General features: G+C 45.6%; 2 long non-coding RNA genes across 6 annotated transcripts; both read right to left on the bottom strand.

The window, feature by feature from the left end:
- Positions 1-21,859: 21,859 nt before the first annotated feature.
- On the bottom strand, positions 21,860-47,660 carry LOC110262140 (uncharacterized). Of its 5 annotated transcripts, XR_002346736.2 has the most exons (5): positions 47,515-47,660; positions 44,230-44,337; positions 23,045-23,134; positions 22,351-22,486; positions 21,860-22,064 (listed from the first exon to the last, which is right to left on the bottom strand). It is a non-coding gene; the product is annotated as an uncharacterized LOC110262140 (long non-coding RNA). The 5 variants fall into 5 exon arrangements; XR_014813807.1 differs by lacking the exons at positions 21,860-22,064; positions 22,351-22,486; positions 23,045-23,134 and adding exons at positions 33,051-37,562; positions 37,903-38,123; XR_014813808.1 differs by lacking the exons at positions 21,860-22,064; positions 22,351-22,486; positions 23,045-23,134 and adding exons at positions 33,051-37,562; positions 38,028-38,123.
- A 522-nt stretch (positions 47,661-48,182) lies between these two features.
- Positions 48,183-62,136, bottom strand: LOC146400910 (uncharacterized). The gene is made up of 5 exons (XR_014813562.1): positions 61,954-62,136; positions 58,131-59,340; positions 55,829-56,072; positions 55,061-55,233; positions 48,183-49,516 (listed from the first exon to the last, which is right to left on the bottom strand). It is a non-coding gene; the product is annotated as an uncharacterized LOC146400910 (long non-coding RNA).
- Positions 62,137-72,089: the final 9,953 nt, after the last annotated feature.

The following is a 72,089-nucleotide window of genomic DNA, read 5'->3' as shown; positions in this document are numbered from 1 at the left end:
AAAGAAATCCAAACAACACTAAAGATAGTCATCAAATCACAAGAGGAAAGAGAATAGACCTACAAAAGCAATTCAAAACAATTAACCAATGGCAATAAGAACATACACATTGATGATTACCTTAAATGTAAATTGATGAAACTGTCCAAGCAAAATATACAGACTGGCTGAATGGATAAAAACAAGACCCATATACATGCTGTCTACAAGAGATCTTGTAGGATCTAGTGACACATACAGACTGAAAGTGAGAGGATGGAAAAAACAGTCCATACAAATGGAAATCAAAAGAAAGCCAGAGTAGCAATACTCATATCAGACAAAACAGACTTTCAAATAAAAACGATTACAAAAGACAAAGAAGGATACTACATAATGATCAAGGGATCAAACCAAGAAGATATAACAATTGTAAATATATAGGCACCCAACACAGGAGCACCTCAATAAGGCAAATGCTAACAGCCATAAAAAGAGAAATCAACAGAAACACAACAATAGTGGTGGACTTTAACACCCCATCCTCATCAATGGGAAGATCATTCAGACAGAAAAATCAATAAGAAAACACAGTCTTAAATGACACATTATACCTGATGGACTATAGAACATCTGAATGCAGTAGAATCCACATTAATAGAACAACATCAGAATGCAATAGAATATGCATTAATAGAACATCATCGGAATGCAGTAGAATACACATTCTTTTCAAGACTGCACGTGGAACATTCTCCAAGATGGATCACATGCTGAGCTACAAAGCAAGCCTTGGTAATTTTAAGAAAACTGAAATCATATCAAGCATCTTTTCTAATCACAATCGTCTGAGATTAGAAATCAACTCTAAGGAAAAAAAACCTGCAGGAGTTCCCTTCTGACACAGTAGGTTAAGGATCCAGGCTGTCACTGCAGTGGCCCAGATTTCCTTCTATGGCATAGGTTTGATCCCTGGCCTGGGAAATTCCACATGCTGCCAGCACAGCCAAAACAAACAAATAAATAAAGTTCAACACTTAAAAACCATGCAAAATCCACAAACTCATGGAGGCCAAAGAGTATGCTACCAACAACCAATGGATCACTGAAGAAATCAAAGAGGAAATCAAAATATACCTATAGACAAATCAAGACAAAAACAGGACAATCTAAAACCTATGGGATACAGCAAATGCAGTCCTAAAAGGGAGTTTATAGCAATACAAGCTTACCTCAGGAAATAATAAAAATTTCACATAAAACACCTAACCTTATACCTAAAGCAACAAAGGAAACCCAAAGTCAGTAGAAAGAAATCATAAAGACCAGAGCAGAAATAAATGAAATAGAAATGAAGAAAACAGTAGAAAAGATCAATGAAACTAAAAACTGCTTCTTTGAAAAGATAAAATTGATAAAACTTTTAGCTAGACTCATTAAGAAAAAGAGGGACATGACCTAAAATCAGAAAAATTAGAAATGAGAAAGAAGTTACAACTGACACCACAGAAATACAAAGGACCATAAGAGACTACTACAAGCAACTATATACCAATAAAATGGACAACCTAGAAGAAATAGACAAATTCTTCTTTTTTTTTTTTTTTTTTTGGTCTTTTTGTCATTTCTTGGGCCGCTCCTGCGGCATATGGAGGTTCCCAGGCTAGGGGTCTAATCGGAGCTGCAGCCATCGACCTATGCCAGAGCCACAGCAACGTGGGATCCGCATCTGCGGCCTACACCACAGCTCATGGCAATGCCGGATTTTTAACCCACTGAGCGAGGCCAGGGATCGAACCCGCAACCTCATGGTTCCTAGTCAGATTCATTAACCATTGTGCCACGATGGGAACTCTGACAAATTCTTAGAAAGATACCATCTCCCAAGAATAAACTCCCAAGAATAAACTAGGAAGAAATAGAAAATATGAACAGCTCAATGATTTAAAAACTTTCACAAACAAAATTTCAGGACAGATGGCTTTACAGGTAAATTCTACCAAACATTTAGAGAAGAATTAATACCTATCCTTCTGAAATCATTCCAAAAAGTTGCAGAGGAAGGAGCACTTCCAAACTCATTGGCCACCACCACTCTAATACCAAAACCAGACAAAGCTACCATAAAGAAAATCACAGGTCAATACCACTGAGGAACATAGATGAAAAAAATCCTCAACAAAATACTATCAACCTGATTCCAACAATAAATAAAAGGATCATACACCATGATCAAGTGGGATTTATCCCAGTGATGCCAGAATTTTTCAGTATCCGCAAAGCAATCAGTTTGATACATGGCCTTAACAAATCCAAGAATAAAAGCAATATGATTTAACTCAATAGACGCAGAAAAAGCTTTTGCTAAAATTCAACCTCCATTTATGATAAAAACTCTTTGGAAAGTGGGTATAGAGGGAACATACCTCAACATACTAAAGGCCACATATGACAAACTCAGTTAACATCATACTCAATGGTGAAAAGCTGAAAGCATTTCCTCTAAGAACAGGAGCAAGACAAGGATGCCCATACTTGCCACTTTTATTCAACATAGTTTTGGAAGTCCTAGCTGTGGCAATGAGAGAGGAAAAAGAAAAAGGATCCAAATTGGAAAAGAAGTCAATCTGTCACAATCTGTCACTGTTCATAATGACATGATACTACACATAGAAAATCCTAAAGATGATATCAAACATTAATGGAGTCCATCAATGAATTCAGTGAAGTTGCAGGATACAATACACAGAAATCTGTTGCATTTCTTTACACTAACAACAAAAGATCAGAAAAAGAAATTAAAATAACAGTCCTCATTACCATTGCATCAAAAATAATAAAAATACACAGGAATAAACCTGCCAAAGAAGGCAAAAGGCCTATACTCCAAAAACTAGGATGATAATGAAAGAAGTCAAAGTGATACAGATGGAAAGATATATTATGTTCTTCACTGAAGAATTAATATTGTCAACATGACTATAAGGCATTTGATAGAGTCAATGCAACCCCCACCAAATTATCAATGGCATTTTCATAGAACCAGAACAATTTTTTTTAATTTGTGTGGAAACACAAAAGACTCCCAACCAACCAAAGCAATCTTGAGAAATTAAAACAGAGCTGCTGGAATCAAACTTTCTGACTTCAGACTATCCTCTAAAGCTAAAGTCATCAAAACAGTATGGTATTGGCACAAAAACCAGATATATCCATGGAACAGGATAGAGAATCCAGAAGTGAATCCAAGCACCTATGGTTAACTAATCTGTGAAAAAAGAGGCAAGAATATACAATGGAGAAAAATACAATACAGCCTCTTCCCAGTGGTGCTGAGAAAACTGGACAGCTACATGAAGAGAATGAAATTAGAACACCCTCTAACATCATACACAAAAATAAACTCAAAGTGGATTAAAGACCTAAATGTAAGACCAAATATCTACTACTCCTAGAAGAAAACATAGGCCAACCTCTGACACAAATTTCAATGGAATCTTTTCCCCAGATTAATGGAGATAAAACCAAAAATAAACAAATGAGACCTAATTAAAATTAAGAGCTTTTGCACAGCAAAGGAAATCATAAACAAAATGAAAAGACAACCTACGGAATGGGAGAAAACTATTTTCTAACAGTGCTACTGACAAGGGATTCATTTCCAAAATATACTAACAGCTTATACAGATCAATATCAAATAGCCCAATCAAAAAATTGGCTTAAGATATAAACAGACATTTCTCCAAAGAAGACATACAGGTGGCCCACAGGCACATAAAAAGATGCCCAACATCACTAATTATCAGAGAAATTAAAATCGAAACCACAATGAGGTATCACCTCATGCCAATCAGAATGGCCATCATCAGTTTACAAACAATAAATGCTGGAGAGGGTGTGGAGAAAAGGGAATCCTCCCACACTGCTGATGGAAACGTAAATTGGTACAGTCACTATGGAAAACAATATGGAGGTTCCTTAAAAAACTAAAAATAGAACTATCATATATCCATCAATTCTACTCCTGGGCATATACCCAGACAAAACTACAATTCAAAAAGATACTTTCACCCCAATGTTCAGTGCAGCACTATTTACAATAGCCAAGGTATGGAGTCAACCTAAATGTCCATCTACAGATGAATGGATAAAGAAGATGTTGTATATGTGTGTTTTACACATGGTATATTTTATTCAGCAATAAAAAGCATGAAATAATGCCATTTGCAATGACATGGATGGAGAGATTATCATACTAAGTGAAATAAGACAGAGAAAGACAATACCATATATCATTTATATATGGAATCTTAAATGATAGAAATGAACTTACAGATAAAACAGAAATAGACCCGCAGACACAGAAAACAAACTTATGGTTTCCAAAGGGGGGATGGATAAATTAGGAGTTTGGGATTAACATATACACACTACTATATATGAAATAGATAACCAACAAGGACTTACTATATAGCACATGGAACTATACTCAATATTTTGTAATAATCTATATGAAAAAAATCTGAAAAAGTAGGTATATATGTATAATGGAATCATTCTGCTCTATGCCTGAAACTAACACATTATAAATCAAATGTTATAAATAAAAAATAATCACAAGAAGTTGACAAGCCTGCATGCAGTGGGGGACGGTAGTGACTCTGACCCCCATCTCAAAGATTCACCGAGATCACTTCCCTTTTTCCTTTTAAAACTTTTACAGCTGAAGCAGAATCTCCGGAGTTGGCTTTGGGGGGACACGAGTCCACATTCTCCCCAGATTGCTGGTCTTCTGATTAAAAAGAACATTCCTTTCTATCAGCAACTGCCTCTCAGGTATTGATTTTCGAGTGATGAGCAGCCAGACCTGAGTTCAGTAACATCATGACCTCATCTAAACCTAATTACTCCCAAAGGCCCCACCTCCTAATGTCACCATTTGGGGGTAAAGAGTTTCATCAGGTCAGTTTGGAGGGACAGAAACATTCAGTCCACAGCAGGCTTTTCACTGGGGTCCTAAATGGATCCCTCACATTCAGTCTCTCCATCCCTCTTCACACAGTTTTCAGACTTGTCTTTCTACCCTCCCCCTTCTTTTTTTTTTTTTTTTAGGGCAGCATCTGCATCATATACATGAAGTTCCCAGGCTAGGGGTCAAATCAGAGCTGCTGGCCTACCCCGCAGCCACAGCAATGTGGGATCCAAGCTGCATTTGCAACCTACTCCACAGCTCAGGGCAACACCAGGTCCTTAACCCACTGAGCGAGGCCAGGGATTGAACCTGCATCCTCATGGATCCTAGTCGGGTGCGTAAATCGCTGAGCCACAATGGGAACTCCGGATTGGTCTTGCTAAAATGCAGAGATGGTACATCACTCCCTCATGCAACACTTTTCAATCCTCTCTGTATTATTTAGCCATGGCACTTGCAGCAGGTCAGAATCAGATCCCAACCCTTCCATTTTAGCTTCCTCTCCAATTCCTCCTTCTTCCCACATTCTCTTCTTTGCCTCCCTTGCTATCACTCCTCTGCCTCCATCTGCTTGGCAAGGCAATAGGGCTCATTCTTTCTGGCCCAGCTCAGGTGCGATGGCTTTTATCAAGTCACCTCCCCAGGCAGATTTAATCCTTCCCTTGTCTATTACTTACAGGTCAGTGGTTCGGCATGCTGGTTGCATATTAAAATCACCTGATTCTATATATACACATATAAAAAATAAGAAATTTGCTCACATGACTATGGAGGCTAATAATCACCAACATCTGCAGTCAGCAATCTGGATGCAAAGCCAATGGTATAGTTCCAGTCCAAAGCAGACTCAAGGCCTAGAAAGAGCCAATAGTTCAAGTTCAAAGGCAGGAATAAAACCAACATTCCAGCATAAGGCAACCAGGCTAGAGGAATTTTCTCTTCAGGGGAGGGTGAGCCTTTTTATTTTATTCAGACCTTCAAACCTCACAGAAATACCAGAATAATGTTTGACCAAATATCCAGGTACCCTGTGACCCAATCATATTGATACATAAGATTAATCAGCACACCTGTGGACCTATTAAAATATGCTAATACTGGGAGTTCCCATTGTGACTCAGTGGTTAACGAACCCAACTCTGGCCTCAATCAGTGGGTTAAGGATCCAGTGTTGTCGTGAGCTGTGGTGTAGGTCGCAGACATGGCTCAGATCCCGCATTGCTGTGGCTGTGGTGTAGACTGACAGCTGCAGCTCGGATTAGACCCTTAGCCTGGGAACCTCCATGTGCTGCAGGTGTGGCCCTAAAAAAAAAAAAAAAAAAAAAAAGCCAAAAAATAAAATATACTAATACTTCTGGCCCCATCCCAGGGGTTCTGGTTTCATTGGTCAGTGGTAAAACCAAGGTATCAATATCTTTTTTTTTTCTTTTTGTCTTTTTTTTTGGCCATTTCTTGGGCCACTCCTGCGGCATATGGAGGTTCCCAGGCCAGGGGTCGAATCGGAGCTGTAGCCACTAGCCTACGCCAGAGCCACAGCAACGCGGGATCCGAGCCACCTCTGCAACCTACACCACAGCTCACGACAACACCAGCTCCTTAACCCACTGAGCAAGGCCAGGGATTGAACCTGCAACCTCATGGTTCCTAGTTGGATTTGTTAACCACTGAGCCACGAGGGGAACTCCAAGGCATCAATATCTTTTAAACTTTCACCTGCAGCCAGGATTGGAAAAGACAAGTCAATTATTCACATAGGTGCCTCCAATAGACGGTGAGATCTTTGAGGGCAGGGAATGGCCTTACCCATGGTTACATCAAAACCTGCCTCCACAGTACCTAATACCAGATGCTGACTTGATTCTTAATGTTTCTTTAAACAACATTGTAGTATAACTGTTACAGCTGGAATCATGGCTCCCCCCAACACCAACCCCCCCCACCCCCCCGCAAAAGATCTGAGATCTTCCAGATCCAAGCAATCTTGTGATATACACTGACTCTCGAACAATTTTCTAGAGTGGATCATCTGAACTGGTCTCATTTCACCAGCCACCCATAGCTCCACTAGAAATTAGTAAGCAGGCGCCTGGCTCATCAACGTACCCTTTCTTCCCCAGAGCTTCATCCACTCAGGACTTGATGAACACAATTCAGGATGAGTCCGTGGGCTTGGGTGCCCCCGTCAAGGTCACTGAGAGCCACAGCCATCTGCCCTTCACTCTTTGAGGCCTCTTCAAATTAAACACCAGCACCCTGTGGTATAATTGTTCCTGCTCTATAAATAGCAGATTTGGCTGGAGTTGCCCTGAAAATGCAAGAGGAAGGGTGTCAAGGAGAAGAAAAAGGAAAAGCCACAGACTCAAGGGCATATTTCTTGGTTAGATGACTCCAGTCTCTAAAGAATCCCAACAGCTCTCTGTAAAGGAGGGGTTCCTAGTGGGCTTCTCCTGCCCCCTCCACCCCCATCCCTACCCCCACTCCCACCAATGCTCTTGTGACTTATTTTTCTAAGAGTTCATCCACTCAAATCAATGTCTGCTTTTTCCTTCTCCGTTTTTTGCCACTATTGACTTTCTTTACTTGGGGTCAGGAAATTGCTAGAAGGTTACTTTCTGTACACAGGCCCCTTTCTGTGGCCTGGTGGCGCGCTTCTAATTTCAATCACATTAGGGTGGAATTAAAATGGAAACCGGCCACAGGCAACACATTGTCACTGATGCTTTCTGCAGCCGCGTCGTTATAAGATCACAATGTGATTTCATGATCAGGCTGGCCTACAATTTTATAGGGCTGCTGCAAACCTCACATCTGCTCCCAGAGCCGGGCACCGTGAGCCTCGGAACTTCTCTCTCGGGTTCCCTGCACTATTTTCTCCTTCCTCCCACTGACCCACTCCTCACGGCTGTCACCAAGCCGCAGTCAGTCAGCTTCTACCAAAGCTTCTCGGTCTATTTCGCGCTCTAACGTCAGACCTTTGCCCACTGCCTGCCCGCCCCCCTGCTGGCTCATGCCGACTGCCTGCCCGCACAGTCCCCCTCCCCACCCTGCCCGCGCTGGCTGCCACGTGCTGCCTGCCACGTGCTGCTCCAGCCTTTCAATCCAGTTCCTCTCTGTGCCCCTTGGGGTCAAGTCAGAGAGGAAGGCTGTGCCTCGGGAAAGGGGTGCTCAGAGAAACCGAAAGGTTCACCTGGTTCCAGATCCTTCCATCTCCGGAAAAGCTGCAGGCCTTGCTGGAGGGCCAGGGCATCCCGCTCCACACGCCGGACGCAGGATGCAGAGAACCTGGCATGGTGATACCCCCTGTCTCAGCTCTCTCCGATGCTGGTTACCATCTCTGCTCCTTTCACCGAAGAGGACCCTTCCAGCACTTGGAGTGCCTCTGTTGTTCATTTCGATGTCTGCGTAACATACTGCTTATTTCTCATCGTCTCGAGTTCCCTGGGGGTTAGAAAAGCTGGGCAGACTCTCCCTGGCCCCCGCCACACCACCTGCGGGGGCTCTTGCGGGGGCTTCTGGATGATATTGCTTCGCCAGGTGAGGTCTGGGGCGGACCTTACCAGGAACGCAGACTCACAAGCCCACCCCACACCTACCCAATCCCAATCGCCTGTTAACAGGATCCCCAGGCGGTTCCCGCTGAGTGGTCTCACCCTCAGGTGTGCGTGTGCGTGGTCGCAGCGGCAGGAGGAGCCCGCGAGCGCTTGTGGTGCCCTGGAAGCCAAGCCTTCGAGAATATTCACAGGCTAAGTGCATTTACAGGTTATCAGTGTGTCAGGGCCGCAACCTCTTTATGGGAATTGTTTAATTAATGTTAATTGCTCTCGACCTATTGTGTGACTCAGGCAGGATTTATGGAAAATCAGCATAATCTACCACCCTATAAAAGAGGCCTTGTAACTCTTGCCAGGAAACCCCTTCGATTCTTGACATGTCACCGCAGTGTGTAAATACTGCCTGCTTTTGCACAATTCCCAGAGGCCTCCAGGTACTTCATGTTTCGGGGGGCAGGTGTGTCCAGGTGAAGCGGAACGCTGCTCACAGGTTATCTGGGTGGCAGCTGGCGAGGATTTGCTTTATAAACAGGGAAGATTTACTACCCAATTCTGTGCTTTCATGGGTTACATAAATTTCGTTGTTGTTGCTGTTGCCTTCAGGTCAGTGGGTGCGTAAAGTTGTTTCCACATCGGAGTCGCCCATCACTCCTCCTCTTAGTCCTCCACGGGGCGGGGAAAGAAAGGGGCAGGCTTGAAATAAAAGTGACAGGGATGGTCCCTGAAGGGGCGTGGCACCATCCAAGGAAGCCTGCAGAGCACTTTCCTAGGGCAGGTACCAGGAACCAGGAACCCTTGGAAAGGGACGGGGAGCTGTGAGGCTGAGACTCGACTGCCGGTCCCCTCCCGCCCCGCACCCCCCCAACTAAGATCTTGACCATTTGAGAAAAAGAGAGTACGTTTTTCTTTTCAACGCTGGTCTTTGGCCTCCTTACCTCTTCTCTCACCTCCCACCTTGACCTTTTTTCTTAATCTATTTCCTTTCATTTGAAAGGGTTACAGGTGTGTTTTGGATGCATCCACACTCTGCTTCCACTATCCTCACTAGTAATTTATTTCCCACACTTACTCCTCTCCCGAGAGGAGCACAGCCTCTGAAACTTTCACTCTTCCAGCTTTGGAAAATCATTCCTCATGGTTTCTTTCTCCTCAGTAAGTCCTGTCTTACTTTCAACATTGGAAACTGTCTCTTGCATGGTTCTTACCATCTTCTTATCCCCCTGCCTTCTGTCCCCTCCCGCACCGGGAGCAGCATGGCCTTGCTCAAGACAAGAGGGCAAGTGGAACGCATGTTCCCTGAATGGAGCTTTTTGGGGGTTATTTTTACACTTGCTGTTTCTTCTAGTCTTGCTAAAACCCTGTGACACAGTAGGGCAGGTATTATGATGCCCAAGTCACTGATAAAAGAATGGAAGATTTTTTTTCAGGAGCAGAGTTGGGCTGGGATGAAGACCTGGCTCCCTGTCCCCATCCATTGTGGGCACCCAGGGCCTCCCCAGTGTGTCGCAGCCAGGTCCTCGGCAGGCTCTCGCTTTCAGGCACCATGGCGGCAGTGGCACCTTGCCCTCTAGCCATCCTCGCCCTCAGTGTAGCCAGGTGGAGGAGGAGAAGGTCAAGAGCCTTCTAGAGCACAGCACCCCTGCTCCCTTGAACTTGGTTTGCCACCCTGCAGTGAGCACATGGGCCCCCATGCACCTGCACCTGGGCTCCCCACAATCCACACTCTTCTGCCACCAGCCATTGGCACAAAAGGCTCTGTTCATCCCGCAGCTATCTGCAGCCGTGTACTGATTGGTCTGGGAGCAATGACCCATTTTTCTACACTGAGCAGGCATGTGCCATCTGCGGGCTCTCTCGCCCAGATGATTCAAATTCTCCTAAATCCCGTTCCACTGTCACTTGTCATTTGTTCTGCATCCCAGCTTTGCCTCGTCTGCTAATCTGGAGATCTGAATGTCTGTCATTTTACTCATTGCGATCGGTAGATGAATTGACGTGAGATTGGGTAATTCCCAGAAAACAGAGAGAAAAAAATCCCCCTTCCCCCTCTTGGTAGTGAGCATTTGCCTTGCCTCAAGCCCAGGGCTGGGTGCTTGGAGACACAAAGCTGGCCAAGGCTAGATGATTCCTGCCCTGTATGGGTGCAGCCATGCCCATGGGCTCATCCCCCAGTGACACAAAACAAAACAGACAAGAAGGAGGAAACAGGGACTGTGAAATCCCTTCCATATCCCTCTAGAATGAAGCTTCCGCACAGGGAGAACCTCAGTCTTGCCTGCTGGTTGATCCCTGGCACAGAGGAGGGCCTGGTGTGTGTTGGTGATCAGTATCAGTGAACTGAGTCTCCCTCTGCATTAGCGGCCCTGGTTCTCAGCATCCCTAATTTGCATCCTTTCCTGAGATTAGGCAGCTCCTCTTAGAGAGGACGCTATCTCCCTGCCGCTTTGCTGTGACCGATGGTCGGCCCCCAGGAAGTGACAATGTGCGAGTTCCCAGTTGAAGCCCTGAAGAGCTGTTACATATCTCCGCTCTCCTTTGGGCGCTGTCACTGCCATGAGAATAGCATGTCCTGGTTATCCACCTCGTCTAAGGAGGGTGAGAGCATGCAGTGGAGATCCAGATGTGCAGACTCACAGAGTGGAGCCCACGGCCCCGGCCTATCCTTGCCTGCTCATTCCACTACCTACAGATGCACGAGGAGTCCAGCCAAGATCAGCAGAGCTGCTGCCACGGAGCCTGACCCACCCACAGTCCAGAAAGCTCTGATACTGCTATTTCAGTCATGGATATTTGGAATGTTTTGTTAGGCAGCATGAAAATGGCTAATTGATACCCTCTCATCTGCTCTACCTGATTTCTTTCAGGGCCTGGATCTATAAGGCTTTATTTACCCTCTCGGTTGTTCCAAAACCAGGGGTTGGCATACTTGTCCATAAAGGCTCAGATGATAACTGCTCCTGGCTTTGTGGGCCTGTGCATGGTCTCTGCTGAATGCTTTCTTTCTCTCTTTCTCCCTTCCCCTCCCTCCCCCTTCCTCTTTCCTTCTTCCCTCCTTCTCAGGCACATTTAATAAGAGGGCCTCTAGCTGATGAAAGGCACTCTGGGAATCATTGCCTCTCCATCAATTCGTCTACAGATCACATTGAGTAAAAGATGAAATTCAAATCTCCAGCTTAGCAGGCGATGCAAAGCTGGGATGCAGAACAAATGACAAGTGATGCTGAAAATGAGTTTAAGAGAATTCGAATTTGAATCATTTGGGCCAGGACTTTCATTTGTACTCTTGCTCTGGGCCCCTTTTAATTGGAAGGATATTAAGTACCGACTTTAGGATCCCTCCAGTCATTCCTTGCAGCACTTACTATTAAAAAAAAATTAACGCATTCTTTAAAAAATAGGTTCATTTGAATACTAACCAACCATTTAAAAAAAATGAAATTTTGCCACTTACAACAACACAGATGGACTTGGAGGGCATCATGCTACATGAAATAAGTCAGAGAAAGACAGATACGGTGTGGTATCATTTACATGCAGACTCTAGAAAATACACCAAATTAGTGAATATCACAAAAAAGAAGCCCAGCCATAGATAACAAATTAGTGGGTACCAGTGGGGAGCTACAGACTATTGAGTGTAAGATATGCTCAAGAATATATTGTGCAACATGAGGCATATAGCCCTGTTTTCTAATAACTGTAAATGGAAAGTAACCTTAAAATTTTGTAAATTTTTTTAAAAAGAAAAATGAAAAACAGTCTCAGTTAAATGGTATAAAATCCGAATGGTGCGAAATACAGTTAAAATTAAGTCACCCTCTCACTCTTATGCTCCTTTGTCCTCAAATTCTGGTCAATGGAGGCAACTGTTAAAAATTTCTGGTATACCCACCTGTGGGGTCTTCTTTGTATACAGATGTATTTGTGTGTCTGTAGTTTTCCCCCCCTTTTTTTTTTTGGGCTGCATCCTCCGTATGTGGAAGTTCCCAGGCTGTAGCTGCCAGCCTATACCACAGCCACAGCAATGCCAGATCCGAGCCATTTCTGCGACCTACACCACAGCTCATGGCAACTCACAGCAGCTGGATCTTTAACTTACTGAGTGAGGCTAGGGATCGAACCCATGTCCTCATGGATGCTAGTTGGGTTCATTACTGCTGAGCCATGACAGGAACTCCATTTTTCCTTTTTAAACACAAAGGAGAGCCTAGTCCATGTGTGTGCTGGGAAAGCATCCAAGATGAGCATATCCAGCCACATCCTTCTTTTAACTGAATGTGTATCATAACTTGAAAGAATTTGGACTTGAATTATGTAAGATATGGCAAAGCCTGGGCTTCAACAAAAGTGAAAATTTCTCAAGAATTTCCTCTGCAAATCCCCTTAAGTGGAGGTCAGCAACAGAACCTGCTGGCTAAACAGGGCCCACCATCTGTTCCATACGGCCCATGAGCTAGGACTATTTCATATCACATGATAATTATATGAAATTCAAATCTCACTGTTTATAAATAAAGTTTTATTGGGACACAGCCACACTCAGTCATTAATATATTGTCTACAGCTGATTTGTGCTACAATGGCAGAGTTGAGAGGTTGTGACAGAGATCATATGACATGAAGCTTAAAATACTTTACCTTCTGGGTTTTTACCGAATGACTCTTGACCTCATCACAAATATAGTTCCCTACTTTGACCATTTAAAATTTAGTGGATTTCCTGCTGTGGTGAAATGGGATTGGAGTGTCTCTGCAGCACCAGGATGCAGGTTCAATCCTTGGCCCGGCACAGTGGGTTAAAGGATCCTGCGTTGCCACAGCTCTGGTGTAGGTCAACACTGTGGCTTAGATCTGATTCCTGGCCTGGGAACTCCATTTGCTGTGGGGCGGCCAGAAAAGGAAAAAAAAGGAAAGAAAATTGATGGGTGTATATAATCAGCACGTATATTCCTTATGAGAATTTAAGGAATTCCCCAAAGTGTTTCATTGGGAGAAACTCCGGAATCTTTTGACTGGGCTGAATCTACTGTAATTTTAAATCAAAAAGAAAACAGACTCTTTCATCTTATTTGAAATGCAAAAGCCAAGATGCAAAAATTATCAGAAATTCTTTAAAATTCCAATAAAAACCAGACCTGCTAATGGATCGGAGTGAATAACTTCCTAACCTTTCTTGTAAGCATGCTCTTAATTTTAGAAATTGGATGTACATTAGCAAATAAAATACGAAAGCAAGTTTGTACCTGAGGGAACTGACTTTTGGTTCTTTTCATTCTCAGAGATGAATCAAACAGGGCAGCAAATGGCCTTTTTCAGATCTGGAGCCGAATAGAAATTTTCAGCGACAGTATATTCTTATTCATGTGTTAGTTAGGGATGTACTGTGGCTAAGTGTTTTTGCACTTAAGATTTAAAAATGGAAAGATAGTGTATATAAGAGAGGAAATTTCCCCCTTTTTTTGTAAAGCATTAGCAATACACATTTACAGTTATTTGCATTCAAGGGTCTCAAAGTGACCTCTCAATTAAATAAATAATGTCAGAAGCTTTAGAAAGCCAAAGGAGTAGCAAAAATCATTTCACTCATGAGGAAGTTTATGTTTCAGATCCCCTATCTTCTAATAATGGAGAAAAGCAGTGAATTCATCAGAAAAAATGTTACCACTAAGAAATATAGCTTGAGGAGTTCCCGTCGTGGCACAGTGGTTAACGAATCCGACTAGGAACCATGAGGTTGCGGGTTCGGTCCCTGCCCTTGCTCAGTGGGTTAACGATCCGGTGTTGCCGTGAGCTGTGGTGTAGGTCATAGACGTAGCTCGGATCCCGAGTTGCTGTGGCTCTGGTGTAGGCCGGTGGCTACAGCTCCGATTCAACCCCTAGCCTGGGAACCTCCATATGCCGCGGGAGCGGCCCAAGAAATAGCAACAACAACAACAAGACAAAAGACAAAAAAAAAAAAAAAAGAAATATAGCTTGAGAAGAAATACTTCTGACCAGCCTCACTCATTTTTGACCGGTCTTTCAGCACTGGATATAGGAGTGGCAGATGGAAATTGGGAACAGTAAGGACTGCTTATAAGAGAGGAAAGGCGTTCCTGTCATGGCTCAGTGGTAATAAACCCGACTAGGATCCATGAGGATGCATGTTCAATCCCTGGCCTTGCTCAGTGGGTTAAGGATCTGGAGTTCCCATCAGTTGTGGTGTAGGTCGAAGACGCGGCTGGATTCTGGTGTTGCTGTGGCTGTGGTGTAGGCTGGCAGCTACAACTCTGATTCGATCCCTAGCCTGGAAACCTCCATATGCTGTGGGTGCAGCCCTAAAAAGACAAAACCAAAAGAGGAGGAGAAGTGGTACGCATTCTGGAAAGCTGCCCACCTGTGAACTTAAGAGCTGTCACCTAGTACCTGTTTCATCGCACCTGAAATCATATTTGCTGTTATGTGAGGTTAGGGGGCAGTTGGCAGTATAAGGGTACTTGCTCTTCTAAAGGAACGGAAACTGAGGAACATGGAGATTATTTTATCTAAGCTAGTGCTCAAAGCTGAAACAGATACCAGATATTTCAAAACAGTGACCCAGCAAGTTAAGTTTCTTCCTCAATCACGAATTGATAGCCTTCTATATTCAAAGCCCTGAACTGGGCGTAGTAAGACCCAAAGATGCGTAAAACAAGGCCCTTGCCCAACTGGAACCTGTGATGTGGTGGAAACTCAATCCAAGGCACTCGGTCACCCTTGGTGACATCATCTACAAGGCTGGCTGGTGAGGCTAAGAAAGACTTGTCTAAGATAGGCATGTGGTAAGTTATTTTAACATTTTATTTTCAGTAAATAAAAGCAGAAGCTTTCCAGGTGGGGGTCAAATGCAAAATTAAGAGTGGGGCACAGGGGGCTGTTCCAAGAGGCAGGGAGAGAAACCTCTTTCTCTCCTCTGTTCTCATGAGAAAACTCTCTTGGTTTTCCTGAACCTCTTTCCAGGGTGTGTCGGGGCTGCACTGATGGGCATAGTGGGATGCGTGATGTTTTATCAAGTGGTTTCTTTTTTTTTGGTCTTTTTGTCTTTTTTGTTGCTGCTATTTCTTGGGCCGCTCCCCGTGGCATATGGAGGTTCCCAGGCTAGGGGTTGAATTGGAGCTGTAGCCACCGGCCTATGCCAGAGCCACAGCAACGTGGGATCCAAGTCGCGTCTGCAACCTACACCACAGCTCACGGCAACGCCGGATCGTTAACCCACTGAGCAAGGGCAGGGACTGAACCCGCAACCTCATGGTTCCTAGTCGGATTCGTTAACCACTGCGCCACGACGGGAACTCCTGGTTTCTTTTTTTGATCTTTGATCCAATGGGAATTTATTTTGGCTGTTTGAATATTTTTTCTCCCAGATAACGAAGAGTTTCTGCACCATTTATTGAATAATGGATTGTTCCTTTTTCCCACTAATTAAGGAAAATATTCATAGTCACCACTTACTGGATGTCTTTTATGTGTCAGGAACTTTGATATATTTTGTAATGGTCTTGCACCTCTTCTAGGTGGCTCAGAATCTGGAGTTCTAGAGTTCCCGTTGTGGCTTAGCAGGTTATGAACCTGACTAGTATCTATGAAGGTGCAGGTTTTTTTTGGTCTTTTTTTGGCCATTTCTTGGGCCGCTCCAGTGGCATACGGAGGTTCCCAGGCTAGGGGTCCAGTCGGAGCTGTAACTTCTGGCCTACGCCAGAGCCACAGCAACGCGGGATCCGAGCTGCGTCTATGACCTACACCAGAGCTCATGGCAATGCTGGATCCTTAACCCACTGAGCAAGGCCAGGGATCGAACCCGAAACCTCATGGTTCCTAGTCAGGTTCGTTAACCACTGAGACATGACGGGAACTCCCCTGAAGGTGCAGGTTTGATCCTTGGCCTTTCTCAGTGGGTTAAGGATCCTGCGTTACTGTGAGATATAGCGCAGGTCGCAGATGTGGCTGGGATCCTGTGTTGCTGTGGCTGTGGCTGTGGCAGTAGCTAGAGCTTTGCTTACACCCCGCGCCTGGGAACTTCCATATGCCATGAGTACAGCCCTGAAAAGGCGAAAAAAAAAAAAACAAAAAAACTGAAGTTCCTTCCTTTCTATGGTAAATTCTCTATCTTATCTTGTGCATTTTACTGAGAGAGCTTGGCTTGAAAATAAAACTTGACAATGCCAGAAGTTTATTTTCTCTTCCTTTGCACTTTGCTGAGAAGCGAGCATATGATTTCGGCTCAACCAATCAATGGACTCACTCAGGCTTCACAACTGGATTTATTGATCCCATAAGGTGACTGAGCAAAGGCCATCTTGGTGTGTCATGTCATCTATTTCTGCTTTCCAGGAGCCTGTGGGGCTGGGATCCCATGGCAGCCCAGTGTTCAGAGCCGGGGCAGGGGTTCTCTGCTTGCACTTTGGTGCCATAAGTTTCTGCCGTCCTGGCTGCTGCTCAGTCATCCTTGATTTTTCCTTTTCCTAAGTCTGGTTCTCCAACCATCTCAGAAATTGTGGAAGCAACATAACAGCTTTGAATAAATTTCTCCTCTGCCTCAGTTGGCCTGAGTATGTCTCTGTACACGGAACTGAAATTTTTGATTGATACATGCGTGGTATACCATTTGATTCTCAAATCCTCACGCCATTTGAGATACATGTCATCACCCCCATTAGATTTAGGGTTTTTTTCTCTATCTCTCTCTTTTTTTTTTGCTTTTTAGGGCCGCACTTGCGGCATATGAAAGTTCCCAGGTTAGGGGTTGAATCGGAGCTACAGCTGCCAGGCTACCCATAGCCACAGCCACATGGGATCTGAGTCACGTCTGCAACCTACACCACAGCTCATGGCAATGCCAGATTCCTCACCTACCAGGAGAGGCCAGGGATTGAGCCTGCATCCTCACGGATACTCTGTCAGATTTGTTTTCGCTGCACCACAATGGAAACTCCAGATTTAGGTAATTTATATTCAGTAAGAGCATTAACTTCCTTGAGAGCACGTGGCTTGGAAGTAGAAGAACTGGAATTCAAATCCAAGTTATGCCACAAATATTCTTTCTTCCATATCCATATATATATATTCATGTGTATGCTATGCATACATATATATCAGGAACTATATATATATTTACCTCTATCTATACTCCGTTGGTCTAGCCATTTATTCTTGTGCTGGCACTACGCTGTTTTATTTATTTCAACTTTGTAAAAAGTTTTAAAATCTAGTATAACAAGTTTTCCCTTATTCTTTTAAAACTTTTTCTTGCTCCTTCTTGAGTGTTTATTTTTCTAGATGAGCAGTTGGACAATTTTGGACAGTTTTTCCAAAATCATGAAGGGACAGGTTAACAGGTGTACTTGAAGATGCATTATCACTTGTGGAGAAAAAGGAACCCCTGTACACTACTGATGGGAATATAAATTGGTGCAGCCACTGTGGAAAACAGTATGGAGTTTCCTTAAAAAAAAAACTAAAAATAGAATTAGTATGATTCAGCAATTCCACTCCTGGGCATATATCTGGAAAAAATGAAAACTCTAGATTGGAAAGATACATGCACCCCAATGTTCGTAGCAGCATTGTTTACAATAGCCAAGACATGGAAGCAGCTCAAGTGCCCATCAACAGAAAACTGGCTTAAGTGTTAGCTTATATGTGGTACATATAGACAGTGGAATACTACTCAACCATAAAAATGAAGGAAATAATGCCATTAGCAGCCACAGGGATGGAACTAGAGAATATTATGCTTGATGAAATAAGTCAGATAAAGATAAATATTACATGATATCACTTAGAGAATCTAAAAAATAATAAAAATAAATCTATATATGAAAGAGACTCACAGACACAGAGAACAAACTTGTGGTTACCAAAAAGAGAGTAGGGGCAGTATAAATTAGGAATATGGGGTTGACAGATTCAAACTACTATACACAAAATAGATGAGCAACAAGGATTTACTGTGTAACCCAGGGATTTATACCCTGTATCTTATAATAACCTATAAGGGAAGAGAATCTGCCAAAAACCTGAATCTGAATCACGGTGCTGTACACCTGAAACTAATCCAATGTTGTAAATAAATTATATTTCAATTTAAAAAAGATGCTTCATCCTTGATATTATTTTCACTCAGTGGGGTTATGTGAGGTATTCCTAGCTCCTGTGTGTGCATATGCAATGCACCCACACACCCACCCACAAGCATGTACTTATGTGAAGACTTTTGGTTCCTATATAAAGACGTTTTGTCTGTTAGCTTCAGCATATTTAAAAATTCTCCAGACCCAGACACTGGAGCAGGATTGGCCTGAGAACCTTTTTCACATTCAGCCTGGCCCACAAGCTGAAAGATAAGAGAGCAGACGTGAGGAGGTAAATAGTTCATCACAGGCTTTATTTTTTTATATTGCTTTGTACTCCCCGAAAGCAGCATGGCTCACTTTGAGGCTTCCATTTTTTCTTTTCCTCCAAGCATAATTTTGATGCTGTGGGAATTCTTGCCAAGCAACATTCAGCAAATAAGTCCCAGGAGAATAGTTGATTTGTGTTTGCATATCATTCTCCTAGTGTGGATCCTAGGTAACAGAAAGGCTAAATAATATCCACAGTCCTGGAAGAATTTCTTCAATTATGGAGCTGTTGAAGCTCTGCTAAGAGCCAATGGAATTGATTGTCCCTGACTGGTCCAATAAGCCAAGAGGGTAATTTCCACCTCGTTAAGTGGCTGCGGATTTCACACATACATATTCATCACAAGTGAATGAAAAAAATCTGCGCCTTAAAAATTTTATTTATTTGTTTGTTTATGGTAGTTGATTTACCATGTTATGTAAGTTTGGAGTGTACAGCAAAGAGATTCAGTTATATAGATACATGTATATGTATGTATATATATAACTATACCTATATATATACACACACACACACGTACATGTATATTCCTTTTCAGAGTCTTCTCTCTTATAAGTTATTACAAAATATTGAGTATAATTCCCTGTGTTTTACAGTAAGTCCTTGTTGGTTATCTATTTTATATATAAGTGTGTATATATTAATCCCAAACTCCTAATTTATTCCCAACCCACCTTTCCCCTTTGGTAACCATTAAATTGCCTTCTATGTCTGTGGGTCTATTTATGAAATCTGCGTTGTTGTTGTTGTTGTTGTTTTTGCTGTGCCCACAGCATATAGAAGTTCCCAGACCAAGGATCGAACCCATGTCACAGCAGTCACCCAAACCACAGCAGTGACAACAGTGGATCCTTAGCCCGCTGAGCCACCAGGGAACTCCATGAAAAAGCTATGCTTTTGATCCAGGAGGACACCAGGCTCTTCCTTCTCTCTTGCAGAAAAACATTCAAGTGAAAACATCCTTGTGAGAATTCCCCACAGGAAATACCATGCATCTGCTTCAGATTAAAGAGGCATCAATTTATTTATTTCCTCTAATAGAGAGGAACTTCTCTGAACACTGAGTCCCCTGCTGGAGGCCAGCAGTTTGGTTCTGGGAATCATGAGATGCTAGAAGATTGGAGCAATGCTCTTCACAGGAGATTCTGGGCAAGTACAGATGCTGAGAGTCGCTTGTCAACTCTGCTGCGGGGTCCAGCTGCCTTTGTTACAGGCACAGAATCAGTGGTGCCTGGAAATTTCTGAGACTCTGCACTTTTATTCTGGATTCAGGGTTATTCTTTGGTATCACAATTCACGCAGGTATTTCTAGCCTGTCTCAGCTTGCGGATAACATCAGAAATGGAGCTTGGCTTGTAGCAGGCAGGAGAGCTAACTTCTTCTGAAATTAAATTAGGATTAGCCATAGTACCTCTATCTCTGAAAGCTATGCTGCATAATAAGGTAAAACTGAATACTATGCCTGGGAAATTGATGCTACATTTGCAGCAACATTTCCAATAAAAGAATTGAATTGATGAGTGGAATTAATCATGTTGTGACTGTATATATGAACCACCTTCCCCTGGAGTCATGATGAACTGGTGGTGGGCCCCGAGCTACCCCATAATGCTGTCTGGCTTGCTTTCCATCAGCAACAACCAGGCAAGCAGGTGCAATGGCTTCTAAGGAGAGCCAGTTAAGAAGCTGGATTTGCCTATAAAAAGCCCACACTCTCCTGCTTTGGAACAGATTTAGTTGTTTTTCTAGCTAAAGGCGTGGTGATGATGACTCAAAATGAATTTCTCATCTATTCACATTCTGAAATGTCAGTTCTGGGCATCCTTAAAGAAAATACTCCTAAAAATTCAACTGAAAAGGACAAAATGATAGTTACCCTAGGACTGCTCTCTTTAAGCAGCAGCCTGTAAGCTTGCTTGGAAGCCTATGCAGTGGGGTATTAACAGCCCTCTCTCTACCTTGGTGAAAAAAGAACTTGCTTTAGCTTCAGAGAAACCTGGTTTTAGTATTCACCCAAACAAATTAAAAATACATAATTGACGAATCTGACTAAGAACTATGAGGATGCAGGTTTGATCCTTGGCCTTGGTCAGTGGGTTAGGGATCTGGCGTGGCTGTGGCTGTGGCGTAGGCTGGGCAGCTGTAGCTCTGATTTGAACCCTAGCCTGGGAACCTCTATATGCCATGGGTGCGGCCCTAAAAAGAAAAACAAAAAACAAAAACGTATTTGATCTCCTTTCAGCTTTTGGAAATTCCAGTACTGAGTATTTTGTAACCAGTGTACATTGGAGTCCTCTGGTGATCACCACACTCTGCTATTACTAGCTCACAGTGCAATCTGCTACTGTGTTTCGAGGGAATGACTGGGGCAAGTAGCCACAGAGAAAGCTCATCTGAGGTGGTTTTTTTTTTTTTTTTTTTTGCTTTTCAGGGCTGCATCCTCGGCATATGGAGGTTCCCAGGCTAGGGGCTGAATCAGAGCTACAGCTGCCCAGCCTACGCCATAACACAGCAACCCAGGATCTGAGCCATGTCTGCAACCTACACTTCAGCTCATGGCAATGCTGGATCCTTAACCCACTGAGTGAGGCCAGGGATCGAACCCCCAACCTCATGGTTCCTAATCAGATTTGTTTCCACTGCGCCACCACAGGAACTCCTCATCTGAGTTTTTTTTTTTTGAACGAGGTCCTCTTTACAGGTACAGTGTCAAAATAACTCTTCTAGTTAATTTTTCTGGAATCCATTGAAAACATATAACCTCATTTTCCTCCTCCCTCGAGGGAACAATTACCCATTGCTCAAGGACTAAAGCAACAGTCTGAAATTTTTATTGAATAAAACCTATTCTTCTCCACTAGTTTAAACCAAAATCCCAAGCTTAAAAGCTTGACACTCAGAGAGCTCATGATGTTGCTCACCAAAGTTAGAAAAAAGTCCAAGTAAAGAGTTGTTTATTTCATTAGTAACTCACATTTGGTGGCTTCACAGTTTTGATGGAAGCCAAGTAATGTAAAATTATGGTTCTCCCAGCATGGCGAATGTCCTCTGGATGGGCTGTCTCTCATGGGTGCAAGTCTTTCATGGGAAGAAGTCATGTCATAGTAAATGTGTGTTGTAGTTATGAGAGCTGTCCTGGGTCCTGAAAAAGTCAATGCGTATCCAAAGGTTGACAAGTTTATGAAGACAATGCAAACTGGTCAGCCCCAGAATATGAGATTTACAAAAGGAAACGGAACGTACTCTTTAATCCTGGATGCTGAACACCCCCAAACAAGTACTGGGAGTGCTATTAAAATTTGTTGTGTATCTAATCCCCTCACGCCCATTCGAGTCTTCTAAAGCCAATGGAGTCCCTTAGATCAGTTCTGTCCAATATAGTAGACACTAGCAACATGGGGCTATTTAAATTTAATTTAAAAACTTACACAAAATTCAGCACCTTAGTTGCCTTAGTCCCATTTTGAGCACTAAGTATCCATATGGGACTGGTGGCTACCATCTTGGATGGTGCAGATACTGAACATTTTCATCACTGCCAGAGGTTGAATTGGATAGTGCTGCCTTAAATGAAGAAGAAAAAAGAGAAATATGTATTGAGAAGTTACCATGTGGTAGGCGTTGTATTTGATCTGGATCCTTCCCATTTCACAGTGAAGAAGCTTAGTCTCAGAGAGCTTGTCACTTGCTCAAGCCACATAACAGATACATAGGAGAGTTAGGACTCTAATTACCCTTGACTCCGAGCCCACAGTCATTTCCAGTCTATGGCCAAGCGCTAGCTTATCCATTTATCTCTCTAACGCATACTTAATGATAGACTGTAAATTCTAGTAACTATGACCAGGCAACAGGTGAAAACTGATACTGAGCAAACTGGTCCCTGTACTTACTGAGGACCTGTGCTAGCAACTGGGGCTGTAAGTTTAGGTGGATGAACAACTTCCTGGCTTCATAGTGCTTAGAGCCTCCTGGGGAGTCAAACCTTAAATATATCATCAAAAACATATTATTAGCCATGAGTGTGATAAATATCAAAGAGGAGAGCCCACCTGTTTTGGGAGAGGGCTTCCAAATCCCATTAAATAACAACAACAATAATAATTAGCAAAAAAGCTTTACCTTCCAGTGCCTGAGAAGTTCAAATGGGTAACAGCTAAACCTATGATACTGTGGGCCTCCTGATTGATGAGTCAACTTTAATCTTTAGGCCTAGGAAACAGAGAGATCTATTTCATTCGAGGTCATCCTGGGTTAGCACAACCAACCTCAATTCATCCAGTTCTCCTTGGGTAGAGGTACTTTTGAAATGAAGAGCTGAGATCAGCTAATTCGTCAACATTACAAGGCAGGAGCCTTTTTGTTGTAACGCTTCCCCCTCGATGAACCCTCTCGGCAGCAGCAGCTGATGTATGGACCTCAAAGATGAAGATGCCGTCTCATGGCTATTTCTCCACCACACTGCTGAGGGTCAGAGAGTGGGAAAATGCTTCTTTTCAGCCTTTTCTTTGTCATTTTTAACAGCTTTAAACTCAAATACTCATAAAAGGGGATTGAGAGCCAATATGCTACACCATCAAATTTAAAAGACTAGAAAAAAAAGCCAAGCCATAAACTGTTCTCATTTTGAGTATTTTATTCCTTTTAATGCTACTCCATTAGTTTCAATAAAAGGACAACAGAATGTCCATTACACCATAACTTGACACGCTTATTATGCCAATAAGATTAGTTTTTGCACAACGCTCATGTACCGGTTATAGTTTATAGAAAAATTGATTTCACAGAATCAGAGAAATTAAAATTGGAAACATTCTCCTAGGTCACTAGGTTCGTCCCCTGAGACTAGTATAGAATTGATCCCTCATTCACAGCATATTATCTCATGTATTTTTCTATCCGGTTTTGATAGGTTTCTGTATTTATTATAGACTGGCAATATGTACCACTAAAAATTATACCAAGTCATCTGAGAAATAAAATTCTAGAAAATAAGCATTTGCTGAGCACTAATTTCACTTTGGTGGATACATTTTTAATATACTGGTGTTTATAGCTTCTCATCTTACAAGAGGCAGGGTAGTAGCGCTGGATCATGGGTTGGCATTACCATCAAATCGTGAATTTGCATATCTTAAGTTGCAAACATTTCCCCAGACGTCATTTCCCATCAGATTCCTACAAAATGCAGTATGAATGTTTGATTCTCAAGCATGGCAAATTTTTTTGTGCAGGAAACTGAGCCCTGAACCTCAAGCAAGCGCCTGCAATTAAACACTTGGCTGGATTGACATTTTTTTCTTAGGGGGCAGTGGGTACTCAGCTGTGACTCTTCTTGGAGAGACGTTTGCAAGGAAGTAGCAAATGAACTCTGAGCTGCCTGCTGGGTGGGGGGAGGGTTGCAGCAAGGAATGAGCTGGTGTTATAGCGACTCTTCCTTTTTCTTCTGAGCAGCAACTCAGAGAAGGAAAAGGGGCAGGAGAAAGAGAGGGCTTCACCAGCAAAATTAACATAAAATACAATCAACCTATAAGCTCCTGGGATCTCCCAGGTCCTATGGGTGGAATTGCCTCTCTCTACTTCAATACATGCAACTGAGGAATTCTCTTCCCCTTTAAAACCCGCCTTGATGTTCATTTTCACCTGAATTCATTTATTAAAGATGGAGAGAAGTGCACAATGTGATTTTTTTTTTTCAGTCCTGCCAGCATTTCCCTTCATCCCTGGCTTCTTCATGGAGATAGCAAGGTGGAGTGTTAGGTGTGGGCTATGTTGGTGGAGCCAGGAGGGGAATCAAAGCCACGTGTGGGAAAAGGCACAGAGGAAGGCACAGAAATGGAACATTCAGCTAAATAATACCTACTTCCACTTGTTTACATTCTTCTGTCCCCCATCAGAAGCCCAGATGAAATTCATGTTTGTTCAGAACGCAGCTGATGAGTATTATGTCTGGAGCACATCCCAGGGAAGGCCTTATGCATCTTTTATGCACCTGCATGCTAAATGAGCAAGGATACCCAGGTGCTGAGTAAGACCTATGAATTCGAAGTAAATTATGCAAACAAGTCATTTAGCTTGTCCAGAAAGCAGTGCTATCAGTGGTCCAGTTTTCCTAAACCCTCAATCATTTAGGAGGATGCAAACTGAAGGGCAGTCACACAGTGACGAGACCTAATTGCTCAGTGATCTATCTGCTTCGACAGGTGCAGGTCACCAAAAGGAGGCTTGCCCACTGTGGATTCTGACACCCAAGACAGAAGCCGGTGAAACTGTGTCAGGAGATTCAAAGAGGCAGAGACCTTTAGCCATGTTAACTCCTAGATGGCAGCAGTCAAGACAGACAGCTTTATCCACGGGACCCAAGGCTGTGCCAAAGTGGAGATGGTGAAGTGGCTCAGAAGAGAGACAGGAAGCTGCGCTTGCTCCTGGGAGTCGGACTTTCCATAGTGATGCAGTGTCTATCCTTGCTAACTCAATGTGGTCCAGGGACCAGCATGACCCAGGCTTTTGTTGTGCCTGCAGAGTCCTGGACCCCACCCCAGAACTACTCAGTCAAAAACTTTATTTTAACAAAACATCAGGTGATATGTATGCACATTAAATCTTGAGAAGCCCTAGTGCACACCCCCAGCTTCCTGATAGTTTTCCATAGGAGCATTCTAGACCTGCTACGAAGGGATACAGTTTGTATCCTGGTGGGTAGTTGATCTCATCTTCATTCAGCAAAAGCCAATAAATAATCATTCCCTTCATGAGTACACACGAATTCCTGTGTGTGTGTGTGTGTGTGTGTGCGTGTGCGTGTGTGTGTGTCTGCTCCCACTGTTTCCTCGGGAACTTTCCTCCCTATCTGCACATGGCAAGGCTGTCACCACGAAGGCTGGGAACTGGACTAGGAGCTGATATGGAGAGAGAGGACCTTTATTCTTCTGAGATTATAAGGCACAAGACAATATTAGCTTGGGCCAGGCAGGGGTATCTTGCTACCACAGGTAGAGGGAATCTGGGAATCTGAGTATGCAACCGGGGGAGTCAGGCAAAGCAGAAAGATGGAGAGAGAAATCATTGGATCCCTCCGCCTGGTTGAGCCCAAAGTCAGATAACCCCTAGGGCTTCTGAGTCGAATGAGCCAATAAATTCACAATTTAGCTTAAGGCAATTTAGCTTGAGGTTGGTTTTCAGTCTTTTGTGGCTAAGGAAGTGTTTCGGACCCAGACATTCCTGAAACTGGATTAACAGTTTTTCCAGGATGGAAACTTGTGCATCTGGCTGTGGGAACAAATTCATTGTACAGTTCACAACCTCTAATCTGACAACTGTGTGAGTGAGTTTTCGTGAGCAAATGTATTAAGCATAATCCAAGTGTAATTAAACAGAGAGGGTTTAAAATTTTTAGGTACCTATATGCCCTCAATACTGGTTATTTGTATAATGACACCAGGCTGTATAGATTTAGAGGCAAGGCCTATTTAAATTAATATTCAAATTTATGCCAGCTAATATGCAAATCGGCACAGCTTTGGTGCTTTAGGAAACAAGAGGATAGGATTGCAGGCCTGGTGTTTCAATGGCGCTGCTTTGATGAAAGAAGGCAAGGAGGCCTAGAATGCAGATGAAACATTTTTCCCTTGGAATACCCAATGCAAATGGAAACTTACGGCTCTGTAAAACTGTTTTAAAACAGAAAACAATCTCTCAATTTAATATAGAAGTTTCACTATTCATTAATTTACTAGATGCAAACACTGCAACTTTTCAGAAAGGACAACACCCATAAACACAATCACAAAAAGAAGTGCTTTTACTCCTGCCAAATGTCAACATTTAAATCTATAATTGTTGGTTTCCAGTGAAATGCTGAAATCTGCCTCTCTTTTGTGGCCAATTAATACCCACCACTGAACATATATTTCACAACTATGTATCTATTTCAATGTTATGTGGGTGCATGTATATGTATTCTAAAATTTTTAGTTAGGATTAGGTTAAGTTATGAAAAATAGAAACTTGGAAAGTTGTAGCTTAAATAAAATGGAATTTTTTCTTTCTCAGGCGGAAGTCTGAAGGTGGACAGTCTAGAGCTGGTACCTCCATTGTTATTGAGAACTAGAGATTTCTTCCAGCTTTCCAAAGCACATCCTTTCCTAGGATGTGACTCTCTGTTCCTCTAGGTTCAAGATGGATGCTGGGTCTCTAGCCATCACATCCAGTTTCCCTGAAGAAAGATGGAGAAAAAGAGAAAGAAGGATTTTTTTCCCATCTCTTTTAAGGAAACTGCCTGAAAGTCCCATCAAGTATATTGGCTTACATATCACTGATCAGAACTTGGTCCTATGACACACCTAACTAGGAGGAGGCTGGGAAATATGGTCTTTTATCTCAGATGCTGTGTGTCCAGATAAAAATACTTATTCTGTTGAGAGAGAAGCAAAAAATAGGTACATAGTAGGAAAATGTTAAGTTCTGCTCCAAATATTATGTATTTGTTTATTGATATATTGTGTTCCTTCCACAAGAAGCTAGCTCCATGAGGGCAAGAGCTTTATATTATTCTTGATTGTATCTTTAATGCCCTTCTATATGTGTCTTTCTTGATTTTTTTCAATCAATTTAAGAACTTTGGTCAAACCAGAATGTTGTGTTGAGAAGAATGCAGAAAAAAATCAAGATTTGTGCAAGAGTGCTGTGATCAACTAGTAATGTCTACAGTGGCCAGTCCCTGTATGCTGGGCTTAAGGCATTCCTACCAACTCCTAGCTTTCAACTCAAACATTTTGAAATATATGGCTACCGATTCTCTATATGCCAGAAGGCCTTATTTAAATCTGCTGTTTAAAATGACTTATTCCGAGTAGAGACTTGTGTATTCCCAGTAACTGCCCCCCCCCAACCCCTAATATGGAGCTCTCTTGCGCAGTTGTGAATTTTGCAGGTTTCCAGAGAGTTGCTAAAGGAATTATATGCAAATTCCAAGTTACACTGAGTTGGCAAGTTCTAACTAGAAAGTTGCTGGGGAAAGGGGATTTTTGCTGTTCTTTAAAGAATAAAATGGAAAACCAGGTCAGGAGTTTTACGCTGTCGGAGCAGAGGTGCAATTCTGTGACATGTTCATCTCCTGAATCACCAAGAAGATAAGAGGGGCCGGGAGGAGTGATAAAGACTTTCCAAGTTCAACAGAAATGCTAGAAAGAGAAGCTCAGGCATCCTCTTTATTTAGCTCCAACAATCTCAGCATGAAGACGAGAAGACCAGAGTTAAATTAAACTGCAATTAAAAATAGCTAAGACTACCGAGCAATGTACCAAATTGCATCTGAAAAATTTTGTCTTTATAAAGCTGTCAGTGCAGCAAACTTCTTTTCCTGCTCCTCCCCAAGACACTTTTTCTCATCAGCAATGGTGACAAGATGGAGACTTGATGTGGCTGTGATTCTGAGCAAGGAAATCATGCAGTGCTCCATACAGATAAATCAGAATGTCAAGGGTAGAGTTTGAAACCACCCCCCCCTTTGATGTCACTTCTCTGGGGGCACCTGTCCTTCTTTCTACTACTTTCCCACTTGTGAGTCAAGAAGTACCGCCTCATTGGAATGACCTGCTTTGTAATTTAATTTTTTGTTTGTTTAGCTCTTTCCACAGAGAATGGCCGATGTGTAAATAACATCTGAATATTCCACGTCTTAGTTGGGGTTCCTTCAAAGGCAGAATCTGAGAGCCTTTGGAGCAGGTACTTTATCAGGGAGGTGGTCTGAGGAAGCAGCAGTAAGCAAACAGGGAGAGTGAGACAGGGAAGAAGAAAAAGCCAAAAGAATGTGTGTAGATGAGTAACTGAATCACTTTGTTGTACAGCAGAAATGATCACAACCTTGTAAATCAACCATATTTCAGTAAAACTTAAGGAGAAAAAGCCAGTAGAGGAGTGTGTTACTGAGGTTACACGCTGGGCAATAAGGGCTTGATTCTATCAGAATCTCCAGAAAAGTATGCCTATGTCCCCCAGGACTGCCCCTATGAAGGATGGAAGATTGTACTCCACTTGCCTGCTGGCTCCCATTCCTGTTGGCTGCAGATTGCCCCAGAAGCATTGCCAAACTTCATCCCCCACTGCTCCCAGGATGCAGCTGTGTGGGCTGAGTATTCCATGCCCACCACCACCCAGCAGAAAGGCCCATGGGATGGACACTGAGAGAGCAAGGTGAAGCTGAGATTACTGGGAACAGTCCACTGCAGCTGCAACTGAAGTCAGAGGCAGACTGAAGGTCAATGATCCAGGGGTCTGCAATGTCCCTGCCTGTGATCTGGAACTCAGCTGATGCTCACACTTTGAGATATAGACTCCACGGTCATAATCAATGCATCTGACTGTGCATTCTAATTGGAGATACAGTTTAAAATCAACGATGACTCCAAGTGACAATGTGAAGACTAACGTCACAGAAGTCATCTTACACATAGACAGATGCTGCTTAACACCCCAGATTCTCCCCCGCCCCCTTCCTGCTCTTTAACTTTGAAGTTTCTCTCCTGTAAGCTCAGGGGCAGGGTGAAAAGGCAAGGTGGTGAAAGAAGAACCTGTGGACTATTGTCACTTGTCAAGAACTCTTCTAAATGTCCTTATGACCTAAGAGGTTGAATTCACTGGTTAAAAGGAGATTTAGGGGTTACACGTGATTTTAGTTTCTCCATTCTATCCAATTTCTACAGTTAGTTGGGACAGGACTCATAATCCTGAATGATAGGCACAAAACACAAAAGTAAGATGTATCAACTGCCCATCACTGTTTGGCTGTATTTCCTTGTGTGCTGTGGGCACAGTGAGCCAAGGGTAGAGAGGCAATGTGGTGTGGTGAAAACTGCAGAGGCTTTGTGTGTCTGAGGCTAGTCACGAAACCATGCTGAGCCTCATTTTTCTCAATTTTCTCAATTATGAGAAGAGAGCTAACCTAGCTTCCTCCTCCTTAATTAAGCCTTATCACACAAAGTGTATGGCATATCGAATCTGCATTGGTTACAAGTCAATTAATAAATGAACAATCTGGGTTCCATTTTGTACCCCACTTTGACTTGTTTCTGGGTAAAGCCAACAATGACCAAAATAAATTACTTTGACTCATTTAGACTCAGCCTTTGAAAATAAAATTAGAAAATTCCTGGGGTTCATGGTGAGCCAAGGTACCAAGAGGCAAGCCTATTCCTCCTGTTACCCATCCCAAGAAGGAGGAATCTCCCAGCGACCAGAACAACTGCACCCAAACCAGTGGCATGCAGCAGTAGGTGGTCCCACAGCACTCCCCGCTCCCATGGCCACTACTCCTATTCTGGACATGGTGAGATGGGAGGCAGAATGGGGCTGGATGCTTGGTGGTCCCTCATGGTCCTTGGCTGTTTGGATCAATCATAGAGGAGGACTTGGCTTCTGCAGCCCAAGGTAGACCTCTCCTAAGAGCAACAGGGTACTGGTGTTCAAATCCAGCTATGTACAAGGACTTTCAAGAGATGCACAAGCATGCTTAGATTTAAAGGGATTCAATTCTAGATTCTCAACTTTTTTGTCTTTTTAGGGCCATACCCATGGCATATGGAGATTCCCAGGATAGGGGTCGAATTGGAGCTACACCTGCTGGCCTACACCACAGCCACAGCAATGCCAGATCTGAGCTGTGTCTTCAACCTACACCAGAGCTCATGGAAACGCCAGATCCTTAACCCACTGAGTGAGGCCAGGGATCAAACCTTCGTCCTCATGGATGCTAGTCAGATTCATTTCTGCTGAGCTACAATGGGAATGCCTAGATTCTCAACATTCATAGATACTCTTTCGAAAAACCCAGTAGAGGAGCTCTGAAAACAAAACCATTTCTGTCTTCCATCTTCCCTTTCATAACCTTCCCTGTCCTGCTTTAGAGAACCATTTATTTCTCACCCAACCTAAGTCATGCTGTGATGCATTGCTCAGGATGTAAAAACATCAGTGGTGTCAAACCAAGGAAGAATTAGAAATACAGCACATTTACTAAGGACCTTGTCTTTTCCATACATAGGTCTTGCCAAAGAAACATTCTCTGGACTGTGACTTTTGATAAAGCATAATATTATTCCACGGTGGGGCCGGGAGTATTACCTATCTCTAGTGGATGGTGGTCATAGAAAGATGCCTTAACTCATTAGTTTGGATGAATAAATGAAGTCAGATATACTCTGACAGAAAGTAAGCCTGATCTGGCTGATAGGTTTGACAACAAGGATTGTTTATATGGCAGGTGTTTACCCTTGATGAATGAGTGGAATATATAACTTGGAAGTTGTATTAAAATATATTTAAAGCATACAATAATATTAAAGCATTTAACCAAAAAAAAAATATATTGGAAAAGTCCTAATGAGCAATAATTGATTTTCCCAACCCTTTTGTGGGTTACCAGGTCAAACAAGGTGTCCTGAAGTGAAAGAGAAAAATGCGCTCCTGATAGTCATTTGATAAGTCTTGGTGGAGACATTTTGGTTGATATATTTCTTAGCATTTAAGAGAGTGGATGGCTGACTGGATAACAAATTATTTTGCAAGTTGGGTGGGTTTCAACTCTTTGCCTTCAGTAAAATTGAACTAGGAAGACCTAATTGAGGTGTCAGCTCTCAGACATTAAAAATAATTTGTGGTGATAGATCACTTTGTTATTTTTGAAGTAAGCATCAGAAAGAATTCAAAGAAATGAGTAGTGCCTCTAAAACAGACCTATTTGCTTTCCATGCATGCCTATCTGTGCATTTATGTGAACACGGTTTCTCGGCAATTACATTTTAAAACAAGAGCAAGTAGAAATAGAATTGTTGCTGAAGTCATCTTATTCTAGCAAAAAGTAATGTTTCTTCATGGAGCATTAACTAATCAAAAAAAAAAAAAAAAGAAGAAGTATCCTCTCTCCCATCCAAAGATACTTTTTAAATAAAATTTGAATTTTAGGTTTGAGAATCATTGATCTTTTATCACCAAGAAGTTTCTATCAGTCAGAAATTCCATGAGCAATGTAGAATGAAAATAGAGTTCAAAGAGAAAAAGGAGTGATGGAAAATTTGCAACTCTAAATATGATAAGTAGTCTAAAAGTTAACTTAAAAACATGTTGTGGGAGGTACATTAGTTTTCAAAATTATATTAGAAGATAGGCAAGCAGAAAAAAAAAAAAAAAAAAAAAACCGCCACTGCAATCAGGATGCTTCCTATAATCCTTTGGGATAATACATGCTCTGCTGGCATTGGGACCTGAGAGAGGGCAGAGGTGCCCAGGGCCTCTCGGGTAGTCTGTCTAGTGACTGGTTTCTTGGGATTTTGATTTGTAGTCTAGTCTTCCTTGGAGTGTGACTTGAAATTCTGGATTAATATTGGAACGAACCTTATGCCTTAACTAGAAATAAGCCTCCTTTGCCATTTCAGACTCTCTCTAGTTCAGATCTGTACCTTCTTCCATATATCTTCCTCTTTGGAGATATCTTTGACTGTTATTTCACAGCTAACACTTTTTTTTGGCTGCACCCATGGCATGCAGAAATTGCTGTGCCATAGCAGCAAGACCCACACCAGTGACAATGCTAGGTCTTTAACTGGCTGCTCCACCAGGGAACTCCCCCACAGCTACCACTTTAATCAAGCCTCTAAAACAGTTATTTTGTTTATATGCTCATTCATTCCTTCCATAAATACATATGTACCAGGCACTATGTAATATGCTGGATACGCCATTGTGAACAAAACAAGCAAGGACCCTAATCTCCTGGAGTTGATATCTCAGTGGAGGTAGCTGAACAATATAAATAATTATGCCAATAGGCGAACATGATGTTAAGAAGAACAACAGCGGGTATTTAATTTAAAAAAACAGGGCAGGAGTTCCATGGTGGGGCAGTGGGTTAGGATCTGGCATTTTCACTGGTGTGGCTCTGGTTACTACTGTGGTGCAGGTTCAGTCCCTGACCTGGGAACATGCTGTGGGTGCGGTAAAAAAAAAAGACAAACCTCTTTCAGGTGGCAACAGTTAGGCTGAAATCAGAAGTACAAGAAACAACTGGCCATAATAAAAATGGCGAAACAGTGTTCTGGTGAGTGGAAAAAACATACAGAAAGGTCCAGCAGGAAGAAGCCTGGTCTATTAGGAACATTAGAAGGTCAGTGGAGCTGAAACACATGTGTGTTGTGGAGGAGACGAGCTAGCGACATAAAAGGACAGAAAACAAGGGCCAAAACATGTTAGGGAGCTCAGATTTGATTCTAAGTGCCATGGAAACCCAGTGAAAGTCTTTCTAGCAAGTGTGGTTTATTTTTATAAGTTAATTTTGGCTGCTGTTGAAAAATGGGATTGGAGTGGGGCAAGACAGAAACAGGGAAAAAATCTAGGCGGTGCATCAGGCAGAATAGGCCAGGTTATGCAGTAACAAACAACCTCTAAGTCTTTGGGGCTGATATTAACCCAAATCTTTCCCTCGGGCTACATGTTCATGGCAGGTCAGTCTCCATATCCACTCACTCCAGGACTTGGGCAGCCACTGTCCTGAACACTGATGGTCACCAGAGCAGGAAAGGGAGCACAGCCAACCAGAGCTCTTAACACCTCTCCCTAGATGTGTCACCTGTCCCCTCTACCTGTATTTTATAGTCCAAATCAAGTAATACGGTCACTCCTGAGTTCAACAGAGAGGGAAGGTATCCCCTTGAGGGAGGGGCACTGCAGGAAAAGGAAAGAGTTGGTGACAGTCAGACCATGTCCTCCATCATTGTGGTCTAAAGAAGATGTGACGGGGGTGATGCTGATGAAGACAAAGACAAATGGACAAACTTGAGGTTGCTCGGTGTTCCTTTTTGGATGTAAGGCTGGCTTGAATAATGGCTTTTTTTTTGTTCAGTCACTCACATTAGACAGTGAACCTCACTCATGAGGCAAGCTGTAAAAATCATCTCCATGCCTCCTGGGCCAAACGTGAAAATATTTACTGAATAAATGAGTGAGATTCCACAAATCAAACCTTCACGCCTCCTGGATGCTCTATGGCTTGGAATTTCCCACACATGGGCTGAACCTGTTACGTAGAGAGGGAGGGGGAGATTTAAACAATGGTTTACCCCCAAAAGAGAGCCTTACTCTTGTTTTCTGCAGGATTGTGAAGGAAATGAATTTGAGAAATCCTTCTTTGTGCCTCAGTGCCCCTCCTTTAGTGGGAAAGAGCTGACTTAGAGCCCAAATGTCCTGTGCCATCCTGCTCCCTTCCTTCCCTCTTGGGCTTTGAATTTTGTCCATTTCTTGTCAGTTTCAGATCTCTTTACATCCCAGGATAGAAAGAAAGGGTGGGCATCTGCAGCAATTGGAGAAAATGGATTCCAGACATAAGCCAATAAATCCAGCATAGAGTCATTCCCTGAAATAAAGAGAGTGGCTGGTAGAGGGGAAAAAAAGCATCAAAGACACTCTTTGGGGTGGGGTGCACCCTCTGAGCTCCTGACAGCCAAGGAGAGGGTGCTGCTTGCCCCTTACCCTCTACCTCTCCTGGAGCTCCAGCTGGGTGAGAAAAATGACCTGTTTCTCTAACAAGCAGGATGACTGGGGAGCCCAGGGTCCAGACCCAGAAGGTTGGCTTCTCCAGCATGAGGCAGATCTCTCCCATTACATGGAGGGTATCCAGACTGAGGCAATGAGGTTCAGCATGGGCCACCCTGCCTCCATCGGAGGTGGATTTCATGCCTCTAAGTCAACACCAATCACCCACACAGGAGCGCCTGCTATGGAGCAGAGCACATGTCCCCCTTCTCAATGATGTCTATACAGGGAACCAGATTCTTTTTTAAAACCCGCTTAAGTAGAACCCTCTTTCTGGTTTCAGCTCTGGTTCTTGCCAGAGAACCTTGTCTGTCCACTTAATTCAACATCAGGGGTGATGGCTGAGGGTGTGGAAATGAGGGTATTTTCAAATCATCACCCCTGTCTCCTCCTTTCTTTCCCCGGTTGCCAACTGGGGACTGGCATTTAATCTCTACAAAGATTAAGTCATGGGCCCCCGCAGCTGCCGACCTTCACCTTCAACACCCCTGCAAGGAGTTCGGGGTGGAGATGAGGGGTGCAGTGCTCTGCTCTGGGAAAACTGGCAGAACAGGTCTTTGGAGAGTTGGATATTTTCAGGAGAAGATTTTATAAGCCCAATTCCTGCATCTCCTTGATACCGGAAAGATGGTATGGGAATCTGGGTTCTTGTTCCCAGCGGTCCAAGAATGAACTCTGTGAACACACAGGCAGCAAGCAAGCAGAGTCTTTTTAAAAGAGAAGCAAATAGCTTCCAGGACAGGCTGGGAGCAGGGAGAAGAGCCCCCCCTTTCTCTATTGTCCTTTACGGGTTTTTATTCCTTAAAGATGGGGGGTGGGTACAAACGTGGGGTCCAGAACGATGTGGTTTTCTCCCATTGGCCTTGTTCAATTACCTACATCAGTCCTTGTCCAATAGGGGTTTTAGGGTTGGAAATGTCCCCAAAGTTTTCAGGTTTCTTTGTCCTTTACTTTTTTTTTTATCAGTTGAGGGGTGGCTAGAAATTTTCTACAGTAAACAAAGTCTGTGGGGAATTTGCATTTCCTATAAGAAAACAAGGCCTGTGGAGGTGTTACTCTCTGGAGCCCTTAAGCCACAAATGTTAATCAATATCCATATCAAAAGAATGTTTCGCAGCCCAGGCTCCTACACTGACTGCCTGAGTTAGTATTCTGCCTCATCCTCACATGTAGAAAAGCACTAAAATCCTTCACAGTGATGTCTGCTCCTCCTGACAAGCAGTGACCTTCACATGATTAGCAGTGACCTTCACAAGACTAGCAAGAACCTTCTGGAAAATGTGTGCTTGATGGCATGTACCTCCACCTTCACCCAAATCACGTGCACACGGACCCTGCCCTCTACCTCTTTGGAGAGGTTTCTCAGAGCTGACTGAGAGGCTGTCTCCCTGGGCTACAGTCCTCATTTTGCCTCCAAATAAGACAACTCACAAGCCTCCCACTGCGCATTTCTCTTTGGTTGATGCTGGCCGGGGCCCTTGCAAGCATCCTTCTTTAGGGCAGCCTCGTCATTCCTTCTCGGCACTGCCGCTGGGCGTGGGAGGAGCTGGGCTTGGAGTAACCGCAGAGGAAGGAAAAGGTCTTGCCTACAAGGTCAACAGTGGAGACTGCCTGGGAGGGGAGAGGAGGCAGCTGTGACCTACAACACAGGCCCTCGCGAGTCCACCTCGGGCCCCTGCAGCTCAGGGTCACAGGTGCCTACCTCACTGGCATCAGAACAGGAATAGCCTTGGGCTTAACCCCCACATCGTCTAGCCTCACTTTGCAAATGAACCAGTAGCAACCGCATGCAAAACAGATCAAGGAGCTGTTTCCCTGGCTTGATTTCAGGTATTTCCCATCTAAAAATAATTTCCCTTCACCCGTCTTTAGAGGTTGAAATGCCACGATTTGTGGTTCATTCCTTAGCATAAGCAGCGCCCACCTCCCTAGGTCTCTTACACAAGGTGAGTCTTCCCTGGAGGAAGAAGTCAAGGCCCCCACGGCTTCCAGGAAAAGAATGCATTCTCCATCAAATGCCTCAGGCTTGGGGGAGGAACGAAAGGGAACGTGAAGAGGATGAGGGCATCTGAGGGAGGAGGAGGACGGAACCAGAAAGGAAGATGAGAAGGGGGGTGGGGCTGAAGGTAGGATAATCCTGGCCCCGCAGCAGTGGGATGCAGCCCAGCCTGGCCCCCATGGAGCAGAAAAGAGAGAGGGCCCCAGGAGAGGGCTCTCGAGCTTTGGATATACACTGCGCTGATTTCTCAAACCACCAGGCCTTGACGTGGGTGGGCAGTTCTAGTGCAGGTCCCAGTTACTGATTTTTAGCAGAAGGGCAGGTGCTGAGAGCCAGTGGTGCTGTCCATCCACCTGGCTGTTGAGAAAGACGCAGTAGGGGAGGCCGCAGCCAGGGCTGGAAACCTCGGACCCTGGCCAGGGACTCTTCTTCGCAGCAGGTCCTTGTCTCCAAATGCACATCCAGGGCCCTGTTCGCCAGCAATCACAAGGTCCAGAGAGCCAAGGGGGCCATGAGCCTTGGAAGCTGCCTGCCTCATACACCATCTGCTCCTCTGAATGAGCAACCTTCGCTGGGAGGCCTCTTGGCCAGAAACCACTGCGGCCGTGCATTGGGATGCAGGGGGTGCTGGGGCTGGCCTGCATCACAGCCGATGTTGTCTGCTCATCGTGGGCAGGGCACGGGCCCTGCTAAGGAGGATGGGGTCCAGCCGCCCCCTGGCTCTCTGAGAGGCCTTGAGTTTGTCGCCAGGTCCAAAGGCTGGTGCTGTGAACCGAAGTTTGGCACTTGCCATCTGCCTCTACGTGGAGTAAAACATGAGTCACTGCAGCAACCAACCTGCAGCACCCCCTGAGCAGAGCTCAGGGTGGAGACCAGGAGGGAGGGGCTCTGTGCACTGGAAAAACTGGGAGAACAGACCTTCAGAGAGTTAGGATATTTTTAGGAGATTTTATGAGCCCAATTCTTGCATCTCCTCCTATCCAGAAAAACACCAAAATCCTTCAGTGATGACGGATGTCTGTGACTCGCAGCAGCCTTCACGAGACCAGCAGGAAATGTCTATGAAATGAGCAAACTTCTGTAAAAAGTGTGATATTCCCCCTTTCCTCTTTGCGATAGCTCTGAAATACTGCCTCCCGGGCAGTAGTTAAGTGGACAAAAGATGTCTAGGTCATCGCTGACAACCACCACTCCCAAGGGTGGGCCAGTGAGCCCTGAGGGGCACTCTGGGAAGAGACCCAGAAGACGGGCCCCTGCTGAGGTGCACATCAAAGGAGTGATCCCAGGAAGCCCAGACCTTTACAACTTCCCACAGACACTGGTTTTCTGTACAGCTTTTGTTCCTACTACTACCTCCCCTTTGTTGCCAAACTCTTATATCCTGGCACCCCCACCTCACCTGCTCAGAGTGGTTTCTTGGGGCTACCTGAGATGCCGTCTCCTGGGCTAAAGTCCTAATGTCACCCCAAATCAAACTTAACTCTCAACTTTCAGGTTGTATTTTTTGGTTGACAGTGCTCTAACCCGAGTGACATCCATGTGGCTTTGATGGATTGTCCAGGGTAGAGGTAGCCATCCTGCAATGCTTCTCTGCACTGTTGGTAAGTTTAAGTCGGTATTCTGTTGGAGAAAAAGCAAACCCCAAACAACCAAAACCAGTTTCCAGAATATTCCCCTGCCTCCTGCCATCAGTCTTACATCTTCCTTATTTGTGATGTATCCAAAAGGAGTGGAATCAACTGGCATGTCAATCCACAGCTTCCTCCTTCACCATCAGATCCTCTTAGGCTGAGAATGCAAAACTCACAGCTCCTTGCTCTTGCTCCCCCCTCCCCAGCACAGTACCCAGTGCACAGCAAGTACTGAATTAATGAGCGTATCATCGGGGTCAGCTCTGAACACGGCCGACTTCTCAACAACCAGTTCCAGGAAGAGCAGGAGGGGAGCTGTTCCCTCAATGACCTCAGGTCAACATTTGATAAATTGTTGATTCCTTTGGTTATTTATGAGTTATGACATGCATGTCAATGAGCATATATTTATGAGCTCAGAGGTGGTCCACATATTATATTTTATCTCTCGAAAACACACATTTCATTCTACAGGCAGCTACCTTGGGTTAAAAATGAGGTTTATGGAATTCCTGCCATGGCTCAGCAGGAATGAACCCGATTAGCATCCATGAAGATGAGAGTTCAATCCCTGGCCTTGCTCAGTGGGTCAGGGATCAGGTGTTGCTGTGAGCTGTGGTGTAGGTCACAGACCCAGCTCAGATCTGGTGTTTCTGTGGCTGTGGTGTAGACTGGCAGCTGCAGCTCAGATTTGACCCCTAACCTGGGAACTTCCATATGCGGGAGGTATGGCCCTAAAGAGAAAAAAACAAAAAACAAAAAACAAAAAATGAGACTCCTTCCAACGCTTTCTCAGCCATGCTCCACAGGACTGCCGTTTCTAAGAGCTTCCCAAGCCAGGGGAGGACTTTTTGTCACTCTTTTAATTTTTTTAATTTTTAAGTTTTTTAAAAAACATTTCCATTTTTTAATTGTAATTTTTTTCTTTGCTACACCTGCAGCATGAGGAAGTTCCCGGGCCAGGGATCAAACCCACGTTACAGCAGTGATAACACTGGATCCTTAACCCACTAATCCACCTAGGAACTCCTTGTCACTCTTTGAAACATGCTATAATAAACAATCCATATTTACTCTATTATTACACAAGGAGGTTAGAAGCCATCCTGTGTTATTCTGTAGCTGGATCATGCTGGCTTCTTATTATATTGAAATGATTCCATTAAGTATTTGGACTCCTACAGTATTTATTTTCAACAGGCTGCTAGGAGATGAGGTAGTTCCTCCATTAGGGGCTCAGACATTTTAAATGAGGACAAAGACCCTGGGTAAACTTGCAAAGCAGGCCAGCAAGCTTGGTGTGCAGGTGAGGGAACTTATTACAAGGTGTCAGTAGATTCATGTGTACTGATTATAGGCTAAATGAATAGTATTTGTGACACATATCTTTCCTACAGGTCCACAAGCATGTATTTCAAAACTTCAAGGCCAAATGTGTTTTGGAAGTGAGATATTTCAGGTTTTAAAAGTCATGTAATACAATTTCCTATTTTGGCTCAGTGAGTTAAGAATCTGACTAGTAACCATGAGGATGTGGTTCAATCCCTGGCCTGGCTCAGTGGGTTAAGGATCCAGCATTGCCACAAGCTGCAGCATGGACTACAGACATGGCTCATACAGCGTTGCTGTAGCTGTGATGTAGGCTGGCAGCTGTAGCTCTGATTCAGTCCCTGGCCTGGGAACCTCCGTATGTCACAGGTACAGCCCTCAGAAGAAAAAAAAGACAAACAAAAAGTCAGGTAATAGATGTGTCTACTGTGTGTTAATAACATTCCCAGCAGAGTCTGGGGGCAGCAGCCTGTAATCAAGCACTTTAATAGTGCTGCAATTAAATCTGGGAATACTCCCTATGAATGGGGTAAAGAAAGACTATAAATAGCTTTATGTCAGTTCAGGTCAGGCTTAACCCCCAGAATTATTTTATCACAACCTTTAAAAAAAAAAAAAAAAAAACCCAAACAAACCCAACCTTATTTCAGTGCTTTATGAAGTTTAGGATTGTGGCAATGGGATTGGAGATTATAATTTGAATCTATGAATATACTGATCAATATGAGATACAGGGAGTTCCTGCTGTGGCATAGTGGGTTAAGGATCCAACTGCAGAGACTCAGGTTGCTGCAGAATCACGGGTTTGATCCCTGGTCTGGGAACTGCCACATGCCGCCAGGGCAGCAAAAACATTTTACATATATATATGAGATACATTTATTAAATAAGTTTTAATATTTAATGTACTTTTCTGCCATTATATATTTTCTCAATCAGTGGTTAGATACAAAGACAACCACAAATACCATGCCATAAATCACAAAATTTTAAAGGCTCCTGACTGTCCAGGGTGGAGTCCAGGCCTAGCCTGGCCCTGGAGCCTCACCCCATGGGACCACTGCCCTCCCCTCTTATCTCATAGGAATATTGTAGGGGCTAAATAAGTTAAATCAAGTAAAAATTCTTAGCGGGGTACCAGGGACAATCTCCAAGTAAACGCTGGAAATTATTATTACAATGATTATCTTTTATTAGCTCACATGTCTAAGGCAGACAAAATAATGCCCCTCCCCTCCAAATATCCATATCCTGATCCCTATAATCTGATATAGAATATCCTGGAACATACCCCAGAATATGAGTTTGTAGATGTGATTAAGTTTAGGACCTTTAGATAAGGAGATTATTTTGGGTTATCCAAGGTTTGCTAAGCTAATCACATGAATTCTCAAAAGGGGAAATTTTTTCCTGGGTGTGATGTGAGAAAGATGTAATGCAGGCAGAGGCAGAGAGAAGCCGTATGGCTGACTTTTTAAAAAATTGGAGTATATTTGTTGAACAATGCTGTGCCAATTTCTGCTGTACAGCAAAGTGACCCAGCCATAAATATACATACATTCCTTTTCTTATATTATCCTCCATCAGTCTATCCCAAGAGATTGAATGTGGTTCTCTGTGTTCTACCACAGGACTTCATTGCTCATCCATTCTTTTTCTTTTTTTCTTTCTTTTTTTTTAGGGCTGCACCTGCGGCATATGGAAGTTCCCAGGCTAGGGGTCAAATCAGAGCTACAGCTGCCAGCCTACACCACAGTCATGGTCACAGTAACTTGAGATCCAGGCCTAGTCTGTGACCTGCACCACAGCTCACGGCAACGCCAGATCCTTAATCCACTGAGTGAGGCCAGGGATCGAACCCGGATCCTTGTGAATACCAGTCAGATTTGTTTCCACTGAGCCACGATGGGAATGCCCCGCTTATCCATCATTCTAAATGTAATTGTTTGCATCTACTAACCCAAAATGCTGACTTTGAAGATAAAGGAAGGGGCCAAATCCAAAATGTGGTATATGCAAAATTACAATAGTAAAATAATCACTGGTGGGAATTGACTTAGTTTAAGTACAGAGCCAAGAGTAAACAAGAACCGTCATAACAGAGGGAAGAATGGCCATAGAACAGAATGTACAGGTATAAATCGTGACGAAGCAAATGAAATAAAAGTGAGGAAAGGTGGGAGGGAATCTAAAGATGCTGGTCACTTAACCTTTTATAGCAAAATCTTTCAATCTATACTATCTAAAATTGAAATGAGTGATTCAAAAACAGCCTCTTAAGGAATTGCAAGGTCTCTTCTCTTATCCTTAGAGCAATCTTTCATGAATGCGGAAAGATCGATGCATTTCTGCATTTCATTTTCAATTTAGTTTCTTTTACCTTCTATCCAACCCATGTAAAATTAATTTTTCAAGAATTTTTAAAGGAAACCTAACATGATTCCATTGTTATGCAGTTGTTTTTGTCCCTCCATCCATTCCTCCATCTAATTATAATCTGTATAGAGAGAGGTCTGAATTGATGTTTATTATGTATTAACACTGGTTATTGTTGGATAATGGAATCTGAGTAATGCATTGTTTGGGGGGCATGTTTCTCGAATTTTTATAATATACATGTATGAAGCCAGTAAGGCTATTATTTTAAGACATATAAATTAAACAACCAATTCCATAAATAAATCAATCATCTCACAACCCCGTAAAGAATGACTCATGCCTGTTCAAACACATTTTGTTCTTAAGAGAGTCTACGTGTAATCAAAATCAACCTTTTCATATTTTGTCAACTATTTTCCACTCGATTACTTAAGCATTAGGGAACAGTTTTGTCTTGTCAACACCCAGCTGGAAATAAAAGCTTACGTGTGATGAAAAATAGTGGCTGTGGGCTGCGGAGTGAGTCACAGGAACCTGACTTCCCACGTTGAGGAGAAATGAACTCCAGCAAGTAGGCTGGGCTTCCTTATAATGTCAGGCAAGGAGTGGAGGCTTCTAGGAGCCACTGTTGATTTGCCCTGCCACTTAAACAATTATGATAAGGATGCTCTCCTTTGACGAAAGATAACGCTATGGACCTACCCTAGAAGCTGCCTGGAGTCCTGTGGTTCTGTAGCAGATCCTCTGAGCTACACAGGCAGGGTTGGCTGTTAGCTTCACCCCCATTGCATCTCGGTCCATCTCTAGTTAGACTTCACCATGATAGTTGGCTGTGACCCCCAGAACCTGTGAGCTCCTTGAGGGCAGAAACTGCCTTGTTCACCGCTCCATCCTAACCCCTGTGCCTGGCACAGAGCCTATCTTAAGGTGGGTGCTTGGTGGGTATTTGGAGAGTGGGTGAATGTTGAAGGAGTTATATAGCCTTCTCACCCTGTCCATTCTGTCATCAGGTACAAACAGGTGGGAGGACAGGTGACTGGGATAAGGGAGTCTGCTCTGCTCACAAGATCATGTGAGTCTGAAAACTCTCAGCTTAATGAGCCCCATTACCAAGCTCATCACTGGATGTAGACAAGACAGGATGTAAGCACGGCTCCCTACTACCTAAACAAATTCATTTCTTTTCTTTTTTTTTAGAGGCAGCAAAGTACACAAGAAAGGTTGATTCAAGAGCAGTAAGTCTGGAATCATCCCCCAAGAGACTTTATAAGTCAGTAGAATAATACCTGGTAAGGTATTATTACCTTGGTACCGAAGATACCAACTTTGGGTACTCATCATGCTGTCTCAATCCTAGAAGCCCGGGTCCCCCTCGTGACCTTATCCCAGCCGTGAGGGAACAACTTAATCGTTCACAGAGTTACCTCGGCAAATAGCAATAGGCATGTCAGGAAAAGAAATATTTTGATTTTTTTTTTTTTTTTTTTTTGTCTTTTTGCTATTTCTTGGGCCGCTCCCGCGGCATATGGAGGTTCCCAGGCTAGGGGTCGAATCGGAGCTGTAGCCACCGGCCTACACCAGAGCCACAGCAACGCGGGATCCGAGCCACGTCTGCGACCTACACCACAGCTCACGGCAACGCCAGGCCCTTAACCCACTGAGCAAGGGCAGGGACCGAACCCGCAACCTCATGGTTCCTAGTCGGATTCGTTAACCACTGCGCCATGACGGGAACTCCTATTTTGATTTCTTGATTTCCATTAGATGAAGATTTGGCCCTTTCAAAGAATAGGGTCCTATAGCTCCCTGATGGCTTAGCAGTTAAGAATCTGGCTTTGTTACTGGGGTGGCTCAGGTTCGATCCTTGGCCTGAGAACTTCTGTATGCCAAAGGCATGGCCAAAAATAAATTAAGAAATAAATACGTGAATATATGAATATATATACAACCTTAAAAAAAAAAATAGGGTCCATAATTCCCAGGTCAGATCACAAAGACTGTCTCGTGTTGCCTGTGGTTGAATTAATGAGACAAGTGCGGTTAAACAGGAATCTAGAGGCAAAAGATGCTTGTTCCATATTAGTACGAAGCCAGAGATGGAGCCTATAGCATTGATGCCAAGGAAATGCACAGACATTGGATCGTGCTCACAAGAGTACTGATTCTCAGTGGCCTTCAGACAGCATTTCCTTCCTAATATTTGGACCACTGTGCGGACGGTATCTTTTGATGAATAGAAATAAAGGGGAAAAGAAGGGTGGAAAGAAAAGGAACGCCACAAAACACCAAAACTATCATGTTTCCTGACTTGCACCCAAATTTAAGTCCCAAGATCTAAGGCATCCTGCCTTTTGGTGAGGGGTGGTCAAGTATACTTTGCAACCTACCTCTTAGAAGTTCCAGATCCATCGTTTAGAGACAGACCCCCTTCCATTCAGTCCTTGATCTTCTCTTATGGATAAAAATTTGCTGATGTAGGTAAGCTATGCAAATTGCTGAGAAAAAAAAAGCATTATTTTGTACTTTAAAAAATTATGTATCTATATATATTTTATCAAAGTATAGTTTATGTGCAATGTGCCAATTTCTATGGTACAGCAAAGTGACTCAGATATATATATATATTCCCTTCATAATATTAAAGAGAAAGTATTTTTGATTTTGGAAAATTTCCCAACTTTTGAGCAACCTTGATCTGGGCCAGGTTTCTGGCTATTTGGGCACCTTCCTTGGCAGGAGAAACTCTTTTCTTGGGACAAGGAGGATGGTTACCACTCTACCAGCAGCTGGGGGCTGGAAGCAAGGGCACTTCCTTTAGCTGTTACAAGACAATCCTCACCAACAAAAAGCAGCATTGTCCTGCCCTCATTGGCTGCCTTGAAATAAATCACCAGTGAATTAAAAAAAACTCATTGCATATCTCCCGGAAATCCTCCCAAGTTCACACATCAGGCTCATTTGAAAGCCTGTTAAAAAATGCAAAGTCCTGGGTCCCACCTGCCTGAGATCTAGGGGTGGGGCCTGGGACTCTGCATTTTTACCAGCTTGACAGATGTCCCCACTGTAGGCAGCATAACTGGGGAAACTGAGCTGTAGATGTTTGTACAAGTTCCTTTTGAGCCAGTGACGGAGCATTAACAATCACCGTGAGAAAACTTGATGAAACACAGAGAAGCAGAAGATCTTTTGAAGATGGTGTATGCTGCTATCTTAAGGACATTCACCATGACTCTAGGTGTCATGTGTTTGAGATGTCACTCTGTGCAGGTCTTGGTGCCAGGCCTTCATGTGGCACCACTAACCCTCACGGTCATCTGCAGATTACTCCTGTTTTGCAGCAGAGGATGCAGAAATCCAGAGAAATCATGAAAATTTCCCCAGGCCCTGCAAATCCCAAGTTAGAACGGGAATGCAAGCACAGGTTGGCACAACCTCAAAGCCCAAGTCTGCTCCATCCTGCTGAGCTGCTGCAAGGTCAATAGTCACTGAGTGAAAACACCGCTGAGTGGGACGCCCTCTTCCTATTTTACCTGCATGCAGCGTGCCCCAGCATCCCTCAGGGTCAATGGCATTTACTTCAAAGGTGTTCCTTATTCTATTTTCCCCTGCAGTGGCTGTCACAGGGAGCCTGACCCTCAGTTAGGCTGCTTAGTCTCAGAAGCTTATATCAGCGTTAGGGGAAAAAGAAAAGGGGGGAGGGGGGACTGGAAGAGCCGCTTCTGCAATCACTGCTTCTCTCTGACTGGGAGCACTCAGGGCTGAAGGTGCTCCAGCCTTGGCAGAGGTGGCAGAGCCTCAGTAGCATGTGCAGTAAACTAATCGGTGGGTTGATGAGCGAGGAAGCCGTCTGTTTATATTCTAGGAATGATAGGCCATCGTCTTTTTTTTTGCCCAAAGGAAGAGAGAGAGTCAGGGGCCAAGCCAAGCAAGCACTGGGGACAAGTCACAGGCCTTGTGCTCACTGACCCGAGGGCGCTGGGCCATGGGAGCTGCCGCAAAGGGGGCCTGGAGACAGCCTGCACCATCGTCTTCAAAGCAGCCCTTGCAGAAGAGAAATCTATAAATAGCCCTTTTATTTCCAAAGATGAAATGGGTTAAAAGCTGCTGATCAGAGACATTCTTTTTTTTTTCTTCTTACATTCAGGCCGTCTTTGAGGGGAATGATACCTGAATATTTATCAAACTCCACGTATGACCGCTCAAACTCTCTGCTCTCCTGCAAGTCACTTTTCTCTAAAGTGTCTGCACAGTGGCTGAGCTGCTTCATTCAGGCCCATCTCTCCATTACACCTAGTTATCAGCCCCACATTTTGCCAGGTGTATCAAGTGATGAGGGTGTTTTTTTCTTTTTTTTTAAATGGCTGCACCTGGGGCATAAGCAAGTTCCCAGGCTAGGGGTTGACCTGGAGCTGCAGCTGCCGGCCTTGCACTGGAGCCATGGCAACACCGGATCTGAGCTGCATCTCTGACCTACATTGCAGCTTGCAGCAAAACCAGATCCTTAACCCACTGATCCAGGTCAGAGATGGAACCTGCCTCCTCAAGGACACTATGTCTGGTTCTTAACCTGCTGAACCTTGACGGGAACTCCAAAGGACTGGCTTATTTGAAGAGTGAGCATCATACACAATTGAGCTCACCACTCTTGTTTCTGCTTTGGTTCCGACTCAAACTCTGCTCCCCCAGAGAAAACCTGACTTCCGTTCTCCTAATGAATATTTGGTTTTCTGGTCCAGTTTTCCCTCCAGGGTGGGGCCTTCTTCCTGTCGCTGTTCTCACTGTTACATTAGGATGGGGCTATATTCCTATAGCAGGATGCATTCACCCCTCCCTGCCTCTACTCTATGTGCCTGAGGCCATGATGGTCATACCACTGAACTGATCCAGAGTCTCTTCCCTAGAAACTTGGACTTGAAGGACGGTGATTCCCCCTGGATAGTGGGATCAATCACAGGTGAACTTAGAGGGTCCTCTCTGGCCATGTTTTTCGACTTTGTAGAACCAGAGAAGCAGAGGAGGCCAATTACAAAGAGGAAGAAAAGAAGGGGATGGAAACAACGAGAAGGAAACCGAGAGGGGAGAGAGCCTGGGTTGTTGAGTCCCTGATGGCGTCATTCCTTGGCCCAGCCACATTCCTCACTTCCACTCAGCCAGACCCACTGAGTCCCAGTTAACGTGGATTCAAAGGCGTTCCCTCCCTGTGACTCATCTTCTTTCCCTCCGAGCACAGCAGCGTGACACCTTGGCTGTGTCACGAGTGGTTTTCCGAGCCTTGTCTCAGAGATAGCCATTGGCATTTTCCTAACTTACCTTAGTTTGCCTCAGGACTCATAACTACCGCAATGAATATTGATGATGCATCTATTCACAATGCTGATTTACTGGTGGTAAAACTGAGCCTTCGTGAGGTTAAGCAAATTGCTGCCAGTGGAAGAGCTAGCAGCTAAGTGACTGAGCTAGGATTCCAGAACTTTGACTTGTTCTGTTCTGTGTGGATTTAGCTTAAGGGAAGTGAAACTGACAGCACTAATGGCCTGAACCTAGCCAAAACCCAGACTGGGACTTGCAACCCAGCCAAAACCCAGACTGAGACTTGAACCCACATGTTGAACTTGAACCCAACCTAAAACCAGATTGGGATGAAAACCCAGTTTCAAATTCAGGTCACTCACCCTGTGTCCAGATTCACCAAGGCTCAGGTTCTTTATGCCCTTGAACAGAAGGAATTCAGCGAGAGACAAAGTGATAGGCAAGAAACAGATTTATGAGGACAGGATGCTTGTAAGAGAGGCAAACAGACAGGAAAGGAAGCTTTTCCCCGAGGATCTGGTGGCCCACAGTTTTATCATCCAAGGGGCGTGGGGTTGGAAAGGCCCGCCTCTTCCTTTCTGGGAGTAGCAGCCCCTCCTTAGTATCTCATAAGGTGTGTATTCAAATCAGCTGCAGGGCAGTCTTCAAATTCTTGCCCCCTGGTATGAATCTGAATGCAGGCCCCATCCCATCCCCCACCCAGTGACCTGAGGCAGTTCTCCCACCTCCACTAGTTAAGCAAGCCTGCCTTGTTCTGCTGGCTTTCCTGAACTTAGAGTGGTCTCCCAACACCCCCCAGGTTTCCTTCTTTATCAGTGATCCCTTGTTGGGACTTCTACAACCACCTGTGCCTACTCTATCCCTATCAGAAGGGTCATCTACCCAGTGGTTGTAAACTAGTATGATCGATGTGATCAACCTGTCCCCACTTGAGAACTGCCTAATTAGAGATTTGGGGTGGGGAATGTCATAAGGTATGTTTTTACAAAGTTTTCGAAAGTTAAAATTTTAAAAGCAAAGCACACATATATTTATCCAACAAATATTTACTATGCACCCATATATCAGAATTAGATTTGGCTACAATTAAAAAATGACACTAATCATGCAGCTGAAATAAGGTAGAGATTTTTCTCTCCAGAGGAAGGCAGTCTTGGTATCAAACACCCAGGCCCCCTTCTAGAGTGGTTCCTACTAGTAAGCTTACCTCATGAACACAAGCATGGCTGTTGCAGCTCCAGCCATTACATTCCTATTCCAAGCAGTAGGAAGGTGGATGGGCCAAGGGCTTACTCTTTAAAGAGTAAGCCTCCTTCAAAGTGTTTTCCAAGAAGCTCCATCCCATGACTTCTGCTTACACACATTTGACCACTTCCACTGACAAGAGAGCCTGCAGATGTAGTTTTATAGTTGGGTACAACTTCTTGGCCAGATGATACAGGGAACAAGGAAGAAGGGGAACAAGGCTGTTAAGTGAGAAACAAGCAGTCTTAGCCACAACTCTTTATGTTCCAGGCACTATTCTAGGCCATGAGGATACAGTGGTGAAGTCTTTGACTTCTCTTAGTGTCCTTGTATTCCAGTAGGAAGACAGAGGATGAGTAAGCAAAAAATAATTGTTATATAATGGCATTTGCAGCAGCATGGATGGACCTAGAGATTCTCCTACTGAGTGAAGTAAATCAGACAGAGAAAGGCAAATCTGTGGAATCTAATAAATAATGATATAAAAGAACTTATTAAAAAAAAACAACAGATACAAAAATTCACAGATTTCAACACCAATCTTATGGTTACCATAGGTGACACTCCGTTGCAGGGAGGGAAGAATTGGGAGGGCTGGAATAACATATACACACGATTGTATAAAATAGATGACTAACAAGAACTGACTGTATAGCACGGGAAAATCTGCCCAATAGTTTGTAATAGCCTAAATGGGAAAAAAAAAAGTGGATGTTTGTGTATGTATGACTGATTCACTTTGCTGTACACCTGAAAATAATACAATGTTGTAACTATACTGCAATAAATCAACTATATGCCAATAAAATTAAATTTAAAAAAATCTTCAACTCCCCTCTCCCATGCAAATGTTATCATTTTCAGTATTGATGGGTAAAGGGAGTAATTTTAAATAGGGCCCCAAAGGGGTAGGTCTCTCTGAGCAGGTGACATTTGAGCAGAGGCCTGATTGATATGACAAGGGAGGGGAAGAGTGTTGTGGGCAGATGGAACAGCATTGCCAAGGCCTTGGGGCAGGATGAGCCAGGGAACACTCCAGTGGAGGACCAGTGATCGAAAACCTTTCAAAGTCTTGAATAGCCTGTTCAGATGAGGTGGAACAGCACCTGGTTACATTAGCTGGAGAAACAATGTTAGGGACATTCCATTAGTGATGTTTTATTTATTCACAAAGTACATCTCCATAGCAACATGGTAGGTATTGACCTTGCAAGTTACCATTAAGCTCCTTGGCATGGTTGTAACAATAGCTGTCACCTGCTGCTTAGAAGTGTTGTGTGGGATATAGTTGAGAAAATTTAAGTGAATTATTGAAATTCATCAAATATCAGTAGAGTTATGGGTATGTCTAGCTGCATTTCAAGACTTTTCATCCTGTTGATATAATCGTAGATTCTTCCCTCTCCCTAAAGTGCTGCATCAGATAGGCTTATTTTCCACATTCAAGTGAATTTAGGTTTAAAAATTTCCACTTCCAGGTATTTGAATCCATACCATTTCTTGAGAAACAGCATCTCCCCTTAGAGGAGGTAGTCTTGCTTTTTCTTTCTCTTACCTTGAGTTCGTGCTCTGTATTTGACGCTGGGGGCTGTCAAAGACTTTTATTGACCTTACCCATATCATTTATGGTTTTAGTGGTGTCTATGCAATTTCCATTTCAACCTTTGCCTTCATACTGAAATTTTAAAAATCGCTTCTTATTTGCCGTCCCTCCTTCCCCTATACAATGCCCTTGGTCTTTTTCATTGCCCTTTCCCATATTCATGATACTGTTGATTAAAGAGCCCTCAGCCCGCTTTATGTAACCATTGCATTGGACAAGTAAGACCCATGGCATACCGTCAAGAAGCAGTGCTTTGCTTCTCGCTGTCCCTTAACTCAACTGTGGAGGCTTCCTCATTCCTTGCACTTGGATGAAAATTCAGGCAAGGTTTCTGGTCACTCGGGTGATACAAGCTTCTCTAATCAATAATGTAAAAGTCCAGCCCCATGGACCAGATAAAACGTAGAACCTGGTTCAACCTTAAGTTTTCTTTTTCTGCCCTGCTGGTGACCCGTTGCAGGAGGAAGCTGGCAGCAGAGGAAGGGGATGTGTTTTCTCCTCACCTGTGCTTTGCCTCCATCTCCTCCTCCATCCTGTTTGCTGTGATTTCTGACCCCTCCAGGGAGAGCACAAGGGAAGGGGAAGAGGTAACGCCCTGCAGAGAAGTTTTCCTTACCCCCGTGCTCATGTCGGCTCTGGGTTGTCCTCTCAGGGCCTGGAGAGCATTGAAAGCCAGCTCTTGTTCTCCTCTCTTTTCTGTGGGTTTTGTTTGACGTTCCCATCACCGGAGACCTCCATCTTCTCTGTCGATCACTAATACAGACAATGCACTCATCTCCAGCCCGCTGTTACCCCTCCACTTGCTGGCATTGGGCATTATCTGTCTGTTCATCCCTCCAGACGGCCTTCTCTGATGAGACCATGCCTGCTCCACCTCGGCTGCGTGGAAAAGCTGTCATGCTCTCTTTTGCTCTGACAAACTCTGGGAGCGCAGGTCCCCCAGCACAGCCTCCTCTCCCAGGCGGTGTGTGTCCTGAAACTCTTGCTCTGTATACGTCTCAGGTGGGGACATTGTTGAGTGGGTCCCACCACTGCAGGGGGACACAGATCACAGCCTCAGCCTCTTCCTGCTGAAGACTCTTCAGTCATTTTAACACGAGGGGCTGACACCCCAATCCTACCTCCCAGGGGAGGGCTGGATCGTGACACACCCGGAGCATTCTCTAGGAAGATTCTTTCAGCTTCCACCCTCTCCTTTCCTGGCTTCTCCAAGCTCTTATACAGGCTAGAGGTGGGTGGATAGCTCAGGGTTGAAACTGGTTTTCACCCTCCCCACCTCTTTTTTAAAAACAATTTTTCAGTTTCACAGGAAATAATTTTGAAATAAATATATTTTATTTTGAAATAATTACAGCTTCGCAGGAAGTTGTAAAGAAACGTATTTTTGGCTGCACCTGCAGCATGTGGAAGTTCCCAGGCCAAGGATCGAACCTGCACCACAGCAGTGACTGGAGCCACAGCAGTGACAGCACTGGATCTTTAACCCACTGAATCACAGGGGACTTTCCATGCAAACTTCCCCTTTAATAGTAACATCTTGCATAGCCGTAAGGCTATATCAGGAGTTCCCGTTGTGGCTCAGAGGGTTAAGTATCCAACATGATGCAAGTTCAATCCCTAGCCTTGCTCAGTGGGTCAAGGACCTGATGTTGCTGCAAGGTGCAGCAAAGGTGGCAGATGCAGTTTGGATCTGGCATTGCTGTGGCAGTAGTGTAGGCTGACAGTGGCAGCTCTGATTAGATCCCTAGCCTGGGAACTTCCATATACCACAAGTGCAGCCAATGTGGCTGTAAAAAAAATAAAATAAGATACCAAACCCAGAAAACTGACATGAGTACAATCCACAATGTTTATTCAGATTTCACCACTCAATTGTGCGCATGTGTGTGTGAGGGTGTGTGTTTGCAACTATGCAATTTTATCCCATGGGTAAGAAAATCACACGTAAGCACCACCACCATCACACACACCATGGCACCATCAGCACAAAGCTCTCTCAAGCTACCCCTTTAGAGCACACTTCTTTCTTCTGTCATCACTAACCCGGAAACCACCGATCTATTTTCCATCTCTGTAATTAAGTTATTTCATTGGATCTTTTAGGATATATCTTTTTGAAACTGCCAGCCATCTCCTTTTTACAAGTGTTAAAGAAAAATAATGGTTTTACTTGGGAACATAATGTATGTTGCTTTTGTGCTTCCTTTGAAACAGGGGTAGGTAGAGTCCCATCTCAACATCCTGATACAAACAGTTTTGTTCGAGTTTGAACATGTTTTCTAGTTTGTCTTTCTGATGATTCAGCCTTTCAGTCATTTAACAAATATTTATGGAATGGCTGGCACGTTATCGTCTTTGACGGTGTCACCCTATATTATGCTGAATGTTCTTGGCAAAGCAAGGAACTGTCAAGCTCTCCCCTTGGCTTAATGGTTAGTTTCTAGTCCATTGTTCTAAAAGTTTGGTTTTTCAGGCGCTTTAACTTGAACTTAGAAGCACTGAAATTCCTGTATCATTTTCTGCTCGGCCCTAAAAAATCCATCCCATAGACTTGACATTTTACTTCTTAAAATGTCTTGGTGTCGCCTCCAACCACGCAAGTGTCCCTGAGGTACTAGTTCTTTATAAAATTGAGATCAGCCCTTCTTGATTTTTGAGAGCTCTGACTTTATTGCAAAGAAATGGTCCTTTTATTCTTATCATCATCATCATCTGGTTTTTCTGTGTTGGTATTCACTTCTTCATCTGTTTAAAATAATCCCTTATATGACGGTGACTCAACTGTTTTTCACTTGCCCACAGTAAGCTTTTGGTGCAGACACGTGTCAAAGGCAACCCTAAAGTCTGAAAAATCACTCTCTCCTCTTTTTCCACATACCCTGCAGGAACTTATGGTCAGACCTGTTTCCCTGTCTAGAACCCACCCCGCCTTTGCCTCCAGGGATTGGGCTGATTTGAGCTGTGAGTCGTTCTGTACTTTATTTTATTTAATGATTCTACCAGCTTGGTGAGTCGGGAAGGGAGAACACCAGTGGGTGGGTTCCCAGGGTCCCCTCTGGAGACCTGGAGTAAGTCTGACCTTGGCAATCTGACTGTTCTCTCAGGAACATAGCAGGTGTTGCAAGAACAGCAGGTGTTGCAGGTGGTCTCACATCGTGTCAACAGAGCCTGGATCCTGCCCAGGATTGAAATCCTTGGATGGATTGCATCCTATTCCAGGTGATTTACTGATATCTGTTTGTCAGTTAAGACCAGAACATTCTGAGCATTTCCTACGATTTTATCAACAGCTCCCACCTGTCCATTTTAAGGGCGCTCACCTTCTCTGGTTGAGGTCACAGCCCAGAGTTGGTAGAGTGTCTCTGCTCTTCCCTTTTTTATTCCTTAGCGCATTCTATCGCTGCCTTCGGTTTCTTGGTTTTGCTTTTAGACATTCTTTGGGGTTTCTTGTAAAGTGTTCTTTAATGAATCATAGAACTTCAGAAAGAAAAGGAATCTTAGAATGTAATTTGGTCCAAACACCCCAGACTAGAGATGAAAAACTAAATTTGAAAGATGTTATGTGACTGACCCACTTAAGGGCTTAGCATCCTTTCTGGTTATGTGTGCTGATTTTTTGCTATTTATGCTCCTCTGAAATTTCAAATACTGTAAATTTCCTTTTTGGCTTGAAAATGCTGTCCTTTTGTAAACTTCCCCAATGCTATGAAGAGAGGGTATCTGATCTGTGCTGTTGGGTGCCCAGACGTCATCCGGTGAGTTTTATTCTGCTATTTGGGATCCAGAGGTGCCTCCAGTGACCCTGCAGGATCTCAAGGTAGCAATTCCTCTGTCCAGCCCCGCCCTGTTCAGGAATCCCTCTGCCTGATGTTTTCTATAGCGTCTGCTTGACACCCTCTGATGGCTTGTTCTCTTTTCCACAGAAGGAAATTCCTGGTTACGGTGTGTTCCTTTTATAAAACATCCTGCCTTCCCAAAGGCTGCTTTCTCGTAGCATCTCATTTTGCCATTGCTATGGGGAGATCTGAGACATGACACATACTAGTGGGTAGCCTTTCTTTCTGGAGGGAGTGGAGGCAGTCAGCTTCCTTTGACTCATCGTCCTGCTGCCTTGTTTTTCCAGCAAACACGAGGCACAGACTGTCTTCCCCACTTCTGGCCCTCACATCAGGAAGTTTTCTGTCCATATCTGGTCCAAGTGGCCATTTCTACTCCTGCGACCTTCCCCGTAGCTGTCAAGGGCCACCCCTGCCCCTGGGGCTGGTGGCTCCTCTTCTCCCTCTCTGCCTCCCATCCAGACAGTCTGTGCTGATGCCCAGAGCACCTGGGGGTAAAGCCAAGCATGCCTCCCCTTCTGTCCAGGCTGTCAGAGTGGGGACCACAGCTTCATGCAGGGGTCACTGAGGCCCATGTGTTTCTGCCTCTCTTGTATCCTGGCTGCCAGGCACATGGCCAAGGCCTCAGTGAGCCCGTGGTCATCACTGGATCTATTCTGGCAGGGTCTCTCTGCCTCCACCCCGGCCCCCAGGGTGGGTCTATTAGTCATGCAACAGCCAAAGAGAACTTGGGAAAGTGCCCCTTGTGTGTCACTGCTCTGTCTACACAGTGGCCGCCCCTCTGGCTTACTGAATTACTGCCCCCCATTTTCCCATCCCTGCCATGTGGTGATAAGACACCCATCCCCTGCCACAGCGTGGCCGTGACTGTGGTGTCCTCCCGCCCTATGACTCTGACATGGTCATGTGATGTGCTTCGGCTGTGGGATGCTAGTGGACCCGACTCCATACCGCTGGGTCTGCTCTCTTGCACCTCTGCCATTGCCAGGACAAGGAGGGACCCCTGGAGCTGGTGCAGCTGCTGCCTGGGCCCTGGAAAGACACACGTGGAGGAGGGCTGCCCCCAGGTAGGCAGTGAGAAGCAAGTGCTCACCGCTGGGCACCTCTTGGTGGGGTAGCAGTCATGCCTAAGCTAACCAGGGCCTGCCTTGTGGTCCCCAGTGTCCTCGCACCCCCCACCCCCACCCCTCCACCCCTTTGCTCCATTCCAGAGCAACCTCTTACCTCAGGGCCTTGGATTTTCTCTGTCTTTGCTTCTGAAGTCCTTTCTTCAGCTATCTGATGAGATCTCTGACAGTGATGAGTGCAATGAGGCAGAGTCAGGGGGCTGTGAGGCTGGCAGGTGCAGAAGGAGGCTGTTTTAGATGAGGTGGCTGAAGGGGGATATCTGAGGCCACCTAAGATGGAAGAATGGAAGGAGGTGAGGAAGGATGGAGGGAGGTGAGGGAGAATGGAGGGAGGTGAGGGAGAATGGAGGGAGGTGAGGGAGGTAGAGGGAGGTGAGGGAGGTGGAGGGAGGTGAGGGAGAATGGAGGGAGGTGAGGAAGGATGGAGGGAGGTGAGGAAGGATGGAGGGAGGTGAGGGAGAATGGAGGGAGGTGAGGAAGGATGGAGGGAGGTGAGGGAGGTAGAGGGAGGTGAGGGAGGTGGAGGGAGGTGAGGGAGAATGGAGGGAGGTGAGGAAGGATGGAGGGAGGTGAGGAAGGATGGAGGGAGGTGAGGGAGAATGGAGGGAGGTGAGGAAGGATGGAGGGAGGTGAGGGGGGTGAGGGAGAATGGAGGGAGGTGAGGGAGAACGGAGGGAGGTGAGGGAGGTGAGGGAGAATGGAGGGAAGTGAGGAAGGATGGAGGGAGGTGAGGGAGAATGGAGGGAGGTGAGGGAGAATGGAGGGAGGTGAGGGAGGTAGAGGGAGGTGAGGGAGAATGATGGGAGGTGAGGGAGATGAAGGTTGGTGAGAGAGAAGGGAGGTGAGGGAAAGAAACCAACAGCACCTCCCCTGCACTCTACTCTTCGTCCTCTTGTGGGGACTCTATCCAGCTCTTCTCTTCACCAGGAAGGTCCCTTCTCCCCCACATCCTGTCCTCACTCCTGTCCTTCTTACTGGAGGCCACAACCCCTCTGCAGCTTCGTGGGAGGGGGCTGACATCTGTTCCGGCAGATGGCCCTGTGTTCTAGTGGCAACCCAGCGGCTTTCCAGGTGTTTGCTGGGAAGAACCATCTTGAGTTTATAGCCACCTGGTATTATAAGAAGTTAGACTGAGAAAAACGATCTTTAGAAAGAATTAAAAAGACAGCTTTTCAGAAAATGACTGGTGGAGGGGATCCAACCAGGAGCTGGCTACGCGGCCGTCGCATCAGCCTCCCGCCTGCCCCTCTGCTGCAGTGGATTTGCTCTTCATTGCAATGCCAGCAGCCAGGGCGGGAAGTTCATACAATACACAGTGACAGACAGGGACGTGAGCCCTCGTGCTCATAGTGCCACAGCAGCCTCGACGACATGGGGGAGCCTGTTGGACATGCTGAGTTTCAGGTTCCCCTGCAGCCAGTCTGAATGGGTTCCTCCTGTGACCTGGGTGCACCCCGAATCTGAGAAGAACCCATCACTTCCCCTTTGATGACATCATTCGGAACCCTTTCCCCTGGCGGGTTCATTCCTGTTTAGTTAGTTCCAAGACAGGTTGCCCTTCTGAGCGTTTTCTCTGCTTTGTTTTTTTCACATACCTTGTAGATCCTGTCATTTCCTTTTCCCTGGTGGCTGCTAAATCTTTATATCCTGCCCTGCCTTGCATAGTGAATTTAGACATATTTGATGCCTAAAGGAATTAAGCACTCCCTGTATGACTGGAAATAAAAGACCTTTCACGGCTGGCCACGGAGCGGCAAGCCTGTTTCGGTGGCATCAGGGTAGCGGAGAAATTGGGAAGTGGCCTTTCTTGCCACCAGGCCTGAGGACATGGGCCCATAGGCCGAGTAGGTGCTGACTGTGAAAGAAGAGATGTGTCCATTCTTGAGCATGAGGGGGGAGCCCACAGTTTTCGGGGATCGCCTTTCACACAACTGGAAGCTCTGCATGTTATTCTTGGACCCCCCCAGGGGTCCCCTTCACATGCACAGTTTGGTCCCTCAAGTTGTCAGTTGAATCATGTGGATTCTAAGCCCTGGAGGGATGGGTGGGCCACCCGGATCTGTCCCACCCCGAAGGCAGGGCTATGGCCTCGGGGTCCCTTTCTCCTCCACGCTGCAGGGGGGCTTCTGTGCTGCCAGAGGGAGAATGTTCCAGGTCAAACTCCCCCCCGCCCAAACCCCAGTCCTCGCTTCTTTTCTGCAGGGTCAGGCTGAGGCCCCACGGAGCTCAGGCTGCAAGGGGAGGAAACAGGCCATTCCTCCTTCCTGTATCCAGAAGCTAGCACCTCTCTGAGCTGTGTGGGAGACGTAGGGCGGGCAGCTTTCTGCCCCAGCCTGTTGGGAGGAGGGTCAGGAGAGGGACAAAAGTGTGACTGGCAGGCCTGTGCCAGCCTCCTCCCACCAGAATAGGCAAGTGACAGGTGTTGACCTGTCTACTGGGTTTCTTGGGCCAGGTTGATATGGACCTGCAGGAATCATGATTCGTAAGTGTGTGTGTGTGTGTGTGTGTGTGTGTGTGTGTGTGTGTGTGTGTGTGTGTGTGTGTGTGTGTGTGTGTGTGTGTGTGTGTGTACACGCACATGCATGCATATATATTTACTTACTGGTTGTGTGTATGTGAATCTATGTCTATCTCCCCTTTGCCCCAGAACTGACCTGTTTTATAGCTCATGTATGTAAGATATTGAAATGCAGCTTTTAAGCAATTTGTATATAAGAAAGTAGGGGAGTGACTGAGACGGGGGTGGCTGCACTTTGAAAGCTGGTCCTCCCATCTAAACGTGACCCTGAGGTTGAAAGAACAGTGCCTTCAGGCTTCTACAGAAAATGGTACATCTAGGCAAATGCACAGGCCTCTCCCACCCCACCAAGAACACCGCCACACCCTCGCAGCCTCTGCTTCTGGAAACCACTCCTCGCTGTATTCCCACAGGAGAAAGGTTCTGGAATCTGTAGCAGACCCGCTTTGGGTCACTGAGGGGGTCTGGGCAAAATGGGATCACATTTTCCTTGTCAAGGGGTCCCTATCCTGTGACCCTTCTCGGCTGCTCTGCCCACGTCCTTCCTATTACCAGCAGCTCCCACATCTCCTTCCTCAGAGGGGGCTGCAAATCTGGAGCACACAGATGCATGCTCACATCTTAGATTACTTTTGCCAATGCACATTACCTTCTGTTTATTTGAGTTAAGTTTCAGCTGCCTTCAGGCTACGTTATCCCCCAAAGTGTTCAAACACATCTGGAGTTTCTTGCCAATCTTCTTAGTTTTTATTAGCCAAAACCATTTAGAGCCAGCTAAAATCTCTGGAAAAAGATCAAATGACAGCGATGTGACAGGCGCTCACATAATCTCTGACCAGGTAGCAGAGGCAGGGACAGCCAGGGTGCCAGGTAGGACGGTTCTGGGATCGGCTGGGCCCTCTGTTGATCTCCCAGCCCTGGAGAGGTGCCAGGGAGCCCAACGTCCTGTTTGCTTCTGCGAGAGTCGAATCTGTATGAGATGTCTGTGCAGCAAGCGGGCTTGTAAGCCCCCCTCGCTGGGAGCATGGGGGAGGCAGTTACATAAGGCCCGTTCTGTCTGAGTTGGTTATCAGAGAAGAGGGAGCAGAAGGGCTGGCAGGAAGCGAGCCAGGGAGGAGAAGGAAGCTTTTCAGCCGCCTGCTCAGATATGTAAAAATACCAGCAACATGTCATCAAGGAGGGAGGAGGGAGAGCAGCATGTGGCTCCAAGGATTCGCCCAGGGAGGCCAAGCCGTGAACTTGGCTGAACCTGAAAGCCGGGCAAGGATGCAGTCAGCCACCCTCGAAGGCAGGGGTAAAGAAGGCAAGGAGCAGCCCAGACTGATGGGAGAGGGAAGACAGGAGCTGTTTGCAAGAACCAGAGCTCCTCCAGCTCGGCAGGTGCCAGGCTCCTCTGTGTGGGCAGCGGCTGAGCGGATCCCAGCGCGTTGCAACCAGCTAAGCTCATCGGCTTCAAGCTGCTCCAAGATGGTGGGCGTGAACCCCGATCATCTCAGACGTTCGACTTCATGCTGTTTCTTTTCAGAAAAAAACCATTGCAAAAGCACCAGACCCAAAGGTGTCCTTTCCCCTTGGGCCAACTGTGCAGGTCTGGGGCCTGTTGAAGATGCCAGTCTGGGTGGGTCAGAAGAGGCAACTTGCTGACGCTCCCATCCCCCTTCCTCTTGGCAGCCGGCTTGGAAGAACGTCCCTCTTTCTGACTCGGGTTATGCACCATTTTTCTGTTCCATTTTTAGAAACAGAGGCCGGCGGTATATGCCCCAGTCTCTGAACAATGCTATTCTCCTTGCTGGTCCATCTGCTTCCAAACTGGCTTCATCATTGCATCTCCCTGAGCAGCCCACGTGCAGTGGTCGGACCTTGAGAAGCGTGGGAATCAACAAGGGAGAGCCATCAACACAGCCTGTGCCACCTTGCTAACAAACCTCACCCGCCTTCCCTCCACTGCTCCTGGGTCTTGCTTCACATTCCTTGTGGCTGTTGGGGACCAACTGCTGAGGATGAGATCCAAAGTCTGCCAGTGTGTGGGGGGGGTCACAAGCAGAGCCATGACCTGGGTTGTCCAGACAGGAAAGAAGTGGGTCCAGGAGAGGGTCTCAGGCTAAAGCCCACCTTCTAGGTTTCTTCCCTCCTCTTCCTCCTCCTCCCACTCCCCCTCTCCTTTCCCCTCCCCCCTCCTCTCTCCTTCCTTCTTCCCCTCCTTGCCTCTCTTCCCCTCTCCTCCTTCTCCCTTCATCCTCTTCCTCCCCCTCCTCCCCCTCCACTCCCCTCCTCCACCTCCTCCCTTCCCCATCCTCCTCCTCCTCTTTCTCCTCTTCCTCCTCCTCCTTCTCATGCTCTTCCTTCTCCTCTTTCCCATTCTCCTCCTCCTTCTTTTCCTCCTCCTCCTTCATGCTGAGTGGTCGTATTAGTTTGCTAAGGCTGCTGAAGCAAAATGCTGTAGACTGGGGGACTTAAACAATAGGAATTCACCTTCTCACACTTCCAAAAACCAGAAGTGTGAGATCAACATGTCTACAGGCTTGATTACTTCTGAGGGCCACGAGGGAAGGATCTATTTCAGGCCTCTCTCCTCTGCTTGAACGCGGCCGTCTTCTCCCCGTGTCTTCCCTCTGTATGGGTCTGTGTTCAAACTTCCTCTTCTTATAAGGACACCAGTGATGGAGGCTTAGGGCCCACCCTAATGACCTCCTTCAACCTTAAGTACCTCTTTAAAGAGCCCCATTTCCAAATACAGTCATATTCTGAGGCACGTATGACTATTTAGGGGGATACTCTTCAGCCCATAGCTGTGGTCCCAAAGGGGTTTCTTTCCTCAGTCTAGCTCTGAGGAGCACCCAGTTAGAGGACACCCACTTATAAGAGCTTCCAGTAGGTCCAAAGGATGAGTTCTGACTCCTCACCCTCAGTAGTTAGCTGTTGGCTGAGCTGGAGTCAGGTTTCCTTTGCTTTAGTGAATGGCAAGAGAGGCAGAGGCTGACCGAGGTCCTAAGGCTTTGCCAGATTCTTGACCCACCATCAGGGGTGTCCTCGGGGTAGGTCGACAATGCCTAGTGTATGAGCTGCCCAGGGGCTCGGCGACTTGGGTGCCCACCTGACCGAACTTTAGCTTCGGCGGACAAGTCAGGTTGAAAATGGCCCAGATTTTCATTCCCTGAAGTCACAGACCCAGGGACTGTGTATCAGGGTGCAAGTCAAGGAGAGAGACCATTTCCCAATAGTGCCCAAAGCTGCTGACGGCTCTGAGTCATCGCTCAATGTAAGGCAGGGGATCTAGACTAACAACCTGTACCCAACCCCCAGCCTAGGTCAAGGAGAAAAGATGGTGCTGGAACCCCTCTGACCCAGACGCCTGGGGTCATGGCTGGCCTTAAGAAGTGATGGTGAATGCCACCTGAAAGCAGGAAGGCCCAGAGCTATGCCCTCAGAGCACAGCCGGGGTTTGGCTGTGAATGCTGCACCCCTGGCCCTTGCTGGACACGGAAGAAGTGGGTTGCTCTGAGGGGGGCAGCCAGTGTTCCAGTGGGACTGTCAGCAGCACCCAGCCCTCACCTAGTCAGGGGACCCATGACCCGCCCTGGCCCATGGTGGCAGAGTCTAGCCTTGAGGTGGGGGGAGGGTGGTCTGAGTTCCTGGTGGGTGACAGCAGGTAAGTGGCAAGGGGAACTGGTTTCTGAGGATGTGAAGGTGATCCTTTCGGATCCCCAAGAAGGAAAATCCAGTTCTCATACTGTACATTCTCTGGTAGGGACTTTGGCTAACTTGTATTTAAACAGGAACTGTGGTTTTATTTGAGATGGCAGCTGGGGTGGCTCGAGAGATACAGACTGCAGACTGGCCGTATTTGGAGGGGGGGCTCAAGTACAACCCTAATTTTAACTACAACCAAGAGGATATTTCTCTATCACTTCACAGCTTATCAAGTCTACACCTAGTGTGTCTCATATGTCTTCACAATGATCCTAGAGAGTGTTAACATGTAATATTGAAACTGACAGAACTGATGGCCCTAACTTAGCCATAACACAGATTGGGACTTGAACCCACATGCCAGGACTTGAACCCAGCCAAAACCCAGTTGTGGTTTTTTTTTTTTTTTTTTTTTTTTTTTTTTTTTTTTTTTGTCTTTGTGCCTTTTCCAGGGCTGCTCCCACGGCATACGGAGGTTCCCAGGCTAGGGGTCGAATCGGAGCTGTAGCCACTGGCCTACGCCGGAGCCACAGCAACGCCGGATCCGAGCCGCGTCTGCAACCTACACCACAGCTCTTGGCAACGCCGGATCCTCCACCCACTGAGCAAGGCCAGGGGTTGAACCTGCAACCTCATGGTTCCTAGTTAGATTCGTTAATCACTGAGCCACGACAGGAACTCCCGAAACCCAGTTTTGGACTTAAACTCACATGCTGGAACTTGAACCCAACCTAAAGCCAGATTGGGACTGAAACCCACCATTTTAAATTAGAATGACTCACCATGTCTGGACTCACCAAGGCTCAGGTTCTTTGTGCACAGAAGGAATTCGGCAAGAAACAGATTTGTCAGGATAGGACACTTGTTAGAGATGCAAGCGGACAGGAAAGGAAGCTCTGCCCCAAACATCCGATGGACTACAGTTTTATCATCCAAGGAGCGTGGGGTTGGAAAGGCCCGCCTCTTCCTTTCTGGGAGTAGCAGCCCCTCCTTAGTATCTCATAAGGTGTGTATTCAAATCAGCTGGGGCAGTCTTCAAACTCTTGCCCCTGATCTGAATCTGAAGGCAGGGCTCATCCCATCCCCCACCCAGTGACCTGAGGCAGTTCTCCCACCTCCAGTAGTTAAGCAAGCCTGCCTTGTTCTGCTGGCTTTCCTGAACTTAGAGTGGTCTCCCAACAACCCCCAGGTTTCCCTCTTTATCAGTGATCCCTTGTTGGGACTTCTACAACCACCTGTGCCTACTCCATCCCTACCAGTATGAACCATTTACAATGGAGGAAGCTAAGGCTCAGCAATGTTAAGCAACTGGCCAAGTTCATAGAGTTCACAGAGTGGCTGGCTGGGGAGTCTAACTGGGGTGTCTGCCTGAGCACAGTGGGCTATGAGGCTCCTAGCATCCTTGTATCATGGGACAGAAGGGTGGCCCACCCTGGCAGGGGTGAGGCTTTTGTCCCCAGCATCATTTAGAATTGCTGGTTGAATGATGATAATGCAAAGCAGACCAACTTCCAGTTAGTTCTATTATATAAAGTCTCTACAGACAATTCACCCCCTAATTGCCCGCAGTTAGGGCACACCTCCACCTTCCTTGGAAGCTTCGTTGCCATGACCCTTACCATCAGGCTCTGGATGCCCAGGGCAAGGTGCTACCAACAGAGGACACCTGTCTGTAGCCACTGGCTTCCCAGAACCGTGAAGAGAAATCTCTTTGCCCTGGGGTTTGGGAGGGAAGTCCGGACCTCTTCAGAAGGTATTTCACACTGAGGGTAAGAAGCCCGACTAGCAAGGGAACCCGGGTGGGAGGTGAGGAGAGTCTGCGGCGATCAGGCACAGAAGCATCATTCTCAGCCTGGAAATAGCCTGGCAGCGAGAGTCGAGACGGGACGGAGAGCGGTGGAGGCAGCAAGATTGACGGGCACCCCCTTGAGGGCCGTCAACCAGAATTTCCACTTGCACTGGATACAGGGGAGAAATAGACACATCCGCTGTAAGATTGGCATTTTCTGCACGTTTGATGAAAAACCAACAGCATCTTTCTTAAGTGAAGTTACAATTTCTGTGATAACCTTCCTCTCACGCTCTTTGAAAAAACCATCTTAAAGCAAGATCATTAGTCAGGTAACTATGCAAATGTGTGTGTTTATCCAGGTGCCACAGCAAGACGTGCAAAATATTTTCATTCCTTGACTCTCAGGGTGAATTCTATTAGGAGGCACAGTTGGAGGCTGGTATTTCAGGCAGATACAGTATCAGTAAGTCCTTGGGGCTTTGCTGGAATTTCCTACCTGGATTCGGAGTTGGGAAACCTTCTTTTGGGCACAGGGGTTACAGATAAGTGCTCAGCTTACCTGAGCCTCCCGTGTCCCCTGCTGCCTGGCGACGTTAGCCTGGGGCACTGACCATCTGCTACAGTCCAAACTGCCCTCCTTAAATGCCTGACTACTCAGGACTAGTTTAATTTCTCTCGGTGTGGGGATATCTTTTTGCTTATGTAAAAAAGTGTTACAGAATGAATGCATAGTCCTTGTAAATCCAAAGTCAAACAATAAATTGAACAAACGCTGAAAATGCCCCTTAACCCCCTCTTCTCATGACCTCACTCTCCCCTCCCCATCCATGGCCACTGTTGATAGTTTGGGAAGATTCCATCCCGAAACCTGCCATATAGTATCACATGCATATTTTACACGTGGACATGGCTAAGTGTGTATGTATGTGTGTGCGTAAAAGGGATTCTACTATACTATCTACATTATTCAGTAACTCGCTTTTTCTTCTCTCTCTCTCTTTTTTTTTTTTTTTGGCAACATAGAAAAGATCCCAGGCCAGGGCTTGAATCTGAGCCCCAGCTGTGAACTACACCACAGCTGTGGCAACATGGGATCGTTAACCCACTGTGCTGGGCTGGGGATCAAACCTGTGCCTCCTCAATGACCTGAGCTGCTGCAGTCAGATCCTTAAGCCACTGTGCCACAGCAGGAACTCTGTGACTGGCTTTTTTTTTAATGGTGAATTTTCCATGTCAGTACTTATAGATCTACCTTACTCTTCTAATCAATGCAGACTATTTAATCATTCCCCTAATATGGACATTTAGATTATGGGAAAGTCATACCAAACTCATCTATGCTCCTTTCACCCTTTTATTGATATGGATTGGTAAAAATATTCCAAAGGGCCAGATTTGGAGCCACTGACTTGTGGCAGTTTGAGGAGAGCAGAAAACCATCCGTGGCTCTTCTCTGGAGGCTCTGTCCCAAATCGCTGCTTCCCTGAGCCTGGAAAGTGGAACCTTCATGTCTTCATCTTTCTGTTCTCTACCACCCAGATCACCTTCTAAAATGCAGAGGAACTGAGGGGAGAGAGGGGTGGGAATACAACCTTAATCCAAGCATCTATGCCACCAACACACGAGGGCTTTGCAGAGTCTAGAAACAATTCACATATAAGGCGTTGCTGTTGTTCTTGTACAGCCCTTCCCAGACCAACCCCCCCTGGTCCTGCCACTTTAGTACCTGACATCACATCAGGGCTCTCTTCTCTAGGGGACCTGAAGAGGCCTGGAAGGATGAAGAGGATGGTGTGATTGGGTTGAAAAGGCCCTGAAAGGGGATGGGCAGGAAAAGATGGGGACCTGAGATGCTGACAGTTCCCGTTACCCAGCTCACAACATTGCCTGGGGCTGACCCTGCCATCAGCCAGCATCTTTGCCTGCTGACTGGGCTCGAAAGTTTAAAATTGGGTTCTTGTGGATGCTGGCCAATGACTTGCTTGCCATGGGAGCGATTGCTTTTTGCTGTGTTTGCAAGATGTGAATTCATTCTTTTTTAATATCAGTAATACACAGTAAAGAGCTTAATCCAATTTACAAAGAAATAAGATCAGACAAGCCTGGAAAATACAAAGTGCCTTTATGGCTCTAAGACGTTAGTGTGGGAAAGGAGTACAGGTCGAGGCAGCAAGGAAACCCTTTCCATCACTACCATCCTTCCTCATCAGGATCAGGGCACAGGAGTGAGGGGCTTGGAGTTTCAGGGGTGCCTTTGGAGCTTTCATTCCTGGGATGCAAGAAAATTGGAACCTATTTACCCAGCATGGCACCATATTAATGCTGTTACCCATGCCTGTAATTGAGGCTCCTGACCCCCTCTCAGAAGAGAATCTATGTTGAAGTTGTTGTTCATGTAGACAGCATGCTGAACCATGGGCACTGCCTTCTGGTCCTTCGTGAACCATGATGCTCATTTGCTAGATGCATGACCCTGGCCAGTGGTACCATCTGCCTGGCCTATGTGGAGGGTGTGGTTCAAAGTTGTGCTGGGCTTGTTTTATGGGCAGGAACCGATAGGGAGGAAAGGCTGGGAGTAGGTGAGACTCTTGCTCATGAAGCTGTTGCAGAACAAAAACCTACTTGTGAGATCTATGTCTCCACATGCCTGGAGGTGCACCAACCCGATTTTCTTTGACACCCTGTTGTACTGATCTGGTGAGTGGGTGGCTGGACATCTCCAGAAGACTAGAATCCTTGTACAGGCAGGCAGGAGGGAGGGCTGGGCTCCCTAGCAGTGAGGGGGTTCCCACAAGGCTTTAGTGCAATTAGGTCTGTACACATTTTCTGAATGTCAAGTCTGTGCCTGGCATGGTGCTAAGCTCAGCAATGAATAAAACTTGGCCCTGCCCTTGGGACATTTACAAGATGGCATCAACATAATCTGCTGAGGTTGCTTTGAGTGCATGGAGGAGAGGTATTCAACCAGAAGGGGAGCCGAGGGAAGACTTCCTGTAGGAGAGCTGAAGTTTCGAGGAAGAGTCAAAGTGGGTTATAGTTTAAAGATGTTGGGAGGGCATTCTAGGCAAAGGGAAAAGCAAGAACATCAAAGCTGTGGAAACAGAATGGCTCGTCCCATGTACTGCAAGAAATGGGCCCAGAGAAGAAGGAGCCAGGAGACAGATTGTGGCAGGGTAGACGTGCCCATCTAAGTAGTTGGGACTCCAATCAGTAGATGATAGGCACCCCTCAAAGGCTTAAAACAAGGCTCACCATGTGCTTTTGTAGATCATTTTGGGGGGTGTCTGGAGAATGGAACAAATCCTAAAGCCAGGAGACCACTTAGCAATCTAGGACAATGAGCCAAGGGAAACCCAATGGGGTCTGAACAGGTATGGAAGCTGATAGGGAGGAGGTGGGGAGAGAGGAGCGGGGACAGGGGCTGGAGGGCTCCAAAGGGAATTAACTAGGGTGAGGATCCAGCTAAAGGAGACAGGGATTCTAGCTGGGAGAATGTGGATTTTACAGAAAGGACCCTCTTGTTGGGACTTCGAAGAAAGCAGACAGGAATGGGAGAGTCCAGCTCTGTGTGTTCTGTGTTTTTTTTTTTGGCCATGCCCCCAGCATGTGGAAGTTCCCAGGCCAGGGATCAAACTTGCACCACAGCTGTGGCAACATCAAATCCTTAACTCACTGAGCCACCAGGGAACTCTGGAGAGTTTAGCTCTGTAAACATGTGGATGGTTGGGGCTACCATGGAATAACAGAATCCTAACTCAGGGCAGTGTGACATATTCCAGAACCTACCTTCTGATGGAGCTGGGGTCAGGATGGGCCTGGGAGGGGGTCAGTGCAGGACCAAGAGTGTGGAGATCTTTGGTTACTGCAGAGGGATGGGCTGGGAAAGGCAGTGACTGGCGCTGTCTGAACCCACCAAGACCAGCCCCCCGACCACCACCCTGCAGGGGGCGCAATATGCAGGTCCCTGGGGCTAAGCCAATTTGAGTTCCAGTGTTTTCTCAGGTATTTCTTGACAAATTGAGGAACTTATTGAACTTCTGAAGGTATCAGTGTGTATGCCCATCTGTAAAGTAGAGCTGATAGTACCCACTTGATCTGGTTTTTGTAAGGAGCAGTTTAAATGAGTATTGTACGCACAGTGATTAGCTGGAGTAGGTTCCTTTGTTTAATGCCTTTTCATTCACTCTGTCCCTTGTACCATGAGAAAACCTAGAGATCAAAGGAGAACTTGATCAACAAGTTCCCTTTTCTTCTGGTGCTTCCATATCAAATACTCGGCATCGCCATCACCTCAGTTGTCTTCCTTCTTTCCAAGTCACTGCATATTTTGGAGTGGACACTACTGAGTGCAAACTAGAGCGTTGCTTGGCTTGCTTGGAGGAGCCTCCCAGGCACCAGTTCCCACATCTGGTTCTGACCAGCTGCACCAGGGAGCTTCTCCAGCCAGCAGATTCTAGATCCCATCACCTGCAACAGGGCTTCCAGGGTCTCCTCATTCATGGGACGCTCTCAGGGTGATCTCTGATGACCTGGCTTGGCGATCACAGTCTGGATCCTAGACTGAAGAGGACAACACTGGCCTTAGGATGGGCACATCACAGCAGGAAGGGGACCACACTGGGTCAATGTCAGGAGCTGAAAAGGACAACGAGAAAGATCTGCTCACTGTGCTTTTAGGTGGACTTGTTTCCTCGAAGGGAGTTTTATGGTTATTTAATTAAAACATTCCACTTGGATCAAAGGTGTTGCTTTGACTTCTCAGGCATGAAATACGAGGCTTGTGAGAGTGGAAAACTTGTTAAGTGCAAACAGTTTACCAGGGGCCCTAAACAAGACAAAATATCATAAATCGTAAGCCTTCGAAATGAAGTGTCAATGGCCGTGGAGGAACACATTGTTCCTTTTCTGATGAACATTAACCCACATCCAGCTGCAAGCCTGTGCTATCCTAATGATGTTCGCCAGCAGCCACTTCTAACCACAAAGGAAAGAATTGCAGGGGGTTCTGCTCATTAATACACTCTGGGGTCTGTGCTGTATTGTCCTCTCTTGGTTGGAGGTTCAGACGCCTCAAGGCGTCCTTCTGTGTAGAATGAGAGGACCCAGGGCTGCCCTTACGTGGGGATGAAATGTTTTCCTTTGTCACAGAGCCGGAGGGCTGGGTCAGCTCACTGAAACACATCCAGAGCACAGAGATCTCCCAGAGAAAGCGACGTAAAGACAGGAACAGAGGAGTTGTGACAGTTCTTGCCCCAGAAGTGGAGGCTGGGGATGGTGGGTTGCAGCTATGCCCCAAGAGAGGAGCATAGACTTGAAGGTCCTGTTAGCTCCAAATCCATTCACTTCTTCAGCCAGGGTTTTGTTAACACCTACTATGTGCTGGGCGCTGTTCTGGGCACTTGTGACACATCAGGTTTTCGATCCATCTGTGGCTGCAATGGGGCAAGGGGTCCTGTGGCAGGGATCCAGGAAGTGCAGAGGACAGCGAGGCTGGTGCTCAGACCAAGGTGGCAGCAGTGGAGAGAGAGAGAGCTTCCAAATGAATTGCTGGGTCTGGATCCAGCAGGATTTCCTGGTGGGTGGTATGTGTGGAATGAGACAAAAACAGCAAACCAAACCAGAAGAGAACAAAACAAAACAAAACACCAGAGCTAGATAATTAGAACAGTTGACAAAGACAATCATAAATAAAGCAATTACACTCACCCTACACCAGGGAGTACTAAGGGGGCTGGAGGGGGCACCGCACCACGTGGGCAGCTCTGGGTAATTTGCTGGGTGCCATGGTGCTGTGGGGAGATCCTGGGCTTTGGTATCAGATGGTCTTCCATCCCTCACCCCCACTCCTGTGGTTGGTTGAATCCAGGGATACAGAACCGTGGGATAATCAGGGCCACCTGCACTTACTCTGTGATTTTGAGGAAGTGGTTCCATCTCCCAGAACTTCATTTTCTATAATATGGGGTGATACAGTAAGGATACCTCTTTGGTAGCATTTGTGAGGATTAAATGGGATAACACATGTAAAATGCTGGGCAGTCAGCTCTAGAAATGCCAGTGGTCCCCGCCTCCTTCCCTTGAGGGGTGGATGCATAGTCCTGGCCCCGTGTTGTTGGTGGGGTTGGAGGGTGGGCAGAGGAGCTCTTTCCAGTGCCAATGCAGGCTCAGCTGCAAAGACCTTCACCTCCAGGAGGTGGCCCCCACCTCTCCTGGAGACAATGGGACAGCACGTGGGGTCTGAGGACCGCAGCTGGTGGCTTCTCAGTGCAAGCCAGGATATAATTCTAAGACATCTTCCCAAGCTTCCTGCTGGCAGTTCTTACTTTCTGTTGGTGGTCCATGGTCGGAGAGGCATAACGAATGATTTTTTTAAAAAAAAAAATGCAATATGGAGCTATGAAAGAAAGCATGGCACTTGTTTCTGCGGGGGTAGGAGATTTAGGGTGGATGGGTAGTTTAAAAGGCAGGGACCCTGTGGGCTCCTGGGCCTGGTAAGATCCATAACCTCTGAGGAGTCAGGGGAGGGCCAGAGTTCTGTCCAGTCACCTGGATTCATGGCTCCAGGGCAGCCTTTGAATTGGCTGATTGCTGACTGTGAACTAATGGCAGGGAAAGCAAATGAAATAATCATGTGTGAGTCCGACATTCCCACCAATCTTCAGATCTGGCCTGGCTCATTCCATCCTCATTTGTTTCTTGTTCCCCTTCTGTATTAGTCCGCTTGGCCACCATGACAAGATTCTGCCACCGGCCACCACTGACTGAGCAGCTTAAACAACAGAAATTAAGTGTCTCCTAGGTCTGGGGGCTGGAAGTCTGAGATCAAGGTTTCCTTGGAGGCCTCTCTGCTTGCCTTGCAGGCGGCCACCCTCTTGTTGCCACTTCCCGTGGTCACCCTGGCACATGTACCCTGGTGTCTCCTCCTCTTCCTATAAGGGCACCAGTCATATAGCACTAGGGCCCTATCTGAATGGCTTCATTTTAACTTAATCACTTCTTTAAAGACCTGTTCTCCAAATAGGGGTACATTCTGAAGTTCTGCGGGGTAGGGACATCAACATATGAATTTTAAGGGGACACGTTTCAGCCTATAACTCTCCCTTTGGCTATATTTCCTTGGAGTTTTAAATTTTTGGCCATGATCTGGACTACACTCCCTATCTAGTCCAGATCACGTCCTAGTCATGGAAAATGCCGGGCAGTCAACTCTAGAAATGCCAGTGATCCCCGCATTACATTTACTAGACTCTAGTGTTTCCTGTTTCCATCTCCATTTCAGTCCTGACCTAACAGGCCCTAAAGCAGTATCTTGTCTGAGGACCTTGAACCTGACTCCTCGCCCCTTCCGAATGTCCTGGTGCTGTCCACTGTCCAGTGCCTAAAAGCATCCTAATACCTGTCCCCACAGGCTCTTGGGCCAGAAGCGACTCAAGAAACCTTTCCACCTTCTTCCTTCCAGAAACCCTGACCCAAATTTTGCTGGTCATGTGTCACTCGTAAGTTTCAATATCCACATTTTTAAAAGTTTGCATTCATTGGAATTTGTATGCACTTTCAGATGTTGTACCAGCTGCTGCCCCATACATTACATTACTGTACCTGGTTCAGGTATGATTGCATCCTGGGAGGCTGATGGAATTTGGACCTGCACATTTTATTTCTTTCTTCTTTCTTTTTTCTTTGTAGGACCACGCCTGAGACACATGTACGTTCCCAGGCTAGGGGTCTAATTGGAGCAGCAGCTGCCGGCCTATACCATGGGCCACATCAATGCAGGATCCGGGCAGCATCTGTGACCCATACCATAGCTTGAGGAAAAGCCAGATTCTTAACCCACTGAGCAAGGCCAGGGATCGAACCCACATCCTCATGGATATTAGTCAGGGTCTTAACCCTCTGAGCTACAATAGGAACTCCAGACCTGTACATTTTAAAAGTGGCAGCCAGGATATAATTCTGAGACATAGTCCTGGGTTCTCACAAAAAAATCTATTAGGAAGCAAAACGCCAATATTTGAATGTTTTTATTGATATGTTTGCTGGGTTCATTCACATTTCAGTGGACAGTTTATCTTTAGTCATGAGGACTGGCTGGAGGGATTCAGGAGAAAATCAGGAAGACAGAAATGTCTACTGGTTGGCAGGATGCATAGGAAGAGCCCGCAATGTAATTATGAGAACATTCAGGAACCTCTTCCTGTGACGGCTGGTTTACCGCGTCACTCCTGCTCTAGGCTCCGTTTTATGATCCTTGATCCTTAGTGACTTTGTCCCTGCCTCCACAGTCTCTGCAGCTCTTCTGGAAAACTGAGCCTCCCCTGGGGGTTCTGAGTCCAAACTCCTGAGAGAGGCTGGGATGGGCACAGCCTTATTTGGTAAAATTTTCACACCAGCCTTGAGGGTGGGGACCAGGTCCTCAGCTGCTTGGGTGACAGCTGCATTCATACGGCGTCCTGGGCAGTCTCAGCAGGGGACAGGGTGCCTGGCCCCTCTGGTGTAATTGACCAAAGTCCCCTGGGGACTAAGTACTGTGGGTAGAGCGTCTGAGTGGACCACAGAATGTCATTGGCTTGCCTCTGCCATGGGCTTTTTCTGTGACAAGCCGTTGTTTCTTCATCTCCAAATAGAGGAGTAGGGAGAAATGTCTCACCTTGACTTAGGAGCCATGTAATGATTAGGTAGAAAGACAGAAAAGCAGCAGGTATTCTCTAATTGCAGAACAGCCCCAATATTAGAAACCCAGCCAATGGACCTAATCAATTCAGCAGAAGACACCATTAGTACTTAGCTACAAGGCTACCAGTGAGAAAACAAGCTGGTGGTTTTTATTGTATCATCTCTGAACTGCTGATGCTCTTCCTGCTGGTAGGAGCCTGGGCCGGAGTCCTGCAGAATGACTTTGACAAGCCTGGTTCTTTGGGAGTTGGGAGGGAGAGCACAGCTGGGGGCAGCCTCTGCAGCGAATAACCATAAAATCCACCTTGAACAGCCGTGCAAAGTTGCAACAGAGATAAGGTGGTGGCAATTGGCTTCAGCTTGCTCAGAAAAGATAAAGAGAAGGAGGCTTCCATCCTAGGAGGCTGAGCAGCAGAAATCTCTCTTAGGAAGGTAAGTGCTATTCCTAGC

This window comes from Sus scrofa, chromosome 8 (assembly GCF_054392235.1).
Source record: "Sus scrofa isolate SSC_HxYL_T2T_F1_AM1 chromosome 8, Sscrofa_HxYL_maternal_Yorkshire_Landrace_v2.0, whole genome shotgun sequence".
Classification (NCBI taxonomy): domain Eukaryota; kingdom Metazoa; phylum Chordata; class Mammalia; order Artiodactyla; family Suidae; genus Sus; species Sus scrofa.
Note: the sequence above shows the minus strand (reverse complement) of the source record. Positions and strands in the feature narration are given on the sequence as shown.